The 50,482-nt window shown below is 41.4% G+C and overlaps 2 protein-coding genes across 3 annotated transcripts; one reads left to right on the top strand and one right to left on the bottom strand.

The window, feature by feature from the left end:
• Positions 1-20,813: 20,813 nt before the first annotated feature.
• LOC133725587 (lupeol synthase-like) lies at positions 20,814-39,217 on the top strand. 2 transcript variants are annotated; one of them, XM_062152888.1, is made up of 13 exons: positions 20,814-21,147; positions 21,514-21,699; positions 21,823-22,113; positions 22,202-22,286; positions 22,374-22,540; positions 22,623-22,811; positions 37,145-37,378; positions 37,475-37,597; positions 37,691-37,846; positions 37,940-38,308; positions 38,422-38,496; positions 38,621-38,704; positions 38,833-39,217. In XM_062152888.1, the coding sequence occupies exons 1-13, from the start codon at positions 20,947-20,949 to the stop codon at positions 38,965-38,967; spliced, it is 2,295 nt and encodes a 764-aa protein (XP_062008872.1). In that variant the 5' UTR covers positions 20,814-20,946; the 3' UTR covers positions 38,968-39,217. The 2 variants fall into 2 exon arrangements, with proteins under 2 accessions (XP_062008872.1, XP_062008873.1); XM_062152889.1 differs by having other exon boundaries at positions 20,816-21,147; positions 21,826-22,113.
• A 4,049-nt stretch (positions 39,218-43,266) lies between these two features.
• On the bottom strand, positions 43,267-49,691 carry LOC133725586 (beta-amyrin synthase-like). Its single transcript, XM_062152887.1, has 18 exons — positions 49,434-49,691; positions 47,486-47,671; positions 47,150-47,239; positions 46,829-47,026; positions 46,566-46,650; positions 46,158-46,324; positions 45,873-46,061; positions 45,670-45,783; positions 45,433-45,552; positions 45,183-45,305; positions 44,989-45,087; positions 44,777-44,833; positions 44,627-44,673; positions 44,397-44,540; positions 44,085-44,262; positions 43,803-43,883; positions 43,600-43,683; positions 43,267-43,504 (listed from the first exon to the last, which is right to left on the bottom strand). Exons 1-18 carry the CDS (start codon positions 49,638-49,640, stop codon positions 43,385-43,387), a joined length of 2,289 nt encoding a protein of 762 aa, XP_062008871.1. The 5' UTR covers positions 49,641-49,691; the 3' UTR covers positions 43,267-43,384.
• Between the last annotated feature and the right edge of the window lie 791 nt (positions 49,692-50,482).

The following is a 50,482-nucleotide window of genomic DNA, read 5'->3' as shown; positions in this document are numbered from 1 at the left end:
AATGCGATAATTGAACGCTTTGAGTAAAATTTTCATGAACAGTGTGATAATGTTGGTTGATCAATGATCAGTGAGGAACTACTGAATTTTTTTTTTTTTTTTGGGTAGTGAAAGAACCAGTAAAGAGGACATACAAATGAGGCGATTTTTCTTCAGTTGGGCATGATATACAATGCAAACTCATCCTTATTGACAGCATCATAAAAGCGTTCAGGTTCAATTGGCATGGTTCACCGACGACTTGTGGTGCATGGCATCGTTGATAACAATAGGCAACACTATGGAAAGATTGGATAGGGGTTTCCAGAATGTGCAATAGCGCAACAGATTCCCGTATAGCCGTGTCCTAACTCTCAGTCCATTAGAGTCTGATCACTGCCCTTTACTCATTGAAGCCTATAGTGAAACGCAAGTGCGACAGAAAATCAACCGGCCATTTCGTTTTGAGGAGTGTTGGTTTGGAAGAGAGGAATGTACGAATATTATCCAGCAACAATGTCTCGGCCTACTACTGGTAATGCATTACAACAAATAGAGGCCAAAACGGGAGACAAGTTGAGTCTATGGCATCAAACAGTTTTCAACCAGCAGCAAACTGAAATGCGGGTAATCTAGGAAAAGCTGAATGACCTAATGAGACAACCTCACTCCGTACAACTTTATGAGGAGCAAAGGAAGCTCCATGTTCGGTATAGCCAACTGCTGTCATGACAAGAGAAATATTGGAGACAAAGATCCCGAGCCTTGTGGTTGAAAGATGGGGATAGGAACACTGCCTTTTTCCACAGGAAAGGGAGTAACAGAAGAAATCGAAATTTAATAAAGGGACTTCTGAATGAGCATGGTGTGTGGCAGAATGAACCACAAGAAATACAAAGGATTCTTTTGAACTATTTTCAACACATCTTCTCAGCGGAACAAGTTGATGAGGAGGCAATTGACTTTGTTGTTGTTGCAACCCCGGCCATCCCGAGTAACACCATAAATGAATGAAGCACTGCTAGCTCCATACACTAATGAGGAAATAAAGAAGGCCCTTTTCCAAATGCATCCATCGAAAAGCCCTGGACTTCATGTTATGTCTCCATTTTTTTACCAAAAATATTGGAATGTTGTGTGTGAAGATGTTTGCTTGACAGCAGGAACCTACTTGAACAGGGTGATATGTGGCCGGATTCCAATTATACCTATCTTTGCTTGATCCCGAAAATCCAAGACCCCAAAGAAGCAATGCACTTTAGACCTATAGCCTTATGCAATGTCATCTACAGAATTAGTTCCAAGGTTGTAGCAAACAGACTCAAGATTTGGCTTCCTGAAATTGTCTCTTCTTTACAAAGTGCATATGCCCCGGGTAGACTGATTTCTGATAACACTTTAGTGGCAAATGAGGCAACACACTTCATGCACCAGTTAAGACATCAGGAAGCAGGCTTCTTCTCTTTAAAACTTGACATCAGCAAAGATTATGACAAACTTGATTGGTCTTTTATTTGAGCTATCTTAACAAAGCTAGGTTTTGATCATAGTTGGATTCAAATCATTATGAAGTGTGTAACATCTGTTGCTTATTCTATCCTTCTGTATGGTGAGCCATCTCCATAGATTACACCTACTAGAGGCATCAGACAGGGTGATCCACTATCACCCTATCTGTTTATTTTGTGCAGTGAAGGTTTATCAGCATTTATCTCACAAGCAGTACAGAACCAAGTCATTCAAGGGCTTAAAATGTGCCCTCAAGCCCCTATCCTACACCATCTTTTCTTTGCAAATGATAGTATACTCTTTAGCTCAGCCACCAATGAGGAATGTGTGCATTACAAGAGAATCCTTGACATTTAATTATGAAATAGCCTCAGGACAGAAGGTGAATTTTCAGAAAAATATATAGTGTGGTTTTCAGCAACAATGTCAATGAAGGTAAACAACAAGAATTGGCAGCTATTCTGAATGTTCAATGTGTTAAGGAGCATGATAAGTATTTGGATTACCTATGAAAGTAGGAAGATCCAAGTCTGCTATTTTTGCCTACATAAAAGAGAAGCTCACAAAGAAACTAGTGAATTGGAAGGCAAAAATCCTAAGTGCAGCAGGGAAGGAGATTATCATCAAAGCAGTGGCCCAAACCATGCCACACTATGCCATAAACTGCTACCTGCTACCAAAAGGCCTCTGTGATGACATTCACCAATTATGTGCTTCATTCTTCTGGGGAGACACTGATGACTGACTTGGATACACATTTACGCAAGCGTACGTATCGTTGTCAAGATAGGAAAGTATAATGCCCAAAGTTATCGTACCACGGGGATTAGTGGCTAACCCACAATCCTTGGGTAATCGGAAATAAAGACACTTAGCAAACAAAGAAAAGAAAAAGAAAATAAATAAAAAGGCTAATCTAAGGCACAAAGCCTTAGCAATGCTCGGCTTTGGTTTTCACCAAAGCCTAATCAAAACTAAGAGCCTAGTGATGACTATTTACAATGAGGTAGAAATTGTCATTAAACATTGTGATTTAATTTTCTAAAAAGACTAAGTCAAAAACTAAATTAACAACAACAATTAAAAACAAAGAAAATAAAAATAAAAGAGAGATAGGTTTGGGTACTAGGGATCACTCTCTAGCAATTTCAATGCAACGAACACATTTCAAGCAAACAAACATATTTTCATGAGAACCAAATCCCGTACTTAATGCCGATCAAGGCCACTAAGCCGAATTTCCTTGAGGGTATTCACATTTTCGGTTAGGACAAATATGAACTCTCTAACTCATGAATTAGTACCTTATCAGGGCTACCAAAACATGAACTAAAGGCGTAGAGTTCTAGAAATTAGGGATTTAAGCATGCAATAGTTACAACCTAAAATGTAACGATTACTTAGTTCTCTACCTAATGCCGGTTAAGGCCACTAAGTCAATTTCTCTAATTTGGTATCCATTCTTCCGACTAAGGCAAGAATGAACTCTCTAACCCTAATCATTATGCCTTGTTAGGGCCACAATGTGTAGGATTAAAGGCGAAGGGCACAAGAAAATAGAAACTTAGGCAATCATTCATTCTCGATTAAGCAACTACTTGACACACCACACTAATTACATGAAGCTAGTGAACAAAAGAACCACCAATTGTATCACACAACACAAATCTCAAAACATAACAAAGAGAGTGGTCAATTCCCTAAAATTTATGCATCAAGAATCAATTAACATAGTAATTAGAATGCACCCATATGAAAATACATTATTTATCACTTGAAAATATGTCCATTACATCAAAATTGAGCTAGAGTTAGAAACCCTAGCTCCCAAAAGTAACTACTCACAACCCATATTTATGAACATCAAAAGTACAAAATTCAAATAGCAAAGAGTAGAGAAGTGTAGGAGAAAACAAAGATAGTCACAAATAGCTATGAAGCTAGCATGACTATCCTTGATTTACAACCCCACAAAATACTCAAATCTTGAATCTTGTATAAATTGAGCTCCTTGATAGATCATTGAAGCTTTGTGTGAGTAGTTCTTCAAAATCTCAAAAACAAAATAGAAAGAAAAGAGGAAAAATAGAGGATATGAGAGGAGAGTGAGAGCAGCCCTAAGGCTGCCCCCAATGGTAGTGTGCGGCGCTGCTAGGTTCTTAGGGTCTGAGAGTCTCCAGATCAATAGTCTTGGGTTTTATATATATATGGCTGCACGTGCCCTCAATATGGTGGGAAAAGAAAGGAACGGATCAGGTCCGTTGGTCGAGAGAGAGAACGAGAATCATGCCCAGGATATGTGGCTTTCAAGGGTTATAAGAAGAGGCTGCCACATGTCATTCTTTCATAGGCTGAAGCAATTAAACAAAGCCTTGTTTAATTGTTGCACGCATGTGATGGTTGATGGCTACTTGATTAATCATTCAATGATTAATTAATTAATCAAATCAATGATTAATTAATCAAATCAAGGATTAATTGACATGACTCTCTCGTTTCAATTTTCTTTTCTTTCCATTCCTTTTCTCTTCTTCATGTACTTCCACTCATACTATCCAAGGTATTTGGATTCCGCTCTCTTGATTGGCATTGACCACGGTTGACCCGCATTGACTATTTTGTCATTTTGTCGGAAACTCCATTTTGCTTCAATTTCGTGTCAATTTGTCTCGGTTTCCACAACTCCGCTTATTTCCTATAAATAAATAAAAATAGATTAATTACATGATATTTAGCTCAAGGATTAACCTAATTCATGTGTTTAGGATGCAATTACGCGCATAAAAATGCGTGTAATCAATGACAAAATGAAAATTCATTGGTGCAGTTGGGAGAAGTTATGCCTGACAAAAGATGAAGGTGGAATGGGTTTTAAAATGTGTATGCCTACAACCTTGCCATGCTAGCCAAACAAGGGTGGAGGCTGATTTCTACTCCAAACTCTCTTATGACAAGACTTTACAAAGCCAGGTACTATCCTAATAATTCATTTTGGGATGCAGAGTTAGGCGATTCACCATCCTTTTCTTGGAAGAGCATTCTTCAAGGAAGGCCGGTACTAAAAGCGGGTGTCCAATGGTGCATTGGTGATGGGACACAAGTTAACATTTGGAATGATAGGTGGATTCCAAGCTGCCAACAATATTTAATTCATAAGCCACAATGGGTTTCTGACCTCATTGATCATAGTACACGGCAGTGGCTACCGGCTGCAATCTGTACTATTTTTCCACCTAACATTGCTCAAAAAATACTATGCATTCCTCTGAGTCACCGAACTATGGCTGACAAACTCTGTTGGAGTCTTGAAAAAAAAAAGAAGGCTTTTTCTCAGTCAAGACGGCCTATTGGATTGCCAGAACAAAAGTGTTGGCAAACAGTCTTGCTTTCACGTCCCATGGTAACACATATCAAGCTTTGTGGAAACACATTTGGAAAGCTAACGTCCCAGGAAAGGTTCGAATACGCATTTGGAGAGCTTGCTCGGACTTACTACCTACAAGAACCAAGCTGTCCACAAAAGGTTATGAGGGTGATCTGCATTGCCTCATATGCCTTCATCCTTTTGAAGATATTGCTCATTTTCTATGCAAATGCCCGACTGCGGTAGAGACACTAACTGCGACACCTTTTCGCTTAAAGAGTAGTCTGCTCCCTAACATTGACCTTAAAGAATGGTTGTTGGATCATGCTTTGCACCTAAAACAAGATTTGTTTGATAAGTTTCTGATGGTACTGTGGGCATTATGGCAGAACAGAAATAAGATGCTTTGGGAAGGCAAATGTCAATTTGCAAAAGACTTGTCCCTAGCTTCATTGGCATGGCTGGAAGAATTTGGTCGAGCTACTAAGACTGAGAAACTGTCTGTACTGAAACAGAAGCAACATTGGAAACCAGCAACTCCCGGTGTTGGAAATTAAATGTGGATGGTAGTTTTTTGCCTCAGATAACTCATGGTGGAACTGAGGGAATATTGAGAGATGATGCAGGAAACTTTGAGCTGCATTTCCAGCCCCTGTACACTCAGTTGCCTCGGCCAAACAGGTGGAATTATGTGCTATTGTTGCAGGGATACACCATCTGAAACAGTTGCAAATCAGCAATGCTGTCATTGAGACAGACTTCTTAGAAGCTATTCAAGAAATAGCATAAACGAGCTTCACTCATATTGCTACTGAAAGACTTATCGACAACATTCGAACTGAGTTGCTTTCTTTGCCTAATGTTTCATTGCAGCACACACCTAGATGTTGTAATAGAGTAACCCATTGTTTAGCTAATTTTGCCTATGGCTAGCACTAGCTCCACTTGGCTTAATCACCCTCCAAACTTCGTTCTGGACCTGATTAAGTTTGATTGTAAGAATATGGGATAATCTCCCTCTTATCAATATATGTTCCTTGATTCAAAAAAAAAAAAGGCAACACTATGCAACATAATAGCCTTGTAAACTTGGTAAACAAGTTTTTTTTTTTGGTCAAATAAGAATTTGGATTAATTCCAGTTTACCTACCTGAACTTTCACTCAATCTTCATTTTAGTCCCTGAACTTCCAATTTCATCAAGATTACCCCTGAACTCCCAATTTTCATCAGCCGTGTCCGGTTCTTCAATCTCCATCCAAAATTTCCGTCAATTTGTGACGTGGCAGGAGACAGAAGGGCTAAAATGGTCAATTTGCATTTCTTTTGCCTTTTTTTTTTTTTGGAAGGGGATCATTTTCTTTTTCTTTTTTGAAAAAACTGCAGATCCTTTTTTCTCCACATCTTCTTCTCCATTTCAGGCACTAAGGATCTCCAGATTAGGGTTCTCTATCGCCCCGTGAATCGCCTCCATCAGATCTTCGAAACCTTAGGGCTCGAGTAAGACAAGAAGGTCCTCCCTTCGATCTGCTTCCTATCTATCTTTATGGCGGCGGCGTCCTCTCTTCGTTATTTTTTTTTTCTTCTTTCGATTCTGGCCACATCTTGGTGTTGCACATATGGGAGAGTCTACCTCTCGACATTCCCGAGGTTTCTGGGGTGTTAGTTATCCAAGACGATCTTTGATTGGGGAGAATCGAAGGAAAGAAGTCTTCCGGGGTCCGACGGGTTCTGGGTATTTTCAGGCGGCTCAGACAGTGAACCTCGATAAGTAAGGGGCCTTTGGACATTAAGTGGATTTCTGATTTTGAGTACTGAGATTTATGAATTGGATCTTTGAAACTCTCTGTGATAGGTTTGCTGCGACCAAGCTCCTCCTCCGCTGACATGGCCGGCGACAGAGAGTAGCCCTTGAGTTTGGTAGAGTCACCGCTTGTGACGGGGATGGCGAGGCCGACAATCTAGAAGGTTAGGATTCGCGAGGTGAAGAGATCGATGACGGGGATGTGGGTGTTGGCGGAGATCGACAGTGATTTCAGGGATAGATTGGGGGGAAGTGGTTGGAGGAGTTGATTTGAAGGAGGGGTGGAGAGAGAGGATGAGGAGGGTGCCCTGAGAAAGAGTGTGGAGGGAGACCGGCCCAAACCTGAGATTTTCTCTGGTCGTATCTCGAAAGCCACCAATACGCCGTTGTATTGACTTATTGAAATCCCCGGAAAGCTCCACAATTTCGCCTATGTGACCGCTTCTTTTTTTGCTCCGAGAATGGCGGTTACTAACACCACTACGCAGATGGTGGCCACAGACGACGCGGTGGAGGGGCTTGGTACTGGGCCCACCTAGAGCCCATTCTGGTTCATAACACCGATACCAGGCTACCCAAGGCCGTGAAGCTCCGGTGCACTCTCTGCGAGGCCGTTTTCTTGGCGTCGAACCCGTCGCACACGACGTCGGAGCACCTAAAGCGCAGGACTTGCCCCAATTTCAGCTCCGTTTCCAAACCCATTTCGTCTCCGTCGCCAATATCGACTTCTTTGCCCAACTCCGCTCCGCGGCCGCTGTCCCACCATTGCTGAAATTTTTGCTCTTTCGAGCCTGTTGGTGTTGCCGTGTTGGGCAGAGAACAGTTGAAGAGTAGAGATATATATTCATTTATGTATAATATAATTAATATTGTTTTGGTTAAAAAAGAATTTGGAAAAACATTCACAAGGGTATTATCGGAATTTTGCCCTTTTGTCTTCTGCCACGTCACAAATTGACGGAAATTTTGGATGGAGGATGAAGAACCGGACACGGCTGATGAAAATTGGGAGTTCAGGGGTAATCTTGATGAAATTGGAAGTTCAGGGACTAAAATGAAGATTGAGTGAAAGTTCAGCTAGGTAAACTGGAATTAATCCTAAGAATTTTCTTTAATAAAAGGCTAGTATAGAGAGGCGCAAGAGTAGTCCCCATAAAAACTAACACAAAAACAAACAACATAGGACCGAAGGCCCAAACAAAGAAAAAACAATAACATAGGTCGACCCAAAATTGAGCCACCAACAAACACACCAACGAGAAGAAAAACTAGTCACCACTCTACTACAAAGCAGATAGCGACAAGAAACTTCCAGATCGATGGATCGAGCAAGACCTAAACCGATTTCAAAGAACTAATCCTCCAAATTTCTAGAAATCATCATAACCAGCACCTGCAACAAGAACATATTATGCCTAAAAACCGGATAAACTGGATGAAAGGAGTCCAGATGAATCAAATGAAGGTGGAAGGAATGAGACAGGCACCCGAAGGTACAGAATCTCTTGATGCATCACCAATTGCAGTAGTGGGTAAAATCCACTTTGTGAAAAGCTCTGAAGAGCCAAGACACCATGACAGAATAAAGGACGTGTAGAGGATGATAACGATGGATCTGAAAAGAGGAAAAATAGAATCAAGCAAGGTCGGACCGGAGTCGAACTCCAAGAAAAACCGCCAAAGAAGGCGAGCATGGAGAAAACAGAAGCAAGGAAAAACTGGAAAAGAGATAGAGCAAATATAACCAAAAGGAAAAGGATAGATCGGTGACTCCCCCAAATCTGGCAGAAGAGGGAGGAGAGAAGGAAATGTGTTTGGGAGTTTTCTAGAGAGAGTTTTGGTAGTTTCGAGGAGTTGAGAGAAGTTATCTTAGTAAACAAGTTCATATATCTAGTTATATTTGCTAGGGATCTATCCTTATCATCTTCAAACCCTCGGCAGTACAGTCAAAAACTTGCCATCCGTGGTCTCGGAGAAAGTCCATGCATGCTTATTTTAAAATGTAACGAAAGTCCATGATCTAAGTCCAAAACTGACACCCCGTATTGGATATAGTTCGGATGAATTTTTTTGTTAATTGCGATCCTATGATTCAGCTGCCACATTAGATTTATTTCCTTTTCTATCTTGCTGACTCAACACCTAAATTTTTAATTCCTAACATACCCTTATTTAATATATTTTGCACAATAAACAGTAAAAATTAATATATTAATTGTAATCCTAAATTATTGCAATCTTGTTAATGTAAAATTAGCAAATTTAATATGTTGACTTTAATTTATATTTCTTGATTGAATTCAAAAGAGGAATCTATATATATATTAAGACATTATTTTTCCTTGATCTTGCATATTACGTATTGCCTCCTCCTCCTCCTCCTTCTTCTTTTTCTACCGAATCATCTCTTTTTTCCTCTCATTCTTCCATGCATATCTTCTTTCTAACACATATTTCTCATTTCTTTGTCTCTCATATCTGCATTTTTTGTGTGGCTTCTCTCTTCTTAGTTTGTTTTTAGGTCTTACTAATGTGACTTCTTCAATTCACAGCTACCTTTATTATAGACTTCGTAAGAAGTTTTTGCTTACCTTTGATATAGAACCGATCACGGTGTTATAGGTAAGATTTATCCTAGAATTTGATCAGACATTTTTATTTCAAATTTACATGTCTTATTTATAGGTAAAATTTCACAAGTTTAAAAAAATTCAACTTTCTCTATATCTCTATATCTCTATATATAAGGTTTTCTCATTATCAAGTTGAGTGAAATCCTTTGGAAAAAACTCTCACTCTCTCTTTAGAAAAAACCCTAGAGGACGCCGCTTGCTGTGTGATTGCATGTCCGACTGCGTCGGCAATGGCCTCTGGCCTAACCGACGCATGGTGGGGGTGGCCGGACGGGTGGTGTGTGTTAGAGAGGTGCCCCAGGCTCGGAAGATTGGATCGAAAGGCACTCTGATTCGTCTATCTCGGTAGAAGGGTGTGGCTAACTCGGGGATGTGGGTTAGGATCGGAGAGGGAATGGGATTTTGCAGGGTCGGAGCAGTGTCAGGTGGCGATCAGCGATTGGCGGGCCGGATCCGATGACCGATTGGATCAGAGCGAATGCCGGTTAGGATCGATGGCTTGTTGGGCTGGCTGGTGGTGCTCGGACATTTGATCCAAATCCTGTTGCAGAATTTCAATGTCATGGTTGGTGTTGGGTGGACTGAGATGCTTGACGTAGCTTGTCGATGGTCGGATAGTGACAGAGGCGTGTTGGTGGCCCGACGCCGGTGTTGGGGAGGTGGTTTTCGTAAGGGGGCGAAGCAACTGCTAATTTGGGCCTGGAGGATTAGATGTTTTTTGGGTTTGGTCAATTGGGCTTGGGAGCTACCTGTGGGCCCGATTTGGGTAGTAGATTGCGTTTGGGCTCACTTAGTGGGCTCTCCCTAGGTTGTTTTTTTCTTATATTGTTTTTTACTACTGTATTTTTTTAGTTGTTTTGCTCTTTTTGCGAGCAATAAGTCTCGATCTGTGTTGCATAGGGCTAGTCCGGCTGTTTGCCTGTGTGTGCACCCAAAGTGCCTTGTCTGCTCTAGGTAGGCAGCGAGTTAGTTCCTTTCTTTGTCAAATGGTCGCTACCTCCTAGTGGCAGGGTGAAGCTAAGTGTCATCGGATTTATCCTCCGGCGGCAACATAGTGGGAAAGCTGTGCAATTGGTAATTATACTACGTTGTAATCGGGTTACATATCGAGTTATCTTTCCGTTATGTCACTGCTATGTTAAAGCAAATAGAGTAGCCAGTAGAGCACTCTTTGCTAGTTGGTGCTTGCTAGTTGCTAGGGACATACTCTAGTTGCTTATTGTAATCAGGGGTTTAGGCTAAATGTCTCACTTTTGTAATCAGGGGTTTATGCTAAATGTCTTCATTTTGTATTCAGCAGTTTCATTAATTAAGGCTTGAGGGCAGCTGCATCAGCCCTTTATTCAAGGTTTTCTCATTATCTCCCACTTTCTCTTTCATACTTTGTATCTTTTTATCTTTTAGGACTAATTTCAGTTTACCCCCCTGAGGTTAGGGGTCGTCGTCATGTTAGTCCCTCTAGTTTCAATTTAATCATGTTAGTCCCTGTACTCTCAAATTTCATCATCCGTGTTCAATTTCTACTATTCCGTCCAATTTGGACCGTTAAGTCTGACTTTTGAGGGCTAAAATGGTCATTTCAAGACAAAAAAAAAAAAGATTTTTTTTTTCGTTTTTTTTTTTTTGCATTTTTTTTATGTTTTTTTTTTTCTTTTTCTTCGCTTATTATTATTATTATTATTTTTTATATAATTTTGTCTTCAACCGATACACCACAAGTTATAATAGGTTTATAAAAACAAAAAAAAAATACTCTAGGTGGTTAAAAAGCCGCTCGCTGGTCTACGATATTTGTGATATATCTCCGATAAAGCAAAAAATTTTAGGATATATCTGTAAAATATATTTATAAAATATAATAGGTTTATAAAGTGAAGAATAATAGGATATATTCTCAACAAAGTGAAGAAATATCTGTAAAATATGATTAAAAAAATAAATACAGATATTTCTTCACTTTATTGGGGATATATCCTAAAATTCTTCGCTTTATCGGAGATATACCACAAGTTATAATAGGTTTATAAAAACAAAAACAAAAAATACTCTAGGTGTTTCTTTTTTATTTTTTATTTTTATAAATTTTTTCTTCAACCTATACACCACAAGTTATAATAGGTTTATAAAAAATAAAATAAAAATACTCTAGGTGGTTAAAAAGTCGCTCGCTGGTCTACGATATTTGTGATATATCTCCGATAAAGTGAAAAATTTTAGGATATATTTGTAAAATATATCTATAAAATATAATAGGTTTATAAAGTGAAGAATTTTAAGATATCCTCAATAAAGTGAAGAAATATTTGTAAAATATGATTAAAAAAATAAATACAGATATTTCTTCACTTTATTGAGGATATATCCTAAAATTCTTCGCTCGCTGGTCTACGATATTTGTGGAACATCTCCGATAAAGCGAAGAATTTTAGGATATATCCCCAATAAAGTGAAGAAATATCTGTGTTTATTTTTTTAATCATATTTTATAAATATTTCTTCACTTTATTGAGGATATCTTAAAATTCTTCACTTTATAAACCTATTATATTTTACAGATATATCCTAAAATTCTTCGCTTTATCGGAGATATATCACAAATATCGTAGACCAGCGAGCGGCTTTTTAACTACCTAGAGTATTTTTTTTTGTTTTGATAAACCTATTATAACTTGTGGTGTATAGGTTGAAGACAAAATTATAAAAAAATAATAATAATAATAAGCGAAGAAAAAGAAAAAAAAACAAGAAAATAAAAAAAAAGAAAAAAAATGCAACAAAAAAAAAAAAAACGAAAAAAAGAAAAAAAAATGTTTTTTTTTTTTTAGTTTTTTTTTTGTCTTGAAATGACCATTTTAGCCTTCAAAAGTCAGACTTAACGGTCCAAATTGGACGGAATAGTAGAAATTGGACACGGATGATGAAATTTGAGAGTACAGGGACTAACATGATGACGACCCCTAACCTCAGAGGGGTAAACTGAAATTAGTCTTATCTTTTAATTAGATATAGGTTCTATATGTACATATTTGTACATTTTGATTAGATTAGTAATATATTTAATGTTTTTTTTTCCTTGTTTTGTATGTAATTTCTACTATACAACTTTAAATACCTACTATATAGATACAATTGGAGCAACAATGTTTGAATTTTTGTTCTAATGTTTTTCATTCTATAATGTAGGTATATAAGTATTCGATATTTCTAAACCTACATCTTAGGTATATTGATTTCATGCATTTAGTTTTATATATATGTCTGAAAATTATTTATTGATGAATTGTAGATTTTGAAATTTGAATTTGAAATTTAAAATTGAACTAAAATTGTAATTCAATTAGTGAATTTAGAATTATTTACCACCTTATTTGGTTCTAAAGGTAAAATGGATAATTAAAAAAAGTAAATAGACTGCAAATAACAAGAAAAGATGCGCAAACTACATCCAACTTTTATATAATAAAATTCAATGAGAAAAACAAAAGAGTGTTACATAAGTAACCTCTATTACAACCAATGCTAACATTGTTCTCAAAACATCTCCCACACCCAACAAAATCCCCAAATCTATAGCTGAAGCCATCACTTCCTTTCCTGTTGTGCTCTCCGACGCGTGTCATGGCAGTTATGCCACAAGGTGACCACTGTTTGCTAGGTGGTAGCATTCTTTTCAGCAGATCGACCAAGGTGGGAAACCCGGCCAATTCCGACCAGATAATTTTAATGGTGTACAACGGGGATTCTCCTTGGGGCATCGAAAATGGTGGTGCTGAGTGGGCCGATGCTGGTGGGCTGCTGATCCTTCCGGATTGCGGGATCGAGGGGCTCTGGGATCTGGGTGTTGATGATGGTGTTCTGGTGAATCGGATCGCTAGGCTTTCTCTAAAGGCATATGTTGGCTTTTGTAGATCGGCGAACAAGGACAATGGGGTCCTACTTCTTTCTACCGTTGGTGGTCGAGGTGACTTTGTGGTGGTCTGTGTTTGAGAGTGTTGTCGGCAGCTGTGAGGATGGAAAATTTGGTGGCCTGAATTCTGATCCATCATGGGAGGTGAAATCTAAAAGGTATAGATGCCGAGGCTTTTCGGCGGCAGCGTGGGGTATAGGTGGTGGTAGCCTGGAACTTTACAGAGAAGGTTGTGGGGTGTCCATAGCAAATTCTATCAGTTGGGCCAGCTGGACTTGCTTTTGGTCTTTGGGTTGGATCCTAATTTTTAGGGTCTGGGCTGCTTCAGAATTGGAAATTGATGGTGAATTGTCACCTTCTGCTCTCATTATTTTTTAGAAACAAAATTGTTTTTAACCCCGTCTCTCTCCAAGCCAACAACTCGCCACTCACCATTCGCCGCCCACAGAACCAAAAACAATGTGCCATGACTCTCAAATCTCTGTTGGGACTTGGGACCAAGGGGCCGTTGCCAGCGCATAAGAAGATGGGCAACAAGGATGCACGGGCGCGTGGGGGTAGCCAGGCAAAAGGGGAGAGCTAGCAGGGGCATTGGCGTCACGAGTCACAACACTATTGCTAAGAAACCATTCCCTTTTAGTATAGAGAGAAATTTTCAGGTCGCAAAAGGACTAGTTGCTTTGTTGATCAAATTTATCCTATTTTTCGGAGGGCTAGGTTTTTTGTTTAATAAAAATGCTTATATCTGAAAATGTGAGTGAATTGGGAGTGTGATTACACACATTTTTATTCATGTAATTGTATATAAAACACTAGAAATAAGTTAATCTTCAAGTCAATTATTATGTAATTTAATCCATTTTTATTTATTGTGTATAAAATAAGCAGAGTTGCGATAACAATATAAAATGATGCAAAATTAGAGCAAAATGAAGTTTTCGAGAAAGAGACGAAATAGTCACTGCAGGTCAACGCCATCAAAGGAGCGGAATCCATTTGCAACCGATAGTATATGTGGAAATGCATTGAGAAGAGAGAAGAAGAAGAAGAAGGAGAAAAGAAAAAAATAAAATAAAAGAAGCAAAGAAGTGTTAATTGGTGGGGACGTGAGGAAGCAAAGAGAATCAACAGCATGATGATTAATTAAACCATAAATTAATCAATGGTTTGATTAATCATGATTGAGCCTAATCCATTCTACCTCACAGACCACCACGTGCCATTTAATTCCTCTCCTTCTTTTTGAACAGCCACGATTCCGTTTCTTCTCTCTCTAGCAATCATCCATCCATCCATTCACTCACACTACTCTCCGTCCTTTACGAAGACCCAGGCAGCCACCACATATATATCCTCATATCTCATCTTTAGGAAGAGATGAACACAGTGCCGCACACTACCAGTGTTTAATTAACACTTCAGCGCCGCACATATATATCCTCATATCTCTTCCTTCTCCTACATTTTCCATATTTTCTTAGTTTTATTTTAGGAATTTAAAGGATTACTCACCCAAAATTTTTAAGGATTTATCAAAAGCTTTAATTTCTACAAGATTCAAGACTTTGGTAATTGTGGGAGTTGTAATTCAAGACTAGTCATGCTAGCTTTTTAACTATTTGTGACTATTCTTGTGTAGGAGCTTATCTTCTCTTTTGTATTTGAATTTTGTAATTTTGATGTTTATGATTATGGGTTGTGAGTAATTTCCTTGTTGGGGGTTAGAGTTGTGTGCCCTAACCCAAATTTTGTGTAAAAGATGTTTAATTTAATGAAATGATGCAATTTTCATATGATGGATGTTTATATCAATTATTGTTGGGTTGAAATGCATGTCTAGGAGCCTAGTCAACTCTAGGGTGTGTAATTTGAGCATGTCTAGGACAGAGTTAGAGTCTTAACCCTCTACATCCTAAGCTAGAAACCTTCAATTTAGTATTCGAGGGGTTATAAGCATAGTGATTTACACCCGTTGCGTGATTACGCGGACGAGTTGCTTAGTAGTCTAATTCCTCGAGCTCTAGGCATCTTGATGTGAATTAGAGACCCTTAAACTGGCTCTAATTCATGTCAAGTGAGTTCCTACGACCCTTGAACCGGAGTAGGAATACCATGAAAGGGGATTTCGGTCCTTGAGTCTTGGACCGCCTTGGATACTACTACCGTTAAAGTAGGAGATTTGCATCTACATTAGATTAGCTTCCGACACATGAGATTTGATGAAGGAGCCTCCCTAGCACCCGACATTCTCATTTTTATTTTTATTGTTTTACATTTCATTACTTTTTGTTAAGTTAGAATCAACTCCCAAACATTGAACTCTTCAACTCATTTGTGCATATCCACCACTAGGCTCTTAGTTTTGATTAGGCTTTGGTTTTCAGCATTGCTAAGGCTTGGTGTCTTAGATTAGCATTTTTATTTTTTTTATTTTCCTTTATTTGCTTAGTGACTTTAGTTCTGACTACCCAAGGATTATGGGTTAGCCACTAATCCCCGTGGTACGATAATTTTGGGCTTAATACTTCGATATCCTTGACACGATTCGTACGCTTGCGATAGTATATGCATGCATCAAGTCAGAGTGTTAGCTCTGAGAATAAGTTTTTATACTCTGAGAAATGACTCTTTCTGATGACCCTTAGGGTGGGTCATTTTTACACTGCTTGCTAAAACTTTAATATGATTTCTCTTAGAGAAAAAAAAAAAAAAAAATCCTTTGTCCTCCTCTTTCTCTAAACAACGTACGTACATATATATCAACATATTTCATTATCACAGTTTCATGGCATGTAGGTGGTAGATTGATCATCAACTTGTATTCATAAACACATACCAGAAATATCGCCCGGAGATTTTTTTATTTTATTTTATCAAAGAAAGCAGTAATCCATTCAATAAATTGCAGAATGGTTACAATGACCGGAATCCATAAGATCGGCCCCTCTTCAATACAAGAGAAGTATGTTGCTCATGTTCTAGCAAAATGAACTTTGTTAGAATATGAGCAACATTATTGCATTCATGGGGTTTGGCACAACTGCTGTCATAAGTTTCTTTAATTGCACCTAAAAACCTTCCTCTGCCCAACAAGAAAGCCTCATAACTTCAGAAGTAATCACTTCAAGTGAAGATAGATACCTATAATTTTTTTATTCAATTGTGCACAATTATTAATATATTATTAGATTTAAATCTAACGGTCAAGAATAACGAGATTAGTAAACTAATTTTGAGAACTTTATTAGTATCCACCATTAGATTTAAATTCACTAGCAATTGAGCATAATTGAGTAAAGAATTAACTTAATTAGTTGGAGTTTGTGATCCTTAGGTTTCTATAGTTTTGCTTTGAAGTCCCGGATCGGCTCTCTCTAGCAAGCAAGTATAGTGAATCTGTTGATCCCCACCCAGTAGAAGTCTAGAACTTTTTGTATGCTTGGTCACGTAATTTTGTTTAAAGAACCTTCTATATGCACTCGAGTCAAATAGGGAACTCGATCAAAAAATTGAGGGGAAAACTTGAAAAATCGCAGCTTGGAGAAAACTCGATCCAATATTTGTTATTAAAATGTAGAATGCTGATATGGAGTAGTAGGAGCCAAGGAGAGCCTTTCGGTCCTTTTTAATATGCGCTGTCTTTAATTGATTACATTCACGAGGTACATGTATAAATAACTAAAACGACAATGAAGAATGTTTTAGAAGAAAGCAGCCTTTAACCATCAATCCATTTCCGACACTTGAAGTAGTTGAACAAATACTGTTAGCATCCATCCTTAAAATGACTTGGCAAAACCTCCAAGATAAGCCAACTGGAAAATTCTTGATGTTCCTTGTTGCTGTCTGTGCGGTGCATTTATGGAATCTGTCAATTCATACATTGTGGGAGTGTCCCAGGGCCAAAGAGGTTTGGAAAAAGTCTATTCTAAATGGAGTTTATACGACCTAGAAGGACCCTGCTTTCTTTGACTTATTGTATCATGTAAAGTCCACAGTTATTGATCATGAACTTGCCAACTTTTGTTATATATATTGAATGGTGGATTTGGCGTAATAGAAATCTCCACAGCAGGGCCGGCCCTGAGGGTTGCCGCCTGAGGCGGCCGTCTCAGGCCACCGGTTCCGGGGGGCCTCGAAGGATTCAGTTCTGTATATATGGCATATATCGTATATATATCGTTTTTGCTTTCACATATGCATATTACAATGTTACTTAAGTGGAAGCGCAGTTTGTCAGCACCTTAGCCAACCAGAGTTCGACTCCCAGTGGCCTCTTTTACTTCTTTTTTCTTTTTTAATCAGTTAAATCAATTTTACTTTTTTTTTCCTTTTTAAAATCAATTTTCCTTGGGCCCAGTGGCCCAACCCACCTTTTCCCTTTCCTTCTCCATATAAAAAAGTAGAACTGATCTCATTGCTTCTCCATATGAAAAATTACCCAAATTAAACCCCATATAAAAAATTTATTTTAACTATTTTTGTATTTAAGAAATTCTTCAAGTATGAATAAAAGTTCATACACACTTTTTTTAATTTTAATTCTATATTTATTTTTAATCAAAACACATTATTTTGTACTGTTATTTGGCGAAAATATTATATATCTGGGAGGCCACATTGTAATTCTTCGCCTCAGGCCTTTAAAATCTCAAGACCGGCCCTGCTCCACAGACACGGGGAGAGAAGCATGGGTCCAGGAGAGTTATTCCAGGTAGCTTTTGACTGGTAGTTTGAGTTTGAAAAAGTTGGTTTGATCCCACAGAAAACAATGACCGCAACCTCTCCTACTCGGGTCAATTGGAAACCACCTCATGAAGGACGCCTCAAAATGAATTTCGACGGAGCTTGTGATCTAAAGAATGGACTGATCGAGTGGGCTGGGAGTAATTTTCAGAGATAGCCAAGGAGTCATGAAGGGTGCAATGGCAGTCCCACAAGTTGGGAAGCTTCCTCCAAGATCTGTGAAAGCTTTGGCACTACTGCATGGTCTCCGGTTCGCGCTGCACATGAGATTCCTCAACATTGAAGTGGAAGGTGATGCACTCTCAGTAATTAATAGTTTTAATGATAGTTTTGATGATTTAAGTTATGAGGGACATATTATTGATGAAATTAAGTCCCTGGTTCAGTTTTTTAATTCTTGTAGTGGGCATTTTGTGAAACTGGAAGACAATGGAGTTGCTCACCGGTTAGCAAAGGAAGCCTTAAAAATTAGTCAACATTTTCTTTGTTTGGAGTCGGGGCCTGATTGGCTCTATTAGTGTGTCAATATGGACTTTCAGTGTGAAGTCTAGTTTGTGAAGCTTTTACGCAATCTCTACCTTTTGGTGATTGCTATTTCCACAACTCGTTGTAATTTATTCATATTTAATGAAGTTCTTCTTTAATAAAAAAAAAATAAAAAAAAAATAAAAATCCAATGATGCTTCATAATGGCATAATGGGCTAATAATAATCCTTTTGAACCTTAATATAAGGAGCTTGAGACTCTGCCCAAATGACTGGAAGCATGAACCTCCAAACTAGAACCACCAAAATAGTCGAAGCCGCAATATCAAGATCCTAAAAGCTTATACCAATAAGTCGACACCATGACTTCAACAAATTATTATGATGCCCATGAGTGAGAGCTAGGGTGCGCAGTGCGCACAAATCAACAACCCATTTTGAATAGCACAACAAGATGGAACACTTCTAAGCCATACCTTAATAATTATAAGGACTAAATTTAGTTTACTCTCCTGAACTTTGGGATTAAAATCTGTTTGGTCCCTCTTTCTGAGAATTAATCTGGGTGATCCCTATATCTTCAAATGACATCACCCGAGTTCAAAATTTGAATTTGGCTCGAAACATAACGTCATGTGCTGAGTTGGAACTGACATAAAAGCCCACTTTTCAGACTTTAAATCCCACAAGGAGGGCAAAACAGACATTTACAATTTTTCTAATTTTTTTTCTCTTTTTAAAATCTCTCTCTCTCTCTGAAGCGGCCATGGAAGCAAATCGAGCTTCCAAGCAACCTCTGGGCATCGGCACCTGCAGCCAATCCCAAATCCAGCTCTACCGCACCCGTTTGGTTCGGGTCATCAACAGTTTACTCACTAGCTCCAAGTCGAACTTGAAAAGACCCAGACCCATCGATTCTTCCGATCAAACTGATTACTATCTATCACACACCCAAAATCGCAATCTTTCTCGCTGTAATAGGACTCTTTGGCGGAGATGTTGAGCCATTGTGCATCACAACTCAAAGCTAACATTAATGCCGAAGCCCTGATTGAAGAACCCAATCAAACCATCCAGTGAAGAACCAATTGAACAATACAATCCAAGAACCCAAATCAAAGAACCCTAAATCCCAGGCCGGATCCCCTTCTGTTTCCCCAAACCCTAATCCCAAAATCTCTGCTCTGCTATGTTCTTTAGTTTCCCAATCCATCATTATCAAATAACTATATATGCATGGTCCAAATTCCAATCGAAGCCAACCATTGAAAGCTACAACCACTGTCGAAAGATCGAATTGGAATCTGAAACTGAGACTCGCCTCATGAAACTGAAACTCGCCGCTCGAATAGTCCGCCGTTTTTGGTAGATTAGTCTGGTTTGGTCGCAGATGACGAGTCATCGAAGGCGTGGACGAGAGGCAGCTGCGGAGAGGAGAGTGAGAGAAGACGGAGGAATTGCTTGAGCGGTTCTCAGAAGACGGAGGTGTCGGTGAAGGGGGCGGCGGACATGGAGGCGTCGGGGGAAACGGCGTCGTTTGGGAGCATAAATCTGTAGGTGGGTATGTGATTGTGGGGAACTCGACATTAGAGGTGCTTGTTAAGGAGAGAGAGAGAGATAAAAAAAAAATTTGAAATTATATTAAATTTGAAATGTCTATCCTTCTTGGGGGTTTAAAGTCTGAAAAGTGGGATTTCATGTCGATGTCACGTCAGCTTGTGACGTCATGAATGAAGCAAATTTTCCCGGGTGATGAAAATTAGAAGTGCAGGTACTGCCCAGATTAATTCTAAAAAAGAGAGACCAAACTAATTTTAACCTTAAAATTCAGGGGAGTAAACTGAATTTTTTCTTAATTATAATTATGTTATAGTCCTCTTCCTCAAATTTTGATTAACTAAAACCGTTGTCGCTACACATTGTGAATTGCAAGTAAAATTTTTTTTTCGGTACAACCATGTACAAATGTAAAAAGTATCATGTTGTATTGTCGTTGACGGTGGTCAGAAGGTGAGAATATTTGGAAGAGAACAAGCGGTGGTTGACTGGGTAGAAACCTGAGTGACAAAGAAAACGAGGACTCAATCGCTGATGAGTGAGGAAATGACGTTGAGAATACTGGAAACTAATCCCTAATTATTTTCGGGTGGGCTTCAACTTCAACATCAAGTGATCACGATTACAACGTTTTGATGACATTACGTATAGAAATTTTGTTTTTCTCCAAAATTTTCGGGTGGGCCCTCCCCAAGCTATATGTGGATCCGGCACTGTCCACCACTAGTAACAGACGTCATGGAGATTGGTTAATCACTTAATTGATCATTCCCCAGTCCCCACTATTAATGATTGAGGTCGGCCACCAAACTCAGCTAATAGTCATTACTGTTCTCTGGTATGTTTGTATCTATATAAAACCAGATAGCTAGGTATCAAACATTATAATTCATTCTATATATGTGTATCATTTATATGCAGTAGAAAAAAAGTGTTTTGTTTGTAATAATAGTACTAATGAGATGTGGAGGATTGAGTATGGAAAGGGTGCAAATGACCCTCATTTATTCAGCACAAACAACTTGCATGGGAGGCAGACATGGAAGTTTGACCCAAATGCAGGCACACCAGTAGAGAGAGCAGAGGTTGAAGCCGCTCGTGAGAATTACTACCAAAATCGGTTCAAGATCCAGCCCAGTAGTGATCTCCTTTGGCGTTTTCAGGTACAAAAGTGTACATAGCAACCTAAATTTCAAAACTAAACACTATTATACTTTATTCATTGTGCATGTGTGCAAATCAGTTTAACTCACTTTGCTGATGCTCAATTTGTATGTTTTCAATGGAGCTCAAGTTCAGCTCAACCTAGAGATATATAGTTTTTTGAGTTAGTTCAAGCTAATTAGCTTGGGTGCATGGTGAGTTTTACGAAGTCCGAGGTAGAGGGACGGAGAGGAAGAAGGGTTTCCGGGCCATGTGTTTAATTTTATGAAAAACTTGTAGATCAAAGACTAAGAGTTGACAAGTTGGCGAGGATATCACTTTTGTTGAAAAGTACATGTACTAAATAAATGTCTGAACAATTGCAGATGCTAAGAGAGAGAAACTTCAAGCAAGAAATTCCTCCAGTAAGAATTGGGGAAGGTGATGACATTACATTTGATCAGGCTACAGCTGCCTATAGGAGGGCTGCTAGCTTCTGGAATGCCTTGCAATCACCCCATGGTCATTGGCCTGCTGAAATTGCTGGCATAAATTTTTTCTGTCCTCCCTTGGTAAGCGTGCAAAAAAGTCAATAAATTTTGACGGTAACAAAATGAGTAGATGACAGTAAAAGTTGGGTCACTGGTGAAAATTTATTTCACAGCTGACTGATTATGATACTTGTTCTTCAAAAGCAGGTAATGAGTTTATACTCAATGGGACATCTTAATGTTGTTTTCTCTGCTGAACATAAGAAGGAAATCTTGCGCTACTCGTACAATCATCAGAATGAAGATGGTGGGTGGGGATTGCACATAGCAGGGCCTAGTATGATGTTCACCACATGTCTCAACTACTGTATGATGCGTATCCTCGGAGAAGGCACTGAGGGCGGTCGAGATAATGCCTGTGCAAGGGCCCGGAAATGGATTCTTGACCGCGGTGGTGCACAATATTCTGCTTCATGGGGAAAGACCTGGATGGCGGTATGAAATACTCGAAAGCTAGCTAGCTTTTATGCTGGATTTGTGTCATGCATGATATCGTTGGCTGAGTTTACTTGTTGTGTTACAGATACTTGGTGTTTATGATTGGGAAGGAAGCAACCCTATACCCCCGGAGTTTTGGACTTACCCCACTCTGCTTCCTTTTCATCCATGTAAAAACAAATATAATTAATTAGTCTGCAAAATTTTATTCAGTACTTTCTGTTTCTTATTAGTACCACTTCACATGTGCATTGCAGCAAAGATGTTGTGCTACTGTAGGTTAACTTACCTACCCATGTCCTACTTTTATGCAAAAAAGTTTGTTGGCCCAATCACTCCTCTGGTTGAACAATTGAGACAAGAAATTTACTGTGAACCTTACAGTGAAATTAAGTGGAGTAAAGTGCGCCATCATTGTGCAAAGGCGAGTCTATGTTTTGGTGTCTTAGTCCATACCATTATGCAAGCTTAAACTGACTGGTATACATATTATTTGATTAATGCAGGAAGATAACTACTATCCTCATGGAAGGGTACAACGTTTTATGTGGGACACTCTTTACCATGTTTGTGAGCCTATTCTTGCTTGGTGGCCCTTTAAGAAGATCAGAGACAATGCTGTTCAATTTACCATTGACCAAATCCATTATGAAGATGAGAACAGTCGCTACATTACCATTGGATGTATCGAAAAGGTGAGAACTGGCCTAGTCATGGGTGTATATATGTTTTTTTTTTTTTTTTTTTTTTTTGACTTTGTCAAGGGGAACCCAAAGGCTTCCTAGGCCCAAGATAAACCCCTTCGGCGCATGTGAAATGCTCCTGTTTGAGCCCAAAAGTAATTTTGGCAATATCCTTTAGTGGATCTAGCACAGCAGGCCGATACCTGCGGCCCAAAAATAAGCCTACTAGGGTTTGGGTTATAGCTTCGCCCATTCCGGAATCTATAAGGAAAACGAAACCTTATTGGAATCAAGTAGCAGAGATTGACTAGGAAACTTCAATCAATAGTCCTTCTACAACAAGGAGCAGTCAAAACCCTAGGTATATATACCAGGTTTCAAGGAAGAATTAAGGACCTCTCTCAGATCAATCAATCCTAGCGATTACAAAGCCTCCCCGGAGCAAACCTTCAACTTTGTTGAAACCCGGTGACCGTGCGCCAGTCCTAGTCTCTCCAAGAGCCGACTGTTAGCATCACCAGACCAACCCAGCGACCGCACTTCCAGTCCCAGTCTCCCAGCGAGCCGACTGCGAGCGCAACCGCCACCGTTACTACCAGCGAAGCAAGGGTAACGCCCTCGCAACCCAGCGAAGCTAAAGTCACGCTTTAGCAAACCCGTGCTTTCTCCCAACTTCCCAGTGATTGCTCTGCTTAGTCTACAACACTAAGTATCGATTCGGTGAACGCAAGAGATCACAACCAAAGTCCTTATCCGTAAGGCAAAAGTCCTTTTCCGAAAGGCTAGAGAAGAACCCTGTGACGAGGTTGGTGCTCTCCTCGTCCACAGCGCTTGAAGAAGAAGTCAGGTCAAGGGACTACCCCAACGACTGCACCCCGCGGTGCTGGCACGCCTGCGCAATCACTCGCTCAAAAGAGACAGTTTGCAAGCCAACTGGTTTTGGAGCCAAACATTTTGGCACGCCCAGTGGGACCAAATAAGTGTCTCTTCGTGAACGTTAGCCATTGGGAAGTCAAGCGAAAACCCTTACAAAAAGGGCTACGCTAACTGCTCAAAACACAAGACCTCCAGTTACAAACCGCATCCTCGCGCGGATTGTCGTGGTCTATCAGAAGAACAAGTAATTCAAAGATTCTCTCTTTGTCCCCAATTCTCCGATATGTCGACTGAACAGGGAGAGAGTCACTCGACCGCTACTGAGGGTCAGACTGTCATCACTAATCAGGCCAGTGAGCCTGTCGCTACCCCTGTCTCCAATACGGTGGGGAGTGAAGAATCAGAGGATTTCGTTGAGAAGCCTATTCCAGAGGGAGCGACCGTCGAGGTTGCATGCGCGATCATCTCGGAAAACATTGAAAACCATCGCAAGAAGATGGCTGCTGATCTGAAAAGGGAGAACGCGAAAACAGATAGAATCTTACGCGAAATAAACCAGCGTATTTCCCAACAAGCTATGGAAACTGAGCAACTGATGTCGCAAACTGAGAATGCATTGAAAGCTCAAGCTATAAGCATCGCAGATGCCCAGAGTCAGCAGCAGAAAAAGATCATCGATGCTCTGGCGAATCATACCAAGCAAACAGCATCAGATATGGCAGGTCTTTACAAAGATGGAGCAACTCTCGCAACCGAGGTGGCCATGCAAAGAGCTGAGTTGAACCAAGCTAAAGAAGTGTTGAATAAGACGTTAGGAGATCCTAACGCTATCCTTGGTTCCCTGGGCCAACCATCTGGTTCAGGTAAATATGTACCGCCAAATCAGCGGGAAAAGGGTAGCAGCAGTACCGCTACACCTGCCGCTACACCTGCCGCGACCGCTGCTACCACGCAGTTGATAGATAAGGAGCGAGCTCTGGTTATTGGCGGCAGCAAGGAAAAAACCACACTGTCAGGTGGACAGACCGCCAGACAGAAGCAGCAGGCATCGAAAAGTGTTGAAGCTTCGTCCGACCCCGCTGTGTTCATTCAGTACGACAGCGATGGGGCAGAGAATGTATACCAAGAGCTGCCAGGAAGCTATTATGGGATTGACCAGGTTGGTAACCCGATCAAGATAACAGCTTTGGCAAAAGAGATGCCTATGCCAGCAGTGACTCTTCAACAACCAGCTGCAACCCGCGTTGTGCAGATAAGAGAAGGGACAGCGACTGTAAACCAAGCAATACCTGCGCAGCCTGTTCGCCATACAATGGCAATACCACCTCCTCCTCCTCCGGGTCCAGAATATGTGAGACGAGATGAGGTAGAGGAGATGATCAGACAGGCTAACCCTAGGGCCCAGATGGATGGGATCTATGAGGGACCTTTCCCACCGCACATAATGCTCGCGCCTTTCCCCAGGGGTTATAAAAACATCATATTTGCTACCTTTTCAAGGGAGGATACCGAGAATGCGGCAACTCATCTGGCCAGGTTCAGGCTCCTCAGAGAAACTGATGCCAGGAAGAATGCATCCAGAGGGACGTATGTACCAGGGAAAAATCGCACCATAGCGGCCCTGAGCTACCAGCCGGCTACGTATGATCCTTACTATAACTATCATAGTGAGGATTTGGTTCAGGAGGACGATGAGGAAGATGAGAGCGACATCGCTGCTTATGAACTGACAGGGAGAAAGAACCCAGCCTTGAAGCAACTGAAAATCTCCAAGGAACCTGTCAAGCTCAAATCGATGGCCTTCACTAAACCTGAGTTCGCGGCGTATACATATGATGCCAACAAGGCACACGAGATTCTAGATGAGATGATCGCCGCGAAGATGGTAAAGACCGACTTTGGACCTTTCCCTCGACCAGATCAGCTGAAAGGAAAGAAGTATTGTAAATTCCATAACTTGTGGAACCATAATACAGCTGACTGTGTGAAGCTCAAGGACCAGATTCAGGTATGGCTCAATAACGGTAGTCTTCAAGTGGAGGCTCCAGTAACTGCAGCAGCGCTTGTTGACCTAAACCCTTTTCCTGATACTGGGATCAACATGGTCGATGTGAACTGGACCAAGCAGAACCAGAGGAAACCAACCCTGGATTTGAACACAAAGGGGCGAGAAGGAGGGCTTAACGAGGCCCCTGCCCAGAAGAAGGCTAAACCATTTGGTCAAGCCTCGCCCGTCGTGTTATGCTAGCGGTGCAAGGAAGAGTGTGGCATCCAAGTGTCGCACGAAGAGGTCGAGCAGACATTTCGTTTTGGCTCTTTCCCGCCCATCAAGTGGACCTCACCATCGCGAAACTATCAACCTTCCAGCCCGAAAGAAAGGGAGGAATTGGGGTCACCTACAAAGGACTCCAATCTGTTTAAGAAACTGAGGGCAGCTACGGTTGATCAGCAGAAAGCGGAGAAGCCTGCAAACAAGCACAAAGACATTCTGACAAAACCCTACATACCACCTGCTTCAACCGCTACTATCAAGGAAGGGAAGTGGTACACCAGGGAGAAGGGGAAGGCAGTGGAGATAAGTCCTTCCAAAAAGCGAAAAATGCAGCGCAGGTTTGGGGAAGCCAAGCGCGCGCTCGAGGCTTTAGACCAGGGCCTGATCAAACCTTCACAATTGGTCAAATCGCCTGAGCAGTATCAGAAGGAGATGGAAGCACTTGCTGCCAAGCCATTAGTGGCCCCTCGCAGTTTGCGAAAGCAAGCAAGCTCAGCAATAGGGTTGTCTGAGCCCAGTGTTTTTTGCAGAATTACCAAGGAGAGAACACTTCCGCCAGCTAGAAAGGAGAGCTCGCCGTCCAGGTGACCGCACGTCAGGCGCCGTGTGTTTCGCGATGAACCAGAAGCCAAGTCCTCAGTTTTCGAGAGACTGGGGGGCAAGGATAGGACTACCGACACTTTACAGTGGAGACCTAAAAAAGTCCAGAGTGTAGTAGTTGCTCCCCTAGAGGCAGATTCTGCTAGGGAACCAAAATCAGTTTCCCCTAAAAACGCTCCCGTGGATCAGGAGCATGAGCAGTGTGAGATAAAAGGCCTCACTGAGGAATCCTTAGTAGACAGGTTGGCTAAACAGTTCAACACGGTTATTCCTGTCAACGAACCCAAGCTCAACCTAGAGGACGACATAGGTGAATTAGATACGTCCTGCAATATGGTTTATGTGCTCCCAGCGCGGTATGCAATACCGGTCGCGGCTCAGGAATGCGTAGAAACTGAGGAATGTAATACACAGCCCCTGCAGATCACGTCAGCGGTCCCAACAACGGTAGAAGAGATTGTCTGTCTGGAAACAGAGGACGCCAACAGTAAAGAATTCTTCATGAGCTTCACTAGGCCAACGCCTGCTATGGTCCAGCACATGAGACCTTTATACATCACGGCGGACGTTGGCGGTACCAAAGTTAGCAAGATCATGGTTGATACTGGAGCTGCGGTTAATGTCATTACTACTAGAACCATGCACTTGCTTGGAATCAAGAAGGAGAAGATCCAGTCAACGTCTCTCACTCTCAAGAACTTCGCGGGGACTGTAACAAAGACCTTGGGATTACTTTTCTTGCGTATCAAGGTAGGTCCAGCAGAGGGAGTTTATGCTTTCTTTGTGACAAATTGCTATGCGGCCTACAGCGCTATCCTGGGAAGGGACTGGATTCACCGGAACTACTGTGTTCCGTCAACCCTCCATCAGGAACTTATTATGTGGAACAGGGAGACAGATAAAGCTGAGGTGATCAAAGCGGATCCTCGTCCATTCCCAGTATCCGAAAACTATGTAGATGCCAGGTACTATTTGGAGCCTATCGCTCCATTGCAAGTCAGTGACCTCGATAACAAAGGCCGCCCCACAGGGGTGACGGCCTCTGAACTGGCACAGTGGGGGCTTACGCTCGCAAAAGAAGGCTTGGAAAGGCCTAGCCACGCTGTGCCTAAACCCTTAAATGATTAATGGATTACGACCTTCCAGAGGAAGGGATAGAGGCCCTCCATTCGCTGTACGAAAGATTATCATCATATCTAGTGGAAAAAGAGGCCTATGAGCGAATCGCGACTTTGGAAATCATTGAAGAAGAACTCTCTGATCAGGAACAAGAGGATGAGGTGGAGATTCAGCTCGCTCCGGCAGCGTTGGACGACACGCCTCCCAAAGTCAGAGACCCTACCGAGAAAGTCAATCTCGGGACAGCAGATGAGCCCATGGAAGTGGCTATCAGCGCTTACCTAGAGACTAGCGAGAAACAGAGGCTTATCGACTTTTTGCTAGAATTCAAAGACTGCTTTGCGGAAAAGTACGTGGATATGCCCGGCCTGTCACCAGACTTGGTTTGCCACCAGCTACCAACACTCCCTGACAAGAGGCCTGTGAAACAAGAACCGCGAAGAATGAATTCAGAAACTCAAATCCTCGTCAAGGAGGAGGTTGAAAAAATGCATAAATCAGGCATTATCAGGGTGGCCAAATACAATCAGTGGCTATCTAACATAGTGCCTGTCCGCAAGAAGAATGGCAAGATGAGGGTCTGCGTAGACTATAGAGACCTTAATACTGCTACACCTAAGGATGTCTACCCCATGCCGGTCGCGGATATGTTGGTCGACGCCGTTGCGCGACATGAATTATTGTCCTTCATGGACGGCACTGCAGGATATCACCAGATCCCGGTTGCAGAAGAAGACAGACACAAAACCGCGTTCCGTTGCCCTGGGTTCGCGGGCGTTTTTGAATATGTGGTTATGCCTTTTGGACTGAAGAACGCTGGTGCGACTTATCAAAGAGCCATGAACCTAATCTTCCATGACATCCTTGGAAAGATTTTGGAGGTTTACATTGATGACGTGGTTGTCAAATCTCAGAAGAGAGGGGATCACATCACCGATCTCAGGAAAGTGTTCGAGCGCATGCGACAGCACAAGCTAAAAATGAATCCCGCTAAGTGCGTTTTTGGGGTTCAAGCAGGAGACTTTCTTGGGTTCATTGTCCATCAGAGGGGAATTGAGGTCCCTGAAGACAAAGCGAGCGCAGTCATCAACGCATCTCCGCCACGCACGAAGAAGGAGCTGCAGCGTTTGCTTGGTAAAATCAACTTTTTGAGACGCTTTATCTCTAACTCTGCAGGTAAGATCCAGCCTTTCTCTCCTCTGTTGAAGCTACAGGGCCAGAGCGAGTTCGTCTGGGAGCATAAACACCAAGAGGCTTTTGATAAAATCAAGGCCTACCTGGCGAGCCCACCAGTGCTCGTTCCTCCTAGGGCTGGATTCCCATTAAAACTATATATTTCTGCAGCTGAGGCTTCCATTGGCAGCCTGCTCGCCCAAGACGATGAGGATGGTGTCGAACATGCCATATTCTATCTTAGTAGGACACTCACAGACTGCGAAACAAGGTACACTCCGATGGAAAAGTTGTGTCTCACATTGTACTTCTCCGCATGCAAGCTGCGCCACTACATGTTATCCTTTACCACTTGCATCATCGCTCAGACTGACTTGGTCAAGTACATGCTGTCGCGGCCTATTCTGAGAGGCCGCATTGGCAAATGGGTATTGGCTTTATCTGAATTCTCGCTACAGTACGTGCCACAAAAGGCAGTAAAGGGACAGGCTATCGCAGATTTCCTGGCACACCACCCTACCTTGGACATCCCCGTAGTGAAGGAGTTAGAGATAGCAGTTGTAACTCGGCCAGATTTAGCGCGCATCCCAGAATACGCTATCCGGTATCAAGCCACAGTCTCCTTGCAGCCCTGGATACTGTACTTTGATGGTTCAAGAACGGAAACGTTAGCAGGGGCAGGGATTGTTCTGGAGAATCCAGCGGGCGATCGTTTTTCTTATTCTTTCCAGTTGGAGTTCAAATGTACAAACAATCAAGCAGAGTATGAGGCCCTGATCATTGGCCTAGAGGTTCTGCTAGAGTTGGGAGTAAGGGACGTTCAGGTACACGGCGACTCTTTGCTTATAATCAATCAGCTCCAAGGAAAGTACAAGTGTGAAAGCCTTTTGCTTATACCCTATTTGCATCGCGCCATTGAGCTTCTGGATCAATTCGATGAGGCGGATTTGGAGCACATACCCCGTGAGCGCAACTTTGCGGCCAATGAGCTCGCTCAATTGGCTACAGGCATTACATTGAAGTATGGCGTTCGCGAGCGCATCCTGAAGGTCGAGCGCCGCACACTGCCTTCGTGGCTCGCGCGGCCTGACCCACTGGATGATCCAGTTGTCGCGGTTCTCGAGCCTATTGACGTCGATTGGCGCATTCCGCTGATTGACTACCTCAAGCACCCAGACCCTACAGCAAACAGGAAGACTCGTTTTCTCTCCTTGAATTATTTCCTCAGAGGTGATGAGCTGCGACGACGTGGGGAAGATGGCGTAGACTTTCGCTGTGTCTATGGCCGCGAAGCCAAGAGGTTGATGCGCGAAGCGCACACGGGAGTATGTGGCGCCCATCAAGCAGGCCCCAAGATGCGTTGGCTTATCAGAAGACATGGGTATTATTGGCCCAACATTTTGAAGGACTGTATCGCGTTCGCGAAAGGTTGCCAAGACTGTCAGGCGCATGGTCCAGTGCAACACATTCCCAATATTCCCATGCAACCCATTATTAAACCTTGGCCTGCCCGAGGCTGGGCTTTGGACTTGATTGGGATGATTCACCCTCATTCCTCGCTCCAACATAAGTTCATCATTGTCGCCACTGATTTCTTCAAGAAATGGGTTGAGGCTGAACCTTTGAAGGAAGCTTCCGGCGCTACCATTCGCCAGTTTATCTTTCAAAATATTATTTGCAGGTTTGGCATTCCAGAAGTGTTGGTCTCAGACAGGGGGGCAGCATTTATGGGCGGCGAGGTAGAGAAACTTGTCAAGGACTTGGGCATCCAGTTCGTCCACAGCACACCATATTATGCCCAATCCAATGGTCAGGCAGAGGCCAGTAACAAGATTATTATCACCTTGCTCAAGAAGATGCTTGTTGAAAACCCTAGACAGTGGCACGATACGTTGTATGAGACCTTATGGGCTTATCGTACCTCCAAGAGGAATCCCACTGCTACGACCCCCTATGCACTAATGTTCGGTCATGATGCCATCTTACCGTTGGAGATCAACGTCCAGTCTCTGCGCGTCCAAGATCAGCATCACTTGATCGGGGAAGATTATGTTCAGGCGATGTGGCAAGAACACGAAGATCTCAGCGAGCAACGCTTGGCAGCTTTGGACAACTTGGTTTTGGAAAAGCAACGGATTGCTCGCGCCTATGACAAGAGGACGCGTGGCCGTAGTTACAAAGAGGGTGACTTGGTTTGGAAGGCTGTTTTTCCTTTTGGCGAGAAGTTGACCGGTCGCGGTAAATGGACTCCGCGATGGGAAGGACCCTTCGTTGTTCATCGCATTCTGGAGCGCGGGGCCTTTCACCTCAAAGATTTGGATGGCGACCTCCACCGCAATCCCATTAACGGGCGGTTCCTGAAGAAATATTACCCTAGTGTTTGGGAGTTTGAAGATCCACCAGATCGACCTTCTTCTCAGACAGGGGGGCAACCTTAGTCTCCCCAGGTTCGCTTCATCCATATTCAGGCCTTTTCTGTGGCCTTAGTATCCTGTACTTGCTTCACCTACGCATACTAGGGGGGCAACACTCTGTACATTCAGGCCTTATCTGAGGCTTTATTTTCAGGCCTTATTTGAGGCTTTAGTTTCGGTCAACAATTTCAAATTTCTTGTTATTGTTGTCGATTTTTTTTCTTTTCTTTGACATTATGGTGTTAAGAATGCATGTAATGGCCTATACCTGAGGCCTTATTTTATACGTTGATTTTGCAAAAAGTGTTAAGAACTTTCATTCATAAAGTGGCTTTGCGGCCAAAGAGCAGTACAAAGTGCAAATCAAAATAATTACATTTGCGGTTTACAAGGCCAGAAGTGGCTTAGAGTAAAAACCATAAAGTTACAGATCTACTAAGAGTTTCTGGATCTTTTGGCAGCGAAGGGGCTGTGCTCGGGCATTCATACTCTCCCTCTCTTCACCCACATGCCTCCTTTGATCTGAGTTGCAGCCGTTACCATCTGTACAGGAGAAAAAGGAAGGAAATAATCCATCGCAACCCTTTTGGTCGGATTACCCTCCGGGATGGAGATGGTCTTCGCGGAGAGTGCGACTCACAACCACACCTACCTCCAGGGGAAAAACATAAGTCACGTAGTCAGACCCTGGAGGTAGGCTACGGAGCAAGAACAGGCGACCCATATTGGTCTTCCGCCCTTCTTCCTCCTGCTCCACGCGGGCAATCTGAGAGAGGGGACCCCTCAAAATCGGGTTCTGCCGCGGCGGGAGCACCACATGTTCTTCAGTCTAAATGAAACCGGTGGATTTCACCGCGACTTCCAGAGACCAAAGACATGTGGTTGGACCTGAGGTTAGGCCATAAGACCTACCCAGGTATTGAGGTTAAGCCATAAGGCCTAGGAATTTGAGGCTAAGGCTAATATCGTGAGGAGAAGATTGTAGAAACTGGAGAAAGAGAAGTAGAGATTGTGATACTATCTCTGGGAAACCCATATTCAGTTGTGTATATCATCTCCCCAGAGTGCAGGTATTTATAGTGCCAGTCTCAGTGGCCTTGACCGTACGATGGGTGGTTGTGATATTCTCATTGCCATCAATGAGCGTATCAATTGGTGTTAAATGCTAAGATCTCGGAAATGAAGATAATTGAAAGCGCGTGGGAGGCGGGGCAGTCTCCAAGGAGGTAACCGCTCCATTTCGAGATTATCTTTTCAATCTTTTCAAACGGTTTTAAAAGCATTAAAACAAATTAAAGCGCTGAACAATTCGAGAAGTTAAGTTGATATGTATTTGGGCCAAGCAATGTGGGCTAAATATTAAGTTAATAATAATATTATTGTTTATACAAAACATGGGCTTAATTCTAGAGGCCCAAAAGTCTGCGGCCTGCATGGGTCAGGCGAAGGAAAAGTTCATCTAAACGAAAACTAGCATCCGCAGCAGCTTGTGCGGCTTGCTGGGCTGCCACGCGAGCTTGAGCCAGTTCCTGGGATAGCGTCTCAAAGGCAGCGAGGGGTTGTTCCAACTGAGGCTCCGCATGAGTAAGCCTGGTAGTAACGTCAGTTAACCGGGCTTGAAGAGCCTGAATCTGGGACCTCAAGTGGTTCCTTTCGAGCGTCAGTTCCCTGATGAGGTTAGCTTGGTCACCCAAGAAATCGCGCGCAGTCTCTGTTTGTTGAGTGAGGTTCTGATAGTGCGTCTCGGTCTGCCTAGCCTGCGCGCTCGCGACTGCCCGCTCATTGAGCCCTTGAGGGAGATTTTGCAGCAATTGATCGACCTCTTGGAACTGATCTTCAGTGATGGCTCCCTCGCGGAGAAGTACCCTCAAATATTCTAAGACTCTCACGGGCGCACCAGGAATCAGGATATCAGGGCCCAGGAAGCGACGAAGGCCTTCTCTAGCTTCATCTACGACCCCAGGAGGGGTCACTTCGAGTACACGAGCTAACCTTTCCAGAGTGGAGGGAGTTGGTTGCTCAGCGACAGGGACCTCAGGAGGTTCAGCGACAGGTGCTGCCTCTGGCATTGGTTCAGGAAGGTCTCCCAATCCTCCGGCTTCAGTCACTTGGGGGGCAGGGGGAAGAAGTTCTTGGCCAACCATATTAAGAGCGGGTTCAGCAACTTCTGCCTCTACAGCTTCAGCGTCCTCAGTGTTGAAGGCATTTGGATGCTGGAAGAAGGTATTGTTAGAATAGAATATTTAAGCCAGGAAGTAATAATGAATTAGTTGGTTAAAGGAAATACCTCCTCGGCTGGGGGCTCACGCTCAACGACCGCTGGCATTGCCTCTGGGTTAGCTTCGCTGGGAACAGGAATTGAGTCAGGCGCTATCTGTTCCAGGACAGGTATATCGCTTGGTTCCTCGCGAGGTGCATCCGGTAGCGGTTCTCTATCTTTGGCCTCAGGCGAGCTATCATCTATGATCTGCACTGGGATCAAGGCCAACTGTGCATTATTGGCAGCGCCCGCAAGAGGTGGAGAGTTGTTCACAATAGTTGGCGCTTGGGCTTGGGAAGCAGATGTGCCTTCACCAGCAGCTGAAGATCCTTCTTCAGTGTGTCTCAAGGACCTATGGCGAACCTGCGAATGAGGATTGTTACATGGTCGCATAGAATGGAAAGAAATTGCTAACAAGTACTGAATGGAAAGAAATTGTCTTACCAGTCGGTCAGCGATTGGTTCATCTTCTGCCCATAGGTCAGTTCGAGGATCAGAGCGACTGCGTTTCCGAGCCGAGAGGGCGGCGATCTGTTGGGGTCAGAAGATTAGGTTTGATTCGTGGAGGAAGTATGTTTTACTCAAACAAAAAAAGTTCTTACCGTCTGCGAGTCATCATCATCAGAGGAGGATTCGTTGTCTTCAGGCTCTGTCATGACTGCCTTTTGTTTCCCAGACTGGCCAGTGGCTTGGGAAGCGTTGGCGGCGCGACTGCCAGAGGTTGGCGCGTTTCCCTGGAATAGCAAAATTTTGAATTAAAAGGGAAGAGCAAATGAACAAAGGACAAGACACGAGTCAGGATATTTACCTCTTGAGGGGGTTCGCGGATTACAATACCAGCCTGGGCCTGACGTGGGGCTCGCGCGGGTCGCGGAGCCGGCTCGGCAGCAGGAGGAGGAACTTGTGCAGCGTCTTCAGGGACGCGAGCAAGTAGATCAACGTCGGCAGGGTAGGGGTATCGCAGTTCCCCGAAAATGGCAGCGAATAGCTCATCATGCTGTTGCCTCCAGCAGTTAACAGAAACTTCTGCCCACCATGCCTCGTATCCTTCCTCAGTCCCATCCACAGAGTCAATCTCTCCAGCCCAGTCAGGGAGGTCAACTAGTACGAGTGTGCTTTGTGCTGGCGGAGGCCCAGAAAGAGGCCCAAATCTTCGCCAAGAGGTGTTATAGTTCCAAGCATCATACAGAGGGAATGGGACTAATTGAACAAGGCCGAGTTGGCGAGCGAAGTGGTTGGGAGCATAGAGTTCGTAACTAAGTTCGTCAGCGGCAATCCTGATGTCAGAACAGGAGATTGCGCGGCGAAAGCCAAGCGCGCGCGATCACTGTAGCGAGAGGCGCCAGGAAGAAATCCGTGTTCAAGCGGAGCCAGGAATCTTCGACTCAGCACCAAGTCGCAGTATGGCATCTCGGAATAAGGAGGGGATGTGTACCTTTCATCGCGACAGAGCCATCGTCCCAGGAGTTGATCAGTAGGTGGAAGCAATGGGATGTCGTCGCGACGAAAATAGGGGAAGTAAATTTGAATCCAGAAGTCAAGAATCCAAAAAGGGCCAGAAATGCCAGTCTCGAAGGGATGCATTGTGGCTTGGTACAAAGTTCGATAGAGGGCACCCAGCACTAGTTGTCCTAATCCCACGCGGCAGCCGTTGTAGAGGGCCGTTGCCAGCAAGGTCCAGGCACCAGTGGGTTTACAGGAGGAAGTACAGAAGATAAACTTACAAAGCCAGTACTCCAAGAAAGCAATCCCGCCAGTTGCATTGTGCTCCTGGCGGTAATAAGCCAACCACCGCGGATAGGAGCCGCTATGAGCGCTACGACCATTTTGGGCCATGGTGGAAGTAAATGTATCAGAGTCGAATTGGCCATGCAAATAAGGCTCGCTGTCGATGGGTAGGCCAGTGATGGTGAGAATGTCCAATAAAGTGATACTCATTTGGCCAAATCGAAAATCAAAGGTGTTGGTGGCGGTGTTCCAAAAACAGAGAAAGGCGGCGAGTGGCGAACGATTGCCACCGCGCGGGAGACGAAAACAAAGATCGATAGTATGGGTGATACCTGCTGCGTTCCAGCGAGCCAGATCTCGAGCTCGCCCTTCACGATACCAGGAAAGCTCCGCCGCACTGATAAAAGATGGCCAATGCCCTATTTTTGATCGATGATTAGGGGCACTCCAACTGGTAAAATCCCCAGGAGTCCTTCGGAGGACTGGGATGGGGCGGCGAACAGGTAAGCCATAGAAGGCGATGGCGTCGGCCGGGAAAGAATCCCGCGGCGTTGGACCCAGTCCGGCATGGTTGTTCGAGAGTCTGAGGAGCAGGGGTCTCTGGATAATGGTCTGGAGGATCAGGCTGGCACCGATGTTGGCTCCCCAAGAATGGGCGGCTTGTTCATTCAGTTCTTCTTCTTGATCGATAACTATCTTTTTCGGGGGAGCCATTTCTGGGTTTCGAAGAGGAAGATGTGTGCAAAAGAGGGTTTCTGGGTTTAGGAGACTAAAAGAGTTTCTGATGTGACAGGTCTGAAGTGGCTGCGGATTTAAATAAGAGATTTTGTGAGGAAAACGATACGACAGAAAGGCGTTTCGCGAGTGAAAGGACGCAACCCTCATTAATGACATCGTTTCAAGCATTGAACGCGTCGTTTTAGTCCCCTTCAATCAGTTGCATTTTCCTGAGCCTGATTTCGAGGCCTGGGGGGCAATGTTTGAGCCCAAAAGTAATTTTGGCAATATCCTTTAGTGGATCTAGCACAGCGGGCCGATACCTGCGGCCTAAAAATAAGCCTACTAGGGTTTGGGTTATAGCTTCGCCCATTCCGGAATCCATAAGGAAAACGAAACCTTATTGGAATCAAGTAGCAGAGATTGACTAGGAAACTTCAATCAATAGTCCTTCTACAACAAGGAGCAGTCAAAACCCTAGGTATATATACCAGGTTTCAAGGAAGAATTAAGGACCTCTCTCAGATCAATCAATCCTAGCGATTACAAAGCCTCCCCAGAGCAAACCTTCAACTTTGTTGAAACCCGGTGACCGTGCGCCAGTCCTAGTCTCTCCAAGAGCCGACTGTTAGCATCACCAGACCAACCCGGCGACCGCACTTCCAGTCCCAGTCTCCCAGCGAGCCGACTGCGAGCGCAACCGCCACCGTTACTACCAGCGAAGCAAGGGTAACGCCCTCGCAACTCAGCGAAGCTAAAGTCACGCTTTAGCAAACTCGTGCTTTCTCCCAACTTCCCAGTGATTGCTCTGCTTAGTCTACAACACTAAGTATCGATTCGGTGAACGCAAGAGATCACAACCAAAGTCCTTATCCGTAAGGCAAAAGTCCTTTTCCGAAAGGCTAGAGAAGAACCCTGTGACGAGGTTGGTGCTCTCCTCGTCCACAGCGCTTGAAGAAGAAGTCAGGTCAAGGGACTACCCCAACGACTGCACCCCGCGGTGCTGGCACGCCTGCGCAATCACTCGCTCAAAAGAGACAGTTTGCAAGCCAACTGGTTTTGGAGCCACACAGCTCCAACTATGCATTGCAGCACAGTTCCTGGCCACTTTGACAACTTCGGCGTATATATGTTCCTGCTGGTTAATTCTAATGATCTAATAATGGATGCCATTTCATTTGGACAGCCATTAATGATGCTTGCCTGTTGGGTTGAGGATCCTAGCGGAGAAGCTTTTAAGAAGCATCTTCCTAGACTTGATGATTATATTTGGGTCGGTGAAGATGGAATCAAGATTCAGAGTTTTGGCAGCCAGACTTGGGATTGTTCTCTTGCAATCCAATCTTTGCTTGCTGGGAATCTCCATAATGAATTTGGACCTGTACTTAAGAAAGCACATGACTTCCTAAAGATATCCCAGGTATCATATTTAACTATTTAAGCTCTAAAGACATTCTTTATTTTAATCAATGGTATGTTTACTATACTAAATCCTTACTATAATAAATCCTCTTAGGTGAGGATCAATCCTTGTGGTGACTACCTAGCTCATTTCCGTCACATTTCCAAAGGATGCTGGACTTTCTCTGATCGGGATCATGGATGGCAAGTTTCAGATTGCACTGCAGAAGCATTGAGGGTAATTGAGCTTACTTATTCAAGACTCTCACTCAACTCAAGTAGAAAGTTGAGAGCCTCATCTATAGCTGACCTTATAATCTTTTTGTTTCAGTGCTGCTGTCTGTTTGCAATGATGTCACCAGAGGAGGTTGGCGAGCCAATGGAAGCCGAGTGTATGTATGATGCTGTCAATGTCATAATGTCACTACAGAGTCCAAATGGTGGTGTATCAGCATGGGAGCCGACTGGAGCTCCTAAATGGTTGGAGGTAAATACTGAAAATCTTGCAGTACAGAGAATTTCAATGTTTTGATCGTCCAAGTATCATAACATTATATTTTCATTTCTTTTCCCTTTTCAGTGGCTCAACCCTGTCGAATTTTTTGAGGACCTTGTCATTGAATATGATTACATCGAGTGCACTTCATCTTCGATTCAGGCCTTAGTTTTGTTTAGGAAGTTGTATCCTAATCACAGAAGGAAAGAGATCAACAACTTCATCACAAGGGCTGCAGACTACATTGAAAGCATACAATACGCTGATGGCTCATGGTATGGAAACTGGGGTATCTGCTTTCTCTATGGAACATGGTTTGGAATCAAAGGGTTAGAGGCTGCAGGAAGAACCTACCACAATTGCGAGGCAGTTCGCAAAGGTGTTGACTTTTTGCTAAAAACACAAAGGGAAGATGGTGGTTGGGGAGAGCACTACACCTCATGCACGAACAAGGTACTATTCTTCTACTACTGTACGTATAACTAAAATCTTTAGATACTCTCTTGTTTCTCTTCATGAATAACAACCGATGACATTATTATCTTTCTGCTTTGTGTTTTATACAGAAATACACAGCTCAAGACAGTACAAATCTGGTGCAAACTGCCCTCGGATTAATGGGTCTAATTCACGGTCGACAGGTCTGTACATGCATGCTATAAACAACTTAACAGTTAACCTTGCCCCATCTTGCTCTTTGATCCTTCGAAGTTCTCTTATAAAGTTTGGTTTTTCAATATAGCTACTTTTTTCTATTTGTTACAGGGTGAGAGAGATCCAACTCCTATTCACCGTGCTGCAAGGGTCTTGATGAACGGTCAGTTGGATGATGGTGATTTTCCCCAACAGGTAGCTAGGAACTAATTTCCCATAAACGAAAAATGACATGAACTTCTTTTAGTACATTACTACCCATCCCATGATCTTATATATTTGTAGTGACAAGTACTAATGGTTAGTTTTGGTATGGTTTGCAGGAACTGGTGGGAGTTTTCATGAGGAATGCAATGTTACACTATGGAGGATATAGGAATGTTTTCCCATTGTGGGCTCTTGGAGAGTATCGTACGTACTCTGGAGCAGTTGCTTTAGCAAAAGGATTTGAACTTTGACTCACAAGCAGAAGATCATAGAAAGAATAATCACTTAAAAAAGAATAATCTATTTGTATATACTAGTCTCTTGACACACATCCGTGCTTTTCGTTTTCTTTACAAAAAATATATATAAAGTAGTAAATAAACAATGAAATACAGGAAAATAAAGAGAGAGAGACAAATAAACAGATTTTAAGCACTTTTGTCCTTATGGGTCAAGGACCCTTTGTCCCTTTCTAATAAGAGAAATTTAGAAAATTGACCATTTTTTGGCGTCTGTTTTGATTTTTAACCTATGTTTTAAAAGAGAGAGTTTATGTTCTACTCACCCTTGGAGCGTGATTTTAATCCGATCCTAGTGAACCACCAAAGTTCCTCTCCTTGATCTCTCCTTGTGTGTGTTTCCTCCACCTTGAAGCACCTTGAATTAAGAACTCCTTTTTGTACTCCTTTTTGATCTAACAAGTAAAGCCACAAAAATATATGGCCTGGCCTCTAAGGATCTTCACCAAGTGAATCAAGAGATGAAGAAAGATGAAAGAAAAGAAGAAATTATGCAAGTGTTCTTCTTTCCTTTAATTTCTGAAAAATGGACAAAGAGAGAACTCTCTTTCTCTCTCTCTAATCTAAAATAATGGTGTAGAGATGCTCCCATTATTATGTCTATGCTTTCACTTTTATATAATAGGAAATAACTCCAATTACTAAAACAAAAATATTGACTTTCATAAAGCCAATATTTTGGCTGGTCCATACATGTTATTGGGCACTAAAAATGTGTCTTGGGCTTTCATTTAAATCTCATTTAGTGAAGCCTAAGTCCACACCAAAAACCCGACAATCGTTTAGGCCCAATAGGTTCGGTTTTTACCCGAAAATCCTAATTATGTTCAAATAATAAATCTAATTAATTATTTGCTCATAACCAACTCTTGTTTAATCTTCTTCATATACAATCTCAAGGATCCACTTATATGGTGTGCGATCTCTTAGGTTCTAATTAATAAAGCAGTGAAGTTTATAGAAACCATTCTATTTTGTTTACGAATCAAAAACTCCATTTTTGATTCTCCCTTGTTATTAGGATAATAAATGTTTATTAATCATCGGGGACTTCACAAGTCATGAGTGACGTCTTGCAACATATCATGACTACCCTAGTTAATGTAGAATGACAAAGAACCTATTCAATTGGAATTACAATACAATACGGTCATTCTCTAACACGATGTTCTAAATCACATCATCGGGGTATGGAATTGATATGTCAATCCCCTAATGTGATTTTCATTCTTATGTGATTCTTAGAATGTGATTAAAAACTCCTTTTTAAATCTCATTCAATGCTTTGGCCAAAGACTCATTGAATCACATCTTTGAACATAGACCTTATTTACTTAAGGATAGAGATTCCTTGTTGTACACTCACATGTCTCCATGACCGAATTGATTATACCAATGAATGCATCTATTATATCCATTAAGGGACACAATATTATTGCATCATCAAGAGATAATCCATTCACTCATAAGACAACTATGGTGTCTCAGGTCAAATGACTAATTTGTATTATTGCAATTTAGAGTTCAAGTTTGACATGTAAGTAAGACTCCATACAAGAACGATCGCGTTCAGGGCACGTTTACTTACTTGGAATGGAATTGAATGTAATGGAATGATTACGGAGTAAAAATACCCCTGTGTTTACTAACACATAAAGGAATCAGAATTATTCCAGGTAAAAGAATTCCTGTGTTTACTAACACATGAAGGAATGAGAATTGGTGTAGGTCCCACCTATTTATCAGGAATCGATTCCTGAATACTCAGGAATTCGATTACGAAGGGGGGAGATGGGTTTAGGAATCATTCATCCGGAATCAATACCGATTCCTTTATTCTCTCATTCCACTTGTCTCCGATTCATGATTATTTTCCATTCCAAGTAAGTAAACGTGCCATCAGTGTACTCTTTAAGTTAAGAGCACCCACATACTTGTATTAGTGTCTCTACACAAATGACAAGAGACATATCATCCTCCATATTGAGCATACATAGTATGTGCTAGTCTTTCCGGATTATCAATGTCTAAGTGATAATCCTATGACTAGGAACCTTTTAGGATAAGAGTGTGAAAGAGTAAAGGTCTCACACATCTAACTCTTTAGATTACTTTCTCTTTAACTCATATTCCTTGGACCTTGTTCAATCAAATATTAAATATAAGCAATGAACAATAAACTTGCCCTTTTGATTAATAATAATTACAATAATAATTACATCAAAATGATTGTTTTAGGACACAATTCCTTCATATATATATATATATATATATATATATATATATATATATGAAGGTTCCATATGGACTTCAATTACCCAAATCAAGTGACTCTAAACCACGAAGCGCGTTTTCAATAAGATTAAAACGATCACTATATGGATTAAAACAATCCGGACGGATGTGGTATAACCGTCTAAGTGACTACTTGATTGGAAAGGGATATATTAACAATGAAATATGCCCATGCGTGTTCATTGAAAGAACAAGTTCCGGATTTGCTATCAGGGCCGGTCCTGGGAAATTCAAGGCCTGGGGCGAAGAATAAAATTGGGCCCTTTATATAAAAAAAAAATCAAAAATATTTCATATTGATGAAAAAAAATTGGGCCCATAATGACACATATAAAAAAAAATGAGACAACTTTTGCATTTTTGATGTACTATTAGCCTCTCAAACAACATTTTTTTTTTATCCATCTACTGCAAAATTTTGGGCCCTGGGCTGTTGCCCTGCCTGCCCTGGGCCAGGGCCGGGCCTGTTTGCTATTGTAGCAATTTATGTCGGTGACATGAACCTAATTGGAATTCTAGATGAGTTAAAGGAAACTGCTAAGTACTTGAAATCCGAATTTGAGATGAAAGATCTTGGAAAAACACGGTTTTGTCTCGGTTTAGAACTCGAGCACCGTAGTGATGGGATTTTGATCCATCAGTCTACATATACTCAAAAAATTCTAAGGTGCTTTAACGAAGATAAAGCAAAGCTTGTGAGTACTCCCATGATTGGTCATAGTCTTGAGCCCGGAAAAGATCTGTTTCGTCCAAAGGATGAGGACGAAGATTTATTAGAGGCCGAAGTGTCATATCTAAGTGCAATAGGCGCATTATTGTACTTAGCTCAATGCATAAGACCGGACATCTCGTTCGCAGTGAACTTGTTAGCTCGACATAGTTCTGCGCCAACACGCCGCCATTGGATTGATGTAAAGACAGTCTTTCGATACTTAAAATGTATGATTGATATGGGCCTATTTTATCCCTATAGAGAGAAGTGACGGAAAATTGGGATCGGACCCCTAAAGGCAAGTCGCCGCCGTCCAAGGTTCGGCCGCCGGCCATATTGCAGGCGCCGCCATCAATGGTGGACGGTGTTCTCCTCCTCCCCTCCATCAAAATAACCGTGATATTTTTATTGGTTTTGCTGATGCAGGCTACCTCTCTGACCCTCACAAAGTTCGCTCTCAAACGGGTTATGTCTTGACCATGGGAAGCACAACGATATCTTAGAGGTCTACGAAACAGACACTTGTCGCTACTTCCGCGAATCATGCAGAGATTATTGTTCTATATGAGGCCGTGCGTGAATGCATATGGCTAAGGTCTGTAATTAGACACATTCGAGGAATGTGTGATTTGAAGTCTACCACGGATGAACCTACATGAATTTATGAGGATAATGCAGCTTGTATTGAACAAATGAAGTGAGGTTTCATCAAAGGTGACAACACCAAGCATATATCGCCTAAGTTCTTTTATAATCAGCAACAACAATCACTTCTAAAGATTGAAGTGAATCAAATCCGATCAGAAGATAATGTAGCGGACTTATTCACTAAGTTGTTACTTAAATCCACCTTCGAGAAACATGTGAAGAGCATCGGATTGAGAAAGTTATCCGAACTCCCATGATTGTAGCAATCAGGGGGAGACATCGACATTAGGGGGAGGTATGATGTCTACATGTTCGATCTCGAAGAGTGAAGGACGTGTTGTACTCTTTTTCTCCTCCTCGAGCTTGTTTTTGTCCCACAAAGTTTTTCACTCGAGCATGGTTTTTAATGAGGCAACAGATGAAGCGTCACCACTAAGTTTATAATTTGAGCAGCACATGGGGGACTGTTGAAGGAAATTGACTTTTGTGTGCCTTATCAAACTAGGATTAGTTCTATGATTGTAATAGGAGAGAAGGTTTTAGAATTCCTAGTCCTATTCAGAATAGTTTTCCTTGTATCATTAGAACATGTACTCTGTAATCCCTATATATAGGGCTCCTATTCTGAATAATGGAACACACAATTCTCTTATCAATCTCTCTCAAATCTCTCATTATTAAACAAGTGTTTTACAAACACGTACATCTAGTCATCTACACATCTATCCAGAAGGAGGGAAGGGAACGATATTCTCCAAGAGCCCAAATTGGGAAGATATTCCTGTATGCTGCATAGTGTAACATGGCATTGACATTGAAAACCCCCATCAGTTCCTGTCAAAAGGATAAAGAGAGGAAAGATGAGTAAAATATGATAGTATCCCTGCTGCACAATGCACAGTATATAAAAACAAAACACAGAATGGTACCTGTTGGGGGAAATCTCCATTTTCCAATTGAGAATTAATCAAAAGCTTCGCAGCTCTGTGAATGGGAGTAGGGTCTCTCTCGGCCTATTACCAACAAAACCAAAAGAAAAATATATCTATTTGTCAACTTAGGAGGGGACATATGTTAAGAAGTATAGATACTGGGGAATTGGCTAGCACATAAGATATGAATAAATACAAACCTGTCCACCATGAATTAATCCTAGTAGTCCCATTGCAGTCTGCACCAAATTCGACCGGTCGCCTTGAAGAGGTGTATAGATCTGTACAACCATATCCACAGAATAATTTGACTTTACCTGAAGGGATAATATTATGCTTTCCTTTGGCCAATTATTTAACAGCTCAGAACAAATAGCTGAACAGTTAAATATTCGACACTCAGGTCTTTGGGAATCCCACCCCCCCCCCCATATTCGTGTTATCATGTAAAGGGGTAGATGAAAAAGAAAACAAGAAAAAACCTTGTTTGTACAAGAAGTATAGCTCTCTCCCCAACCACCATTATTTCTCTGTATTTTGAGTAAAAATTCAACACCTCTGCGTATCGCCTCACAATTTTTGTAAGTTCTACCAGCAGCCTTCAACCCTCGGATTGCAAACCATGTTCCATAGATGAAGCAGATTCCCCATCTTCCATACCTGTGAAAGCAATAGCACTAGTCAATCTACTTCTTTTTTTTTTTTTTTTTTGTAACGATCTACTTCTTTTCTTTAATTAACAAAGTTCAAACATGTTTATGTCTCAAATATATCAATCAAAGGGAAAAAAATACCATGAGCCATCAGGTGTCTGCATGTCTTCAAGGTAACATGCTGCATTTGTGATGAAATCATCGATATGTTTCTTTCTATGCCCAGGGTATAACTTCCTGAATAAAGCTAACGCTTGAATTGAAGATGAAGTGCACTCAACATACCTGCATGACTCTATAGTTTAGGATTCAACGAATGTATGTCTAGAGATAAGGATTCAAAGAATGAAATGTTGGGTGAAGAAGTTTACTCGTATTCAATGACGACATTCTCGAGAAATTCTACTGGATTGAACCACTGAATAAGGAGGGAAAGTATATGCATGTCAATGTAATGACGTACAACAAAATCACAGAATTTTTTAAATTCTTTGCTCATATATAAGATTTTCTCGGTTTACCTCCAACCATTTTGGAGCTCCTGTTGGCTGCCAGGCTGATACACCACCATTTGAATTCTGATTCAAATCATAAAGATTAATACTTGGGACAAAGAACAAGTAATGAAAAAATACAAATGAGCTAGTTGCTTGAGTAAGCATGTCGATATATAAAGTTAAACATGTAGATGCAGAACAAGAGAAACTCGTAGAATTTTCAATCTAGTCCTCACTTGCAGAGAAAGTATGACATTGACAGCATCATACAAGCGCTCAGATTCAACTGGTTCACCCATGATTTGCGTCGGCATCATTGAAAGCAATAGGCAACACTGTTATAACACATAATTAATTAGTAAGCAATATATGATTGTTATGAATGAGGCTCAGTCCTCAAATCCAGAAAAGCACAGGATTGAAAAGTCACCTTCAAACACTCTGCAGTACAATCAGAAACTTGCCATCCATGATCTTGGTCAGAGAAAGTCCAACCACCTTTAGAAATGTGACGGAACCGAGATAAGAAGTCACCAGAAGGATTATCCCTAATCTATAGTGTCACAAGCGAATAAATATTATAGCCAACCGAATGTAGAAGAAGAAAATATAGGCTTGATGCTCAAGGTTAACAGAAAACAAGAAGAGGGAGGCTTTTAGGACTCATTAAGCATGGAGACCTGAGATTTTTTTAGGAATTCATGTGCTTTCTGAAGTACAGATCCAAGTTCATCAGTGAGATTTCCAGCAAGCAAAGCTTGAACAGAAAGACTAGCATCCCATGCCTGGCTACCAAAACTCTACGTACATATGAAGTATCACAATTAGTATATTCTTTGATGGCCCAAGTAGCACTTCCAATAGAGAAGTACAAGTGAAAGCCTGAGTTCAAAGCTGTAGAAAATAGCTATGCAGACCTGCGTAGTTATTCCATCTTCTGCAACCCATATGTAATCTATAACTCTTGCAAGATGCTTCTTAAAGGGTTCTCCATTCGGATCTTCAATCCAGCAAGCAAGCATCATTAATGGCTGCCAAAAACAATTGAGGTTACATTATCAAAAATTAGATTTTTTTACACAATGTCTTCCAACTTTTCCTCAATTAAATATTTGACTACCTTTTCCCCACATCCAATTGTTATGTATCGACTATTTTCATCTTCATAATGAATGTGTTCAATAGTTTCTTGAAGAGCCTTCTCTCTCAACTTATTGAAGGGCCAGCAAGAAAGAAGAGGCTCATAAACCGTGTTCAGAGTATCCCACATCAAACATTGAAACTTGCCATGGGGATAGTAGTTATCCTCCTGTACTAAAAAATAGATGAGTCGTTACAAACATCTCATTTTGGTATGAAGTTGAACTATGAATTAAAGTACAAGGTGCAGATCATATATACTCACCTTTGCACATAGATGGCGTACTTTGCCCCATTGAATTTCATTGTATGGCTCATTGTACATTTCTTCTCTCAGTTGTAGAATGAGAGGGGTGATGGGGCCAACAAATCTTTTCCCAAACAGATACGATGTAGGCAAGTAAGTCAACCGGCAGTAGCAGTACATTTTTGCTGAGCATACAAAAGCTAGATTAGAAAGCTACAGAGATAAAACTAAATGTATGGTTCAATAAGGACTAAAATTTTTATCTTCCAAGGCTAGGAAATAATTCAGTTCAAGTCACAACCTTTCTCCTCAACATAGATTGGACAAGTTTCCTACGGTTATCTAACTGGATAAAGATGGAAATTACTGTAACATGCATCAAACGGATGAACTTACCAAGTTACAGTAAAAAGAAATTAAACAAACCTGGATGCAAAGGGAACAAAGAAGGGAAAATCCAAAACTCTGGGGGAATCGGGTGGCATCCCTCCCACTCATACACACCGAGTATCTACAGTGGAAGAAAACTAAATGAGAGAGACTGCATTAAGTCATTGGTTCATAGAGTTGTCAACAAATCCGGTTTTAAAGTTACAAATGAAGAAAAACATAGTTCCGCCAAGAATTTTAGCAGATAACCCTTGTGAGAATAGTATACTAAGCTGTACTGGTTTAGAAAATTTTCATACTGCCATATAAGTCTTTCCCCAGGATGATGAATGTGTTGCACCACCATGATCAAGAATCCACTTGCGTGCTCTTGCACAAGCGTTGTTTAAACCACCATCGGGTCCTTCTCCAAGTAGACGCATGCAAATGTAATTCAGAAGTGTACAAAACATCATACTAGGGCCCTCTATGTGTAATCCCCACCCACCATCCTCGTTCTGCAATGTACAAAACTCTTAAGCTCTACTGATACCATATAGAAAAATGATGAATATATAGAAATTTAAACAAACTGATATGTTCATTTCACAAGACATTTAATTAAGTTCTGTGTACTTTACCTGATGACAGTATATATATCGAAGCATTTCCTTAAAATGCTCTGCAGAGAATACCTTACTAAGATGCCCCGTAATATAGAGCGATATGACCTGCATTTTCATACAAACAAAGAAAAGGTGAAAAGTAGTAGTCAAATCTAATTGCTTCAAAACACAGATGTATTAGTTTCATCTTTAGCATGCTTTGCACTATTATTCCAACTGATTGTTAGGCACTTAATGATTTAATTGAACTTTCTGGTTACCAATTAGTGGCAGAAAAACTGGCCTTAGCTTAACAATTTGTGCATTATTGACAGGTTTTAGGCATATTGTGGAATTGCATTGCATACTCACCAAGGGAGGAATATAAAACATGGGACCGGCATTTTCAGCAGGCCAATGGCCGTGAGGTGATTGCAAGGCAGAGTAGAAGGTAGCTGCCCTTCTAAATGCAGCGGTGGCCTTTTTATATGTACAGTCCTCACCATCCTCCACCTTTACTTGGGGAATCTTTTGTTTGAACTTTTTCTCTCCCAGAAGCTACAAATTCAATTCGTTAATACTTAATATTAAAAGAGGAGTATTTTCACTAAATAATCCCTAAAGATTGGACGTAGATGAGAGATTGCATGATCTCATATTAAGCTTATTTCACTAAATAATCCCTAAAGAATGGTGCATCAAAAATGGAAGAAGAAGAAAATAGAGAATTCGATCAGTTTGATTCCAATGATGTTGATATAAGATTTTTGACTGATTCAATGGACAAAATAGCTTCGTTATCTCTAAATTCTTCATTGCTCTACTGTTTCTTTACTCAAATGGCTATTAAATACAATCTATCATGCTTGGCGTCGTTCAATGCAATTTGAGTTGGTGTTCAATACAATTTGGGTTGGTTTACAAAGATACAAAATTCAATTTACAAAATCTTCCTTATTTTTGGCTGTACAATTGTACTGTATACTGTGGTGAAGTAATTATTCTATGATCCCGGACTACCACATAGCATTGCTATGTGGTGATCCGAACTAATAATATCACTTGAATTTAGTGGGGACCTTGCAGGGGATAGAAAAAAAATTTAAATGAAGAGAACATTAATCATAAATAAGTACAAGCCATATGAGTAGAATGTTCCATGCTAAGTTTGCTCTTTTGTGTAACTTTGTTGGGATTGGTTTTGATTTTGTCCTCCGTCCCACTTGTACTCTTTTGCTTCTTTAATCAATTTCCGAGGGAGGATGTGTTCAGTCCTCCCCTCGTTTACCCAAAAAAAAAAAAGTACAAGCCATATGAGTCAATGACATCAACATGAAGCACCACGTGTACCATATGGTCCCAGACCATATTATAATTTTCCATTGTGGTGACGTGGTGGACTCACGTGAAAAGTCTAGTATATCTTAACATATAATATTATAGCAGAGAATCCATATCTCTTACAACAATATCTCTCTCCATTAAATAGCGACAGTTTCTATCTGTACTATTAATAATGGACGCTCTTTTTCTTGTCAAAGGGTTTCACCAAATTTTAAAGTGCCAATAATACCCATAAATAACATAATTATCAAATCAAGCCAATAAAATATAAGTAGACATAGTGTAAAATTGAAAAAATAACTAAACCAACACTATTTTATGTCCCCAAAAAAAAAACCACTATTCTTTCTAGTTAACCTATTTTTCATGAACCTCACAATATCACCTGCGAGAAACGCAAGCACGTTGCTAGTTACAATAATATCAACAATGAGCCAAGATTTTGCAAAAAAAATTTTAGGGAGATGGTATTTCATCAAATTCAATCAATTTATCAAAATATATTATTAAACAAAGATAAAAGTGAAGACTCTTCAAGATGAATGGTTTAAGAAACACGCTATCAGAAAATCCAATAATGCATTACGTATTTGTTAGCACAATATTGTTCACCTAGTCAGTAATTGATCAAGAAATTTATGCTCAACCACCATTGGTTGTAAATCTAACAGTGGAAAACAAAATAACTCAACTTAAAAATAATTATTTCCACCATTGAATTTACATCCAAATGTGGTTGAGCATATTGTTTATTAACATATAGAGGTGCATGCACGATCTATAATCTTTTCCTTTTTCTTTTTTTGGTTAGAACAGGGACTAAAAAGTGAAAACTCTCCGACCCTTATTGATTGTGAAAAATAGAAAAAAAAATTACAACCAAAGAGGAGAAAAAAGACCTGCCTCATGAAAACAATCAGATAGACATTAGAAATAACACAGACAACTTAACTAACATATTCGAATAATGTACCACCTGCATTCGGCAGAGGAGGTCACTACAAGCCTGGACCCGGTGACGATTGTTGTAAAAACTTAGCCGAACTTCTTCGACCTCTGCTCGCTCTTCAGGTGTGCCGGCAGCCGGGTCGAACTCCCATGTTTGCCTCCCATGGAAGTTGTTTGTGCTGAACAAGTAAGGGTCATTATTTGCACCTTCGTCTCCAAACCTAAGCTTCCACATTTTTCTAGTTTAATTCTCTGCAGTGATTAGTGATAGAACAAGCAGGTAAGCTTCCAGCCTTCCATATATATAGCTAGAGCCTAGAAGGATAGGAATAGGTATGAGGACGTATAGGTATATTTAGCTAGAGCCTAGAGGAATAGGAAATAGTTATGAGTATGTATAGGCCGGCACTTCTCGAATCCACTGAGGGGCCTCGTGTGTAGGTTTGTAGCTTCTTTACCTCCTGAATATATAATTATATTTCTTTTTATGCTTACTTCACCCATGAGAGTCTTTTTAATGAGAACCACTATAAAGAGGACTTTTGTGTGAGACCTACTTTTTCAATCATATTTTTGCAAATAAACCATTAGATGTTTAGATATTTATGTGTAGATTATTTATGCAATTATTGAACCAAATTGAAAATCGTTAAGACATTCATAATCGTGATGTATTATTTATGAACATGAACTGTTATGTTTGACAGATTTGGTTCGTGCATTAATTTGATCTAGTTTAGTACCTTAACAATTAGCAATTTGAAAGAAAAATTTTCAGATGCATACATAAACATCTAACGGTTGATTTACCGTGATGTAATCGAAAAGTGGGTTTCCCAAACCGTTGATTAGAGAGTTCTCAACTAGTCCTCATTAGAATTATAATCATCGAAATGATTGTGGATTTATCATCACCCAGCGCTAGAAGTGATTATTGAATTACTATAACGTGTTGCATGTACATGAAGACTCCTTTCACAGAATCGTCGTTGTCGCCTCCTATTTAGAAATTGAAGCGAAGAAATCTTCTCTCCTCGATTTGGTTTGCAGAAGACCAGCTGTTAGGACTGAAGCCTA

Source organism: Rosa rugosa, chromosome 1 (assembly GCF_958449725.1).
Source record: "Rosa rugosa chromosome 1, drRosRugo1.1, whole genome shotgun sequence".
Lineage (NCBI taxonomy): Eukaryota > Viridiplantae > Streptophyta > Magnoliopsida > Rosales > Rosaceae > Rosa > Rosa rugosa.
Note: the sequence above shows the minus strand (reverse complement) of the source record. Positions and strands in the feature narration are given on the sequence as shown.

What these genes read in the sequence shown, in the direction of transcription:
- LOC133725586 (XM_062152887.1), bottom strand. Translation starts at nt 49,640, where the DNA reads ATGTGGAAGCTTAGGTTTGGAGACGAAGGTGCAAATAATGACCCTTAC. An exon ending in TACGCCATCTATGTGCAAAG is followed by an intron (nt 46,062 to 46,157) that starts GTGAGTATATAT and finishes TTTTTAGTACAG; the next exon opens with GAGGATAACTACTATCCCCA. An exon ending in ATGTCATACTTTCTCTGCAA is followed by an intron (nt 44,834 to 44,988) that starts GTGAGGACTAGA and finishes GATTTGAATCAG; the next exon opens with AATTCAAATGGTGGTGTATC.
- LOC133725587 (XM_062152888.1), top strand. Translation starts at nt 20,947, where the DNA reads ATGTGGAGGATTGAGTATGGAAAGGGTGCAAATGACCCTCATTTATTC. An exon ending in CCATTGGATGTATCGAAAAG is followed by an intron (nt 22,812 to 37,144) that starts GTGAGAACTGGC and finishes TCATTTGGACAG; the next exon opens with CCATTAATGATGCTTGCCTG. An exon ending in ATGGTGATTTTCCCCAACAG is followed by an intron (nt 38,705 to 38,832) that starts GTAGCTAGGAAC and finishes TATGGTTTGCAG; the next exon opens with GAACTGGTGGGAGTTTTCAT.